Consider the following 72,089-nt stretch of genomic DNA (forward strand, 5'->3'; position numbering starts at 1 on the left):
TTCTACTCTCCCTGCAGTGTTGGCTCTTTCTCCTTCCGCGATAGACTGTATTCCATCAGTAAAACCCATCTCTGTCTCTTTGGGCAAGCCACAACACACAATAGTAGATAGTTCAGAGGATCCTGCTTTCCAAAAATGTATGGCTCATTCCAAAATCCATTCACAAGATAGGACTGATTTACTTAACATGATGGGTATTATCCCACGTACCGTAGCCAATAATAGTTGCATCTTTACTGGAAAACAATGCATTTCCATAGATGCACAGGAAGAACGTCTAGCAGCCACTATAGCTTCGAACTTGGAGGAAGGTGGCAGTTTACTAAGGGCAAGGGTGCACACTGACCACCTGAATGTTAGTATGGTGATCTCTGCGCACCCAACCCCCGTCCCACCACAACCTAGGATGCCTTTACCTGTCTCATTGTTGGATGACTCTGTTGCGAATGTTATTGATTCCTCTGTTCTATCCAAAGAGTCTACTGTGCAACAACTTCCTCCACCAGAGGTAACAGGAACTATGGTATTTCCCCCATCAATTCATCAACGGAGGCATTCTCCTCTGGTAAGGGGGTTAACCATACTTCCTTTATTCATGTTACTCTCTCTGCTACCCCCGTTGGTACTACCAACACTCACACAGTGAAACCTATATTGTTTAAAACTCCACTTACAAAACCTCCGGTCTACACCCCTAAAATAAAATCTCACACGGGTTCTCAGGGTAAACCTATCCAAGGGGAAAAAAATTCTAATTTCTTTGGAAAAAGGACTGCCACTAGTAGCCTTATCAAACCTCCACATTCAGTTTTAACAGTGGCTACCCTGGACCATACGCATCTGGCGGATGTAGTAAAGAATTTGGAGACTGAAGACCCCGGAGATAATGATATTGATGATATTAGTATCATAGAATGTGCAGATAAGGCAATAGTTGAGAGTCATTTGGATCCTAATTCCATTAACATAAACAATGTAACTCAGCAAACCTGTAATGCCTCTTATGTGGTTTCTCCTTCTGAACTCACTAATTTTATTGATGAGTATACAGAGAAGCAAAATTGGCTTAGAGAAAGGGGTCTACTTCCAGATCCACACAAGGACCATGCTAGCCAGTCTATTATGCATCACACCCTTAAAGAGGCAGATGACAGAATAAAATTAACTCAACCTACACTATCTGCATTGAATATGGTTCTTAGTTCTTTTGTGAGTCTCTGACAATATATGGTCAGAGGTTAGATCACATTCTCGTTTACTCTCTGAAATCTATAATAGGCTAGAAGGTCTAGATAGATTTGAAGAGTTGGTTAAATTTATCAAGGAAGATCATCCCTCAATAATAAAACAGTCTTCAGACTCCATTTTCCCAACCCAACCTACTAGGGAAGTGCCTCCGGTCAAGAAAGCCCTAAGCATGCAAACGGCTAGTTTCCCGGGGGACCCCATTAATAGGGCTCCAGGGATCACTGACCCTCATTGCGCGGACAGGGGAATTTCAGATCTATTTTCTCTGATTCCCCCAATGAAGGTTGAGGCCATACAAGTGGGCCATATCCCTGATGTAGATCTCACTACCTCCCCTACAAAAGCAACTACCAAACCCCTAGTGGAGAAAGCCCAAGAGGGGCTGATTCTTAATTCTTTAAGCCCAATCCCCAAGGGTTTATCTTCAGGACCTACTATACTAGAAATGGCTGAACCACTTAACGGAGACAATGTTGCCCCCTCTTTTGATTCTAAATCAAATCTTATTTTGGAAAAGCCGCTTGACACTATCGACCTTACTAAGGAATCGGTACAGTCAAAGGGCTTTGCTCATATAGTTAACAAAAATCATAATCAACAAATAAAGAAAACAAAAAATCTGAAGAATATGAAAAAAATTAATTCTTATACTAATCAATTCTTTAAAAATCTCTTTTTGGCAAGTGCCCCTGTGTGTGCAACAATTCCTACCCCTCCTAAGGGGACTAAGAATCCGGTGGAATCAGCGGTACCTGTGACCACTACTTCAAATATAGCAACTGCTTCTGCTGCACTAACCTCATTACCTTCTGTTCCAGCTACACCTAGTCAGCCTGATCCCTCGGTAGTTAGTCCTATGCCAAAGGATAATATTCCTCCTGGTGGAGGTGGGCAATAGTGGGCGGGCCGAGGAAACGCCTGTTACCTGCCTCCCCAAAATAGTCTCAACTCAACTGGAGCCTATAAATAACAGCGCTCATCAATAATAATAATCACCCAAATTGTATGTAAACCGATGGCACCCTTTTCGGACACAGCTCCCCTAACTACTCTGTGTAATCCCTCATCTACAGTAGTTCTTACCCACCCTGAGCCTACTACCACTCGGTTATCGGCGAATTTGGTCAACCTCAACATGGTAAAACAACTATTTCAGGAGCTTCTTAGTACAAACTCATCTACTGGGGGGGGGGTCTTAATCCAATTACAGGCTTAGCTCAGGATGTGGCCCCTAATATCTCTTCTCCCTCTATAGATAGCCATCCATCTTGTCAATCTGATGGTCACCTGACCAATACAGAGTCTACAATGGAGGTGCGTGCTACGGGATTTAGACCAGTGGAGGGCCTCTATGTTCCTAACTCTCTTAACTCAACTCACCCTCAGCCGCCAAATGGAGGCTTATTTAATGGTCATCAAAGCTCTTCCACCGGCCCCGAACTCTTTCAAAATAAGAATTCTCCTCATTCCTTTGAAAGATTTACTTTGGGACCGCATGCATCCCAAAATAGGACTATATTAAGGGGTGCTAGGGGTACTGATCTGGAAGTGGATTCTTTAAGTCAGTTCACTAAAAGTATAACTGACTTTCTACCTCACTCAGTGGAGGCTAAAGATTCTTTGTACATCCTGCATCTTACTAGCCTTTCGGGTCAAGATATTCCTATATGTCTTAATCGTGGAAATATATTAAAAATCTTCCATCAACTCCCCTCTCTTTCACTCATTTCTAGCTACGATATGGAAAGGATTTTCTTTCCCACTAAAGGACGCGTAGATATAAGCAATATTGTTCTGAAATCAAGGGTGTTTTTTAGAACTAATAATGGGCCAAAAGGATGGTCTAATGCAGCTTGGTTTTGAAGTAAATTTGTTACAAACTAATCATCCACCTGGTAAATATGGAGGGTGTGAAGAGTATAGGGAAACCTTACAATGGTGTATCATCCGGAACGAGCTCCACAGTACCAGCAGAGGCAATTTACGCCCAGATTCAATGGAAACGAAGAAGCTGGGTCTGTGGAAATGATCTCTCTGCTAAGTGTCCTACTCTATCCACTCATGTTCCGGCCCCGAATAAATTCATTTTTCTCTCCTGGAATTCCAGGGGAAGTACTCATCTTTTTAAAAAACACTGACACAGTACTTATGATTAGTGCTTCACACTGTTTCTTTTTACAGGAAACCTGGCTGCTCTCCCCTCCCGTTGTTGATGGATTTGTTATCCATTCTCAAAATGCTAAATCCAGGGCCTCTGGGGGCCTTCTTATTGGAATTAGAGCTTCTTTTGGCTTCAGGAACAAGGTCATTGCGGACACGCCATTTGGTATTTTGGCTTTGGAGGTCACTTCCCTTGACCGTCTGGTTAACATTCTCTTGATTAATGTATATTGGCATAAGTGCATTGCTGCACTCGAGTCGTTTTTGGAAAGTCTTACGGACATGGTACTTACATGGAGATCTTCATATCCCAGGAGGAAGCTGATCTTGGCTGGTGATCTTAACTCCGACTGTTCTATTTCATCCGAGGCCAAATATGACGATCTGGGCCTGGCTTGGGAGGACGATAATCGGCGAGGCCAGAAATATGTATGGGGCAAAATTTGGAATCTCGCTCTGGACTTGGTTGGGTTTACCTGCCTTAACGGTTTCTATGATGCTACTCTCCCATCACGCCCTACTTGGCATAGAGGTCTCTCAACGTCTACTATATACTATGTCTATGTAGACCTTTTGTTGTCTTCTCTCTCGCCTGAGGTTGAGGTTTCTTTCAACACATGAAGTGACCATGGGTCTTTGTTGGTTATTTTTCCTTCTCCCTTTCCGATGAAGTTTTTGCTGCCGCTCGGGGTCCACGCCACCTTAGAACAGTGGGACAAGGGACAGGGATACGTTGGTCACCTGCCAATATTAATCTCCTCAACTGTAAACTGATTTCCTCGTTCAATCATACTTCTTTCTCGTGGAAATTGGCAGTATTTAACACCTTATACTTTGACAGCTTTCTCAATGCTCTCCATAGCAGTAACTCTGGCTCTCTTAGGAAGGGTTTCCCTAAAAAATCCCACTCTCATAGGTTTGATCAGGAGTTGGCGAATGAAAAAGGCCAATACTCGGAAACTTATCAGAGAGGTTCAAGTACTCGATATTGACTGGGATAATAAAAAAACCAAAATCAAAACTATCCGCCAAAAATATAAAAATTACTGCAAATCAAGAAAATCCAGTTTGCCACAAAATGATTCAGAGCCAATGCTTAGAGTACTTGCTAAGAGAGATATTCGGGCATTCTGGGCTATTTTATTTAGCCAAAATGATGTGATGGGGGCTGACCAGCTGAATGCCATTCCAGAGGCTCAATGGGTAGAGCATTATACTGAACTGTTTGGTACAGGGGGACAGGGCCTAGAACCTTGTATAATGGGGAGAATGATCTAAATGATACTGGGTCCCCCTTACTGACTATGAGATAATACTTGGCCTTATTGCCAAAGCTAAGAATTCAAGGGCCCCTGGGCCCAATGGTTTAACAAATAACACTCTCAAAACGGAACCAGACATTTTTCCAAGACATGCATGCCAACATTATCTGATCCATTTAGGAGACACTAGTCTAGCCCTTGTTTTAACTTTGCATTCTGGGAATTGTAGACCTGGATTTATAATAGGGAGCTCCAGGACTACAAGTCCAAAAATGTGAAGTTAAAACCAGGACTGGACTACAATCTCCTAAATGAAATAAATAATGTTGGCATGTATGCCAAGGAATTGTGTGAATGGATATTCTGGTATGAAATGCAAGTGTGTTAGTGCCACTGGTGTTTCAGCCATACAATAGTTCAAGGAATAATGCTATTCTGGGGCTAGAATTGCTATGCAAGATCATATATGGTGTTAACTTTAAAACAGATATTTTTGACAGACCACATGCAAATGGACAAGGGATAGGTTAACATGTCATTATCGAAGCATCTAAATGTGCATGTATACCCATGGCTAATTATGGTTATCCAAATTCTCCATGATCAGGGCCTTTATAAGATGGACACCATAAGACTATGGCCATCCGTGTATTCCTCTTGTGCCATGTACCATTTGTGATTTTCAATGGTTACCCATGGTCCCAATTATGGACACTGGGCCTCATTACAACCCAGGCGTTAAGGGTTTAACGGCGCCGTCGGCGCCATTATCCCTTAACGCCTGATTACCATTTTAACGGCTGCTTTTAGCAGCCGGTAAAATGCAAGGCGCTAACCCGCCTTGGTGCTAATTAAGGCACCGTAATTTACGGTGCCGTAATTACCGCCTTCCCCACTCCCATTATGCCCAATGGGGCAAAAATGGGAATGGGGAAGGGTAAAAGGGGAATGGGGATTTACCGCCCCACTCACCTTGGAATGGGGCGGTAAATCCGCCATCCACCATGGTGTAAACAGAGTTTACACCATGGTGGTAAAGTAGGGAACTTACCGCCTGGGTTGTAATGGGGCCCACTGTCATAGATTCATTTGGAGGCCATCGGGACCATGGGTGCATGCAGTGTGCATAATCCACTGCAATGGATGTTTATGATGTACATCCACCTACATAGGGCCACCATCTATCATGTATAGTACCCCCACACTACTGCTTTGTGGCCTTCAAGTTGAAATGGAGAATATTTCATGCAGCAACCTGTTAACAGGCAGTTAACGGATGAGGAAGACCTTTTGGCGATGCACTGTTCCAGACCTCTAATCCTACTCCATTACACCTTGGACTGCTGCTGGTGTGTGGCAAGATATTGTGAGGGAGAACATAAATGCCATTGGATGGAATGTCATCCTGAATTTGGTTGGAGATATGAATATCTACATAAGATGCTCTGATGATAGAAGACATTACTTTTTTTTTTAACTGGGTAAACAGCTGTCACAAGCAGTTGACATTGATTTAGTCCGAGAAGACAACACATTGAGAGGCAGTTATTTACTGCATGTACAAATGAGTATCCAATATGGACAATGCAGGAGAGCAAGGTAGTGCTATATACAGTCTTGCTATGCTAAGGATGAGCCTTCGCAAGATAGCAGGACAATAGTCGAATAATAAACTAAAAGAGAAGAGAGAGGGATAATGATGTGACACGTATGGTGAGACGACCTTCCAAACAGAGAGAGGTTTTGTTTCACAGCATTGAGTGTTGCAATCATGGACATGTTCTTGATTTCAGGGCCAAAAACTTCAGTAATGAGAAACCTGGGGGAAGCAGATAGATGCTGCTTGATAATAGCAATAGTGCAAAGGCTGATACATCAGGAACAGTGGTACATGGAGGAAGCTAGACAGTAGTTGTTTGCTATTCTTTTTTTAATTAGTGTATTTGATTTATTACAAACATTTACAAAAAAGAATAATAATAAAGAAAAAGAAAGAATATTTTGGGTTGACGTTCATCCTCAGAGGTTTCTAAGCGCAGAGCCGGGGATCGAACTTGTGATGCTCCGTGTCGTCTTGCTTCCAAGGCGAGTACGTTGCCCCTGAGTTATCGTCTCCTTACCTGACAATCATCAATAGCTCCCTATGCCAAGGCACCTTCCCCTCAACCCAAAAGACTGGACAAATCCTACTGCTTCTCAAGAAACCAAAACGGAACCCTGAAGAACTCAGTAACTACCACCCCATCTTCCTCCCTAAGTAAGATCTTTGAGAAAGTAGTAGCAATGCAACTCCTACAACACATCAAAGCAAACAACCTCAATCTGGCTTTAGACCCAACACAGCACAGAAACAGCTGCCATCAAGGTGATGGATGATGACTTTAAAATCCTTGTTGATGGCCATTCTTGCCTTCTGGTTCTCCTTGACCTCTTGACAACAGTTGACACAGTAGACCACGAATAACTGATAATCTCCATTGCCGCGTGGGGATCACAGAGATTTTCCTCAGCTGATTCAAATAGTATCTTGCTAATCACCACCAGTAGATTCCTCCAGATTGCCAACGCTACCCAACTCCTGTGGAGTCCCGCAAGGGTCCATCAACTCCCCTGTGATCTTTCATCTTTACATAAAACCACTTGGAAAACTCCTCGAACCTCACGACATCCACATCCACCAATGTGCAGATGACACACAGCTCTACCCAAAGATATCCTCCATCAAAGACATTGACTGGCTTAAAGCCTACCTCTCGTTGATCCTGTCATGAATTTCCAGTGCTCACCTCAGCCCCTCCAAGAATGTGTACTGCTGACCAACAAAACTGAACACCTGGATATTCAGACCTGGCTCTCTGCTATACACCTGGATGATTTCACACCCCAGCTGGCATCTGCTCCAAGTCCCTTGGGTTCGACATTAACATACACCTCTTCTTCAAACAGCGCATAGCAAGGAAGAAACAGACAGCTTGATACCAACTTCCACTCTTGAGTAGAATCAAGACCTTCATCCCAAAAAACAACATCAGATCTGCTGCCAAGCCTTGGTCCTTTCCAACCTGAATGGTGGCAACGCCCTTTTGGAAGTCCTTCTGGCGACTACCCTGGCTCTACTGATATGTGCCCTGCATGCTGCAGCATGATTTATCCAAGGACTCCATCGAGCATCACCCCGACCTGCATCAGATTTAACGTGCTCCCACCGCAGGCATGTGCAGGCATGTTGAAAGAGGGTTTCACAAGAGTGTTTGATCTCCTCTACTGAGTGCAGACATGGTTCAAATAACCTATTCTGTCAAATGTATTCCACTCATGACGGTCTACAAACACAGTTTTCGCTCACTACCCTTCACAGAGTAGAAATATTAATTTGCCTATCCATCTGGTCCATCCCACAATGGCAGTCTAGCACAGAAATGCTAGGCAAGTGTCTTCTGAAAAAGAATTCCGACACATGATTTGGACTTGATGGGCCTCCTCAGTGAGGTGAATCTGAGCCTGCTTAAGGCACAGTGAGCAACTGGTCCATGCCTGGATTAACCTGGGTGACTTAGGGTGAAACCCCAAGTTTCACAAATTTAGCAAGAGTGTGTGAGCCCCTCTAATGAAAATGAACATGGTTCAAATAACGTGTTTTATGGAATGTCTTCCACTCAGGAGGGTCTACAACCACATTTATCTCACTGCACCTTTCATAAGGGAGAAATATCAATTTGCATACCAGTCTGGTCCCACCCACAAGGGCTGTCCATCACTGATATGCTAGGAAATTCTCCTCTAATCAAGAGTACCATCAGCAACCCCAGACACACCTTTTGGTGTTGTTGGGCCTCCTCAGTGAGGTGAAGCTGAACCTCTCAAAGACACAGTGAGCAAGTGGTCCATGTCTGGTTTAGCCTGGGTGGCCTAAGGTGAAACCCCAAGTTTCACAAATTTCACAAGAGTGTGGGAGGCCCTCTAGTGAGAACAAACACAGTTCAAATAACCTGTTCTAAGGAATTCCTTCCACTCAAGAGGGTCTACAACCACATTTAACTCACTGCACCCATCACAAGGTAGACATTTCAATTTGCATATCGGTTTGGTCCCACCCACAAGGGCTGTCCATCACCGAAATGCTAGGAAATTCTCCTCAGATCACGAGTACCTTCAGCAACCCCAGATGCATGTTTCAGGCTCATTTGGCTTCCTCAGGGAGGTGAAGCTGAGCCTTTCAAAGGCACAATGAGCAAGGGATCCACGTCAAGGTTAACCTGGGTAGCTTAGGGTCAAACCCGAAGTTTCACATTTTTCACACAAGCATGGAAGCCCCTTGAATGAGAACAAACATGGTCAAAATAATCTGTTCTGTGGAATTTCTTCCACTCAGGAGGGTCTACAACCACGTTTTAGCTCACTACCCTTCACAGAGGAGAACAAATAATTTGCATATAATTATGGACCTATCCACAAGGGCAGTACAACACCAACATGCTATGCAACTCTCCTCTGAACAAGAGTAAAATCAGCACCACCAGACACATAATTGTTCTCCTCTGTGAATGGTACAGTGAGCTAAAACATGGTTGTAGACCCTCCCCACTGGGTACCTTCCCAGAAAATAGGTTATTTCACCATGCTTTTACTCAGTAGAAGGGCTCTTAGATCGTTTTTAAAATGTTTAGGAACTTAGGGTTTCACCCTAAATTACCCAGGTAATCCAGAAGTGCACCCCTTGCTCACTGTGCTTAGAGAGGCACAGATTCACCTCGCTGATGAGGTCCGACTAGGCTGAAATACATGTCTGGGGTTACTGTTGGTACTCCTGTTCAGAAGAGAATTGTGTAGCATTTCACTGCTGGACTGCCCATGTTGGTGGGACCAGACTGATATGAAAATTAATATTTCTCCACTGTGAAAGGTAGGGTGAGCTAAAATGTGGGTACCTTCCCAGAGAACTGGTTATTTGGATGTGTTTGTTCTGGATAGAGGGACTACCAGACATTTTTGTTTGAATTTTGGAAGAGAGGTCACAGTGTTGATAACAAGTGCTTTGGCTCATAAGAACAGTGGAAGTGCATGAGCGTCCATGCAAACAATCATGAAATCAACAATTCCAGCTCCCTTGAACAACTGAGGATAGTGAGATAAAGTAGCAGAATCAGGGAGGACAGCAACAAGTTTGGTCATTTTATTAGGAATAACGTACGTTTCAGTGATGGCCATTACAGCAAGTTGGATTGATGTGAGTCTTGCTGATCAGTGATGACAAAGGTCTTCCTACAAAGTGATTGGGCATCCCAGACCCCAAAACTGAGAGAAATAAATGGGTACAAGAGCTGCCAAGGGTGAATAGTTACACGTGTCAATTGTGCTCTCTGGATTGAGGGCAGCACTTTTTACCACTGATGAGCTAACCTAGCCCTTCATCCTTCAGTGATTGATACAGCAACTACCATTCTGCATGGGGGAATAATATGGGTTTCACTCCTGATGTGGGTGGCAGACATATGGGCCTCATTTCAACTGTGCCGGTCCGGAAACAACGGTGCCGGTAAGCCTACCGGCACCGTTGTTTCTGGACCGGCACAGTACAACTCTGCGAGCGGATTCCGTCCCACCCGCCAGGGTCAGACCTGCCGGACGGGACGGCACCCACTTGCAGAGTTCTCACGGGAGCACCGGCACTGATGTTAACGGTGCTGGTGCTCCATTGTCCCCCCATCCCCATGGAGTCCTATGGGAGTCCTATGGGACTCCATGGGAATGAGGACTAACATAATTACCAGTGCCTGGTTGAATAGCCCAGTGGTACCGGGAAGTCAGCCACTGGTAATTTTTTTCGGGTCCGGCGACAACCCGCCGGTTTTACCGGCAGGGTTACTGCCGGACCCGTAATGAGGCCCCATCTTTAACGGCCCACGAGCCCGAACCCAGGCAGGCCTGAGGAAGTGAGGGCCTCAACGAGAGCTGTGGGCCGTTAAAAGCCATGTCCGCGCCCCACAGCGGGGGTGACAGCCATTCGTACCCTGGGGTTTACACAGGTTTAAAATATTTTTTTCCCCATCAAGCGATTGACTGTGCATGCGACGCCAATCTCCTGAGGAAGAATAAATAAATACAACACATTTTAAAAAGATCACCGCTGCTGTAGGGAAGCGGTACTAAGTCCCTTTTCCATTTCTCTGGTGGCTGAGAGACGGGGGGAGCACTGGGACTGGATCCCAAAGTTCTGGTCCAGCAGGTAAGTGGCAAGGGAGGGACGTGGTGGGGAAGGGGTACGGTTTGTATCGAGGGATGGGTGGTCAGCAGGGGAGTTGAAGGGGGGGGCTTACCTGAGGATGCCAATTCATGTCTCGATCATTCTTATGTCGTCCAGGAACCTACTTGGGTAATCTTATTGCCCAGCTGCCGGTGTATGATGATCCTTGCTATGATTCCCCTGTGCTTTGACCCAGCAGCCGCTAGTGGCAACCATTGCTGTGTTTCCTTATAGATTACCCAACATCTAAATCCAGCACATCCACACAATGTGAGGGTGGTGAAGTGGTCCTGTGCCTTCTGGGTCACCTGTATGAAGCCCTGGCATAGTAGCATACAGCAGGGTGGATACAGTGGCAAGTAGGTACACCTTTTGAGCATACAGCAGGGTGCGTACAGTGACTAGTAAGCACATGTTCATCTCATTTAGAAGTGTGCATAGAGTGACCAGTAAGCACTCATTTATTGCAACCAGCACGGTGCATACAATGGCAGGTAAGCATGCCGCAGGGTGCATACAGTGGCAAGTAAGCACACTTTTATAGCATACCGCAGGGTGCATACAGTGACTAGTAAGCACATTTGTATAGCATATATCAGGGTGCATACAGTGACCAGTAAGCACATGTTGGTATAGCATACTGCAGGGTGCATACAGTGACCAGTAAGTACATCTTTATAGAATACTGCTGGATGAATACAGTGACCAGTAAGAACATGTTTATAGCATTATGCAGGGTGCATATATTGACCAGTAAGCACATGTTTATACCACACTGCAGGGTGCATACAGTGCCCAGCAAGCACATGTCTATGGAGCTAAGTGATCTGATAAAAAACAATCCAATAATCTGATTACATGAGGTTGGGGGGGCAATGAATGATAGATTTCACAGCAAATATTTGCAAGGGGAGACCTACTTGAGCCCTTCCCCCATATTCCCCCACATGTGTAATTACCCTAAACCCAGACCCTGCATGTATTTGGTGCAAATTCGATTAAAACAATCAGTTAAATGTGCAGAAATCTACCTACACCCATTTCTATAGCATAGAGCAGGGGGCATACAGAGGCCAGTAAGCACAATTGTATAGCAAACAACGGGGTGCATACAGTGGCCAATAAGAAAATGTGTATAGCATACAACAGGGAGCATACAGTGACCAGTAAGCACATTTGTATAGCCAACAACGGGGTGCATACAATGACCAGTAAGCACATTTGTATAGCCAACAACGGGGTGCATACAGTGGCCAATGAGAAAATGTGTATAGCATACAACAGGGAGCATACAGTGACCAGTAAGCACATTTGTATAGCCAACAACGGGGTGCATACAGTAACCAGTAAGCACATTTGTATAGCCAACAACGGGGTGCATACAGTGGCCAAAAAGAAAATGTGTATAGCATACAACAGGGAGCATACAGTAACCAGTAAGCACATTTGTATAGCCAACAACGGGGTGCATACAGTGGTGAATAAGCAAATGTTTATGGCATACAGCAGGGTGCATACAGTGACCAGTAAGCACATTTCTATAGCATACATCAGGGTGCATACAGTGACCAGTATTCACATGTTTATAGCATAGAGCAGGGTGCATACAGTGACCAGTATGCACATGTTTATAGCATACAGCAGGGTGCATACAGTGTCCAGTAAGCACATTTTTAGAGCATACAGCAGGGTGCATACAGTGACCAGTACGCAAATGTTCATAGCATACAGCAGGGTGCATACAGTGACCAGTAAGCACATTTTTAGAGCATAATACAGGTTGCATACAGTGACCAGTAAGCACATTTTTAGAGCATACAGCAGGGTGCATACAGTGACCAGTATGCAAATGTTTATAGCATACAGCAGGGTGCATACAGTGACCAGTAAGCACATTTTTAGAGCATACAGCAGGGTGCATACAGTGACCAGTACGAAAATGTTTATAGCATACAGCAGGGTGCATACAGTGACCAGTAAGCACATTTTTAGAGCATAATACAGGTTGCATACAGTGACCAGTAAGCACATTTTTAGAGCATACAGCAGGGTTCATACAGTGACCAGTACGCAAATGTTTAGAGCATACAGCAGGGTGCATACAGTGACCAGTAAGCACATTTTTAGAGCATACGACAGTGTGCATACAGTGACCAGTAAGCACATGTTTATAGCATGATGCAGGTTGCATAAAGTGACCAGTAAGCACCTTTTTATAGTATACAGCAGGGTGCATACATTGTCCAGATGCACCTTTATATAGCATAGAACAGGGTGCAGAGAGTGGCCAGTAACCACATTGTTATTTCACGTAAAATGCAAGTTCATAGTTGTCAAACCATTATTACATAATATCCCAGGACATAGGGCTATTTGGTCATTGGTAATAGGTATGCATTGGGCTAATCCGTGGTTCTGTGGTCACCACGGAACGTAGGTCTGCTCTTATCCACCAATATCAGGCATAGCACAGTCCGTCTTTCAACATGTCCGCCATTAACCAAGCAGATTGCTTCGCCGTGCTCCCTGTAGGGTTGTCCACCAGCCAACATGGTTCTACCATCAAAGCATAACTCTATGGGCTCCGAAAACTTTGAAGAACACTTTTAGGTTTTTGCTGAAGTTGTCCGTTGTCTCACTTGGGAGGACACCGGCAGACTTCAGTATCTATAATCACATCTACTTGAATACATCTGTGGTTCCATCTGCCCTATTTAGAACATATTTCTCCCAAAAAGATGCTTTTCATGGAACCAAGCACGCATACAAAAGTAGGTCACTGAACAAGCATGGAGGAAAGTGGTTCTGCCATGAGTTCAATAATTAATTTAAGTAACTGGATGTTATTAGATATTCTCTTTGGAAATATGTTGCAACAAATCCCTCAGACACTGCAAGAAAACAGAGAGAAGAGAATGAGAACACTATTCCGCTGCCATCTCGACTTCGGGAGCCGACCAATTGAAATGGCATAAATCAATGACCTCTGCTAACAGTCTTGACTTCCCAGCTTCTCTAGTGCACATGGAAATTGTTTAATTGATAATTCTCTAGGATATCTCTCCCGGATAGGCTCGCCTTTGCTCATAATCAAAGGGGATCTGATGGGGAGCCTAGATAATTGAGTTTGAGTGAGCGCTAAGCAAGTCTAGAGTTTATTCCTGTATATATTTATTTATTTTATTTATTACAAATTTGTATAAACCGGGCTACACGTCCGGAGGCCGTATGCCTATGTCTGCTGTCTTGAAACCAAATACAGGAAATAGAAGATCAGAACACAGCAATACTTTGTGGAACGCAAGTATGTACACTTTAAAGTAACATTTGTGGCATGTTGCAATACGTTCTTGTGTCTAGGATGCTCCGTCATCAACTAGCTATGTCTGGGGTAACCCTACGCGGATCTAGGGGAGGTTGAACATATTTTTTGATTAAAAACCTTAAGCACATCCCTCTTTAGTGTACTTCTTTGTGCATGTCTGGAGGGTAGCAACAGGTTTTAAAGCACCGCTTAGAAGCAAGATGAACCCAGCATGAAGCACTACCTAAAGTCCTGATAGTACTATCATTGACTTGGTCAAAATGGATAGCTGCTTACCCAGCTGTGCCCTACCTGGCAGTTGAGGTAGGTAGCTAGCTCTGTGTGGGTTATAGAGTAGGGCCCTGTCTGGCAATTGGCAGAGGGAGCTTGGTGGTGGGTGGGGAGGGAGTGCTCAGTATCACTCTATTCTACAGGTGACAGCCCACTTATCTAGGTGTGTGTGAGGAGGCGTTGCTTAGTGTATCTCAGTCTGCAAATTGCAACTGTATCCAAAAAGGTTGTTCATCTCACTGTGTATGTGTGCAACTTGCCAACATGCTGTGACCAAAAAGATGTAGGATTGCTCAAGTTTCAAAAATAATACTTAACATAACAATGACATCCCAGGAAAATACAAAACACACATTACTGGCGTCACTGGAGCATTCTAAAATACACTACCCATCAAACAGCACAACAGTGAAAGATGTTCAGATTTTTGAAATGTATCATTGTGAATGGTAAGTTAACATCGAATTCAATTATCTAACATCACAGATGGTAATCACACATAGCTGGTAGGCAACGTTTGCTACTGCTCTGTAGCAGCATCCTGGACAGTACATAGGTATTCCTGCAGTGCAAATTGAACACTGAACGACATGGAGACTGATACCTCCCTCGGTCGGATAGGTAGATGCTGTGTAATGGTGGTACGCTCTGACACTTGACATCACTGGTGGTTCACCCAAGGCCTGTCCCGGCCAGAGTGCAGGGCGCAGTCGTGTAGCTGTCAGGTCAGTGGATTGGTCTGAGGGTTCCATGTCATTTCATCGCGGGATGACATTTTGCAGGGTTTTTCTCAGCGGAAATGTTTATGAAAATTCTAATCTAATTTTATTTATTATTTATTTTTGGGGGATGCCCCACCAACACCCCTATCCCATTTAATGTTTTATCTATTCCCGAACAACACACACACACGTCCATATGTATATATTTTTTTCTAATCCCCCTAATAAATGAGTTTTTTCTTTAAAATATCTGCTGAGAAAATACCTGTGAAATTACATCCCGCATTGAAAGGATGTCATACCGGTCTGAGCTCAAAGTAATCACTTACCCGCCTACCGACACAGGCAGACTAATGCGTTGCATGCTTTTTCCTGCACCTGGTCTCAAGCAGACTGCCGTAGAGTCACAAAAATGACCTGCCATTTTTAAAATCAGTAGGATCTGTCACCCAAATCTGTAGGCAGTAGGAATGCTTAAAAGTCAGTAGCCTACTGCCTAAATTGGTAGGGTTGGCAAGTATGCAGCATATGGTTTCTTTTAGATTGTGTCAGCGCCTCTCTGGTTTGTGGTGCTTCAATTGATAAAACAGTATCCCCCAAATCATGTGAATGGGCAGCGTTTCTCCACTGCGTGCTGCGTCATGTGTATTCAGATGAAGAAAGTGTGTAAATTTGGAGTGCTTCCATCTAGTGGTGAAAGTGTGAAAAAAGGTTCAGCTTTCTGCAGACATCCTAAGCTTTTTATGTATGTGGATGCTGTAAAGTGTGGACGTTTAAATCATTAACCCAAGAGATCACAGTAAAACATGTTTAAATTATAATTTACTGTATATTTAAAAAATATGTATTTGTAATTACGGAGTGTTCTACCTACTTTTCCTAGGTTCATGGAAGAGGGAAAGCTGTTACAGTAAACTAATGCTTACTACAGACCTGCACTGCAATGGGTCACATAATTGAACAAAAAGGGGACTTTCAACCGCACAGTTCTAGACCCGCCTACCACCGGTTGTCCGGGCAGCTCACTGCACTATCTTGATAAAGTCACGTGGCTGCCAACAAGGCAGAAGGGGAACTCCAGCTGCAGGGGAACCTTTGCTGACACACCATAATGGGACTGCATATGTATGGAGAACTGCCCCCTGGCAAAGCCATAACAATTGTTCTTTTATAACTTACTTAATACCAGACACCAGTTTCTAAACCAGAGAAAGGGTTTGGGATCGGTGTTGCCATGCAGTGTCTTGCTTGCAAGACAAACGCGTTGCCCCTGAGCTATCCCCCTGGCCCAACCATGGAGGACAACATCCCTTTTCTCAGACAGAGTGGGATCACTGTGTATAATTGCCAGCATTAACCACAGACTGTTACTTTTATGTAACCTCTGGCAAGCAAACACACAGGTCTACAATTATATCTAATTTACCTCTATGTTTAAATCTGACGGAAATTTGAAGTGTAGTGTTGACCAAAACAAATTAGCAGTGCAGCCTTCAGCTTGAAGAACCGGGGGCAATTTTACTCCCACTGCTACTCTGTATCTGAGAAGGACATTGCAGACATCTTGAAAAATATACACAGACTATCTACTGTGCCAAGCATTACATTCAGAATCCTATGTATAATATGCAAGGCCTAGTCAGGAGGTGCTTCTATGTACCTTAGGAAGATGTCTAAAAGGCCCTTCTGTTACATCCTGACAAGGCTACTACTAGTCTATTAGGTATGCTTAGGAGTCAGGCAAGCAGAAAACACGATGGTTTATTAACAAGCAGAAGCAGGAATCCAGTCACACTTTAGTTGTATCAGGGAAATCCCCACCCTTTCAGCCTCTGGCATACCAACTGAGCACAACGGACACTCATGGAATCCCACACGGACCACCCGCATTACACAGCTCAACACAGCTGATGATCTGGGAATCATGCAGACAACACACACACTACACGCATCACAAAGCTCAGTACAATTGCCACTCATAGAATCATACAAGCATCACATTCATCGCACAGCTCAGCACAATTGACACTCATGGAATCATACACATATCACATGCATCACTCAGCTCAGCATAAGTGACACTCATGGAATCATATATGCATCACACAGCTCTGCACAAGTGTCACTCATGAAATCATAACATATCACACATATTACACTCACTCATCACTCAGCTCAGCATGAGTGGCACTCATGGAATCGTACATGCATAACATAGCTATGCACAATTCACACTCATGGAATCATTAACGTCATCACAAACATCATACACACCACACAGCTCAACACAACTGATGTTTATGGAATCATACACACAACACACACATTGCATACATCCCACACATCAAAATGCTCAACACAACTGACGTTCATGGATCATACAAGCATCAGATTCATCCCACAGTACAGCACAAGTGACGATCATGTAATCAAACATGCATCCCACATTTCACACACATCACACAGCTCGGCACAAGTAACACTCACATAATCATACAAGCATCACATTCATCACACAACTCAGCACAACTGACACTCATGGAATAATGCACGCATCGCACATATCACACACAACATGCAGCTCTGCACAACGGACACTCTTGGAATCCTACATGCATCACATGCATTACTCAGCTCAGCACAAGTGACACACCTGAAATCACACATGCATCACACAGTTCAGCTCAACTGACACTTATGGAATCATACATACATTACATCACGCACATCATGCACACACCACAGCTGAGCACAACTGATGCTCATGGAATCATACACACAGCACACATTACACACATTACATGCATCACAAATCTGAGCAAAGCTGATGCTCATGGAATAGCATTCATCACACAGCTCAGCACAAATGACAATCACAGTATCATAGACGTATCACATTTATCCCATAGCTCAGCACAACTGACACTCTCTTGCCTTGCCCGGGACCGGTGAGATGCATAAGCAGCACCTTTTCTGTTTGTTTTTTGTTTTGTTTTGGTTTTACACTAAGGGCTGCTGTCCTGGTCTGTGTCCCTTTCGCGAGCACTGGAGGAATGCGAGATTGGTCGGGTGGCCTGTTCGATTTGGCAGTGGTCACGTTGCAGAGGCCACTGTTGGTTAAGATGACACCTAACAACAGGCGGGGAAGGACCCTGTGCATTATGGCTGGTGGATTGGCCAGCATTGCAAAGAAGGGTGCTGCTTGAGGTGGAGCTACTGTGTGAGGGCTGCAGAGTGGTTGAAGAGGAGAACAGGGGTCGACCCAATGCGATGGGATCATCCAACAATTCCCAGCTGGCTTCTGAAGAGTGTCAGTTGGTGCTTTTGCCACCACTTTCATTCCCCCTCCCACTCTGGCCACAGACTCTCACACTGACTCTGCCCTTGCTAGTCTTCACCTCTCTTTCACCAACACCCTGGACATCCTTGCCCCTGTCATGAGGGTCTGCATGAAACGTACCTCCAAGCGCAACACCGGGTATGACTGAGACCTAGCCTCTGCGAAACCCAAGTGCAGAGTTGTTAAGCGGAAGTGGCAGGCATCAGGCCCATCCTCTGACAAGCTGGCCTGCCGCCTGCTCCAAAGGCAATACAGACACTCAATCCACTTGAAAAAGAGGGCCCATATCCAAGCCTGCATTTCTGGGGCCACTAACAAAACGGACAAATTGTTTAAAATCTGCAAGGAACTCACCAATCCTACTGCAGAATTCTCTTCTCCCCTGCCATCACTGACCCTCTGATCTTCACTAGCCTCCCACTTCTGAATCAAAACTAAGGACATCCGGTCCTCACTCTCATTGACTTCCCTCCTGCGTCCATCCCCAGCTCTCAGGCCTCCCCTGGCTCCCATATCCCCTTTCCTCCTACTCTCGCCTTTCTTGCTCAAAGCACCGGATGAGGTCTCTAGATGTTAAGACCCAATGCTAAAAGTGCTCCCCTGGGAGGGAAGAAAAGGTCCAGATAGCCCACACAGTAGTAGAAGAATTCTTTCTACTGTTACCCCTCTCTGCTGTTCAATAAAACAGACAGAGAGATCTAGCAGTCGGAAGAGGAGACACGCCCATGACTCACCGGCTATGGAGAATACAAGTGAAACACAATCATTAACTTTGAAATCGTATACTGCAAACCACAGACCCCGCTGTAGCAAGACCCACCTGGAATGAGTACTGAATTGGTAGCCGGGTAATCTAGGGCAGAGATGGATGTCCCCAAGGTTCCAGTATTGGATTCTAAGACAAGAATCACATTGGTACGGAACTAAATCAGGATGGAATAGATAGCTAAATATATATGCAGAAGACACACTTACTTACCGCTACACCAGTACGAAGGCAGATGAAATGCTTCTCAGTTGTATGTACACAGTTCCGTAGAATGGGATGGTAGGAGGAAATGATAATCCAGGAACCTACACTGGGTTGTCCCAATTCCAGGTACACCACCTATCCGGACGGAACGAAGATGCCTATGGCACCAGCAGCAAGCGTCTCTAGTCCAGGTGCTTGAGCTTCGAGCAAGGGAGCAACAAGGTGTTACTATTATCCGCCGTTTGGGAGTACGTGCAGTCTGTGGTCTTTCCAGGTTTGTAAATGTGCAGGCAGAGTCCAAATCCGAACGGTAGGCAGGAGGGAGTCCTTGAGGATTTCCAAGTCAGCAACGTGCAGGCTGTGTCAAATCTGAATGTTTTGCAAGAGAGGGTCTGTGAGGCTTTCTGAGTCAGGCAATGTGCAGGCTGTGTCAAATCCGAATGTTTTGCAAGAGAGGGTCCGTGAGGCTTTCCGAGACGGGTAACGTTCAGACGAGTAGTCTGTGATTTGGAGAGCGTCACGGAAAACAGCTGAAGGGGAGGGAAAACGGGAAACAGAATACACAAATATGGAAATACAAAGGGCCTCATCACGAGTTGGGCGTAACGCCGGCGGTATTACCGCCGACACTATTAGCTCTACTGCCAATCCCCCGGTGCTATTAGTGCCGGATCACTGGTTTGGCAGAACAGATAGTGCCCATTCGCCATTGGGCCCATTCAGGAATTCCTCATTCCCCATTGGGCCAAATGGGGAATTTTCACGCTATTACGCTTGTGGATTTCCAGCCGGTGGTAATAGCGCCGAAAATCAGCAAATTTGCAGCGGATTTCCCCCCCAGCTCAGAGCTGGGGGCAAATCCGCCAAGGCCATGATCTGGTGGACCCTTAAATGCAGCGGTAATAGCGTTACTGTGACATTTAAGGGTTACCGCCAAACTCGTGATGAGGTCCAAAGTCGGGAAACAGGAATGAGGTAACAAGACAGGCCAAGAAAAAAGGCAGGAAACTGGATACACGAAGCTTAATGTAGCGAGTATACATACGGGTCGACAACTTCAATCAGAATCGCCCGTCAGCTGTTGAGGGCTGGATTAAGTAGCCTGACGTGCAAGGCAACCGTCAGCAGTATAACCGCTTCCAGGTGACTGTCGTGACTGTGCACGCGTGATTGGTTGCCATGACGATCTGACCTGAGATAGGAATGGGGAGCGTCTTCTAAGCAGAGAACGGGTATAATTTCCTATGGCTCTGTACAATGTGGATTGACCATGTAAACAACGCCTGACAGGAACGTTCCTCCGTGAGTGGATGTCCTTATTCAGATTCCTGACACTAGACAAGTTTGCTCTATGAAAGTCTCCTCCAAACAGGTGCTCCACTGCTCCTCCAGAACTATCAAGGACAACATTGCCTCCCTTGCGCAAGTCCTGATTGATTTCTGTAATCACTCCTTTGCTACTGGCTCCTTCCCACTACCCCTCAAGCACTCCCTTATGAATCCTCTCCTCAAAAAGCCCTCCACCGACCCTTCATGCCTGGCTAACTACCGTCATATCTCCATTACCCCCTTCCCATCTCCAACTGATCCAACACATTGAATCTGTTGGTTGTCTCCACGACCACCAGTCTGGCTCCAGAGCAGCCAGAGGCAAGGAAACTGCTCTACTGAACACCCATGATGACTTGCTTTCAGATCTAGATTCCAACTCTGCATCCGTTCTTATCCTTCTGGATCTTTCCTCTGCCTTCATCGCGGCAACCATGCCACCCTGACAAATTGGTTCTGTGACACCGTTGGCATCAAGGGCCTGGCACTGGACTAGTTGACCTCATTCCTCTCCGACTGACCTTCCCAGGTCCAGCAAGGCAATTTTCTCTTCCCTATCACACTCTCCACCTGCAGTGTCCCTCAAGGCTCTATCCTCTCACTGTGGCTCTTCAACATCTACCTTTCCCCTCTGGCCCACCTGATCACCACCTTCTCTCCTCACTTCCAGTGTTATGCAGATGACACGCAGCTCTCCTTCAAGCTTCCCGCTACTGCCTCCTCTTCCTCCTATCTCATCCCTGACTGTCTGGCTGCTATTCAGGCATGGTGTGCTACCAATGACCTCTGCCTTAATGCCAATACGATTGAAATCCTTCTCATTGACATTATAGCTCCTTTATTCCCCCCTACCCTCTGGCCAGACTCTATGGGTCCCCTCGCCTCACCCTCTTATGAGGCAAAAAACCTTGGTGTCATCTTTGACTCCTCTCTCTCCTTCACTCCTCACATCACAGACCTTGCCAAGAAGGCCCACCATCAGCTGCACCTCGTCAGAGGCATTCTCCTTTAACTCACCTTCCCCAGAAACTCAATGTCTCCAGAGCTTTGGTCCTCGCTAGGCTGGACTAGTGCAACAGCCTCTTCCTCAATCTTCTTTATCCTACCTTCATGCCTTCAACTAATCCAGGATAGGACGGCAAGACTTATCCTTGGCCTCAATCCCAGGGTCTGCATCTCTTCAGCCCTAAAATCGATCCACTGGCTACCAGTTGATGCTAGGATCAAGTTCAAGACACTCTGCATCATTCACAAGGCTTTCTGGAGCCTTGGGTCCCTGCTACATCCAACTCTCGCTTATTTATTTATTTAGACATTTATATAGTGCACCAAACCCTGAGGCATCTGGGCGCTTTAAGCTCAAGAAGGTGGTTACAAAGATTTTCAAGTGCATTAATGTCCATGTACATACATTGGGAAAGCCTGACCTCATGTTGCAAGGCAGCTACATCAGATCATGTCACGGTACTTATCCCCTGACATCAGGAACAGACAAACCTGTCCAGGGTACTGGCACCCATGGTGACCTTTAAGGCCCCAAAGGATTCCCTAAGGCCTTCCTGGACTCTGTCCTGGTGCCGTTGGCGCCAGGCTCATGCTGCCATCACAAGTAAGGAAGGTTTCAAAGAAAGCGAACCACATGCAGACCAGTCCGAGGCAGGCTGAAGGGTCTATTTTACCTGAGGAACTACTTACTTGGGTGTGGTTGGAGGAACTACTTTACCTGGGGACTACTGCTTGAAAGCTATATAAACCTGTTACGCTCACCTGGATTCCACAGAAGCGCCGAACAAAGCTGGACTGCAACGGTCTCCACCAGCATGACTCGTAGTAAAGTGATGAGCGTCTGCACCTGCCCACTTAGTTTTGTCTGTCTGGCACGTAGGAAGATTTTCCTAGAGTGGCGAAAATGGCAAGTTAGCTGACTGATAGGAGAAGGTTTAACTTCTGCTTCCGTAACTACCTTGTGTTCTCTTTACTGTGTCTCACCTTATTGTTAAGAAGGATGGGCTGTCCATCCTGAGTCTGAATGCAGGGATGCGTTGCGACTTGTGTATCCAGTTAACTTCACTGATCCCGTAATCTTATGGCAGAGTTCCAGACAACAATGACTTAGCATGCAATAAGTATCTTGCAGCGTGAGATTGAATGTCTTTAAGCGAGGCGCAGCTCACCTGTTATCTTTTCTTGTCTTTTTGCATATGCGGCTGCTCCGGGTGGCGATCACGTTAGAGTGCCGTGCTGGATCGAATGGACGGACGGAGCATCGGTGAGTATCATGCAGCGCTTATGCTATCTGGGATAGCGCGGGTAACTGGTGTTCCTTTTCTTGCAGGTGCGGCGACTCCCAGATGATTGCGATGGAGAATGGTAAGGGTCTTGTTCTAATCTGTTTTTCCTTTCCTTCCTCTGCAGGTTCGGATCGAGAAGAACAGGACGGGCGTGGCTGAAGACTGGACCAGAGCTGCAGGCACGGTGAACGTTATGCTGCAGGAGTGCGGAATAACACGAAGCGTGTTCTGTTCTCTGGGCGTGGTTTAAATAGCCTCCCAGAAGTAGTTCCCAGGTAAAGTAGTCCCTGTACCACACCCATTGAAGTAGTCCCTTATATAAAGTAATCCCTCCAAACAGCCCCAAGGTGGCCTGTGCATGGTTTCACCACTTGATGACTTGATTTGCCTGACAAGGCATTATGAGCCAAAGGCGCCAGGACTGAGTCCAGTAAGCATTTAGGCAATCCTTTGGGGCCTTACAGGCCCCCATGGGTGCCAGCACTCTGGGCAGACTGCACTGCTCCTGATGTCTGGGGGCAGGCATCGTGACAGTACTCCCCCCCCAAAGGCCTCCCTGGGGTGGTTCTTCTCGCTGGTCCAGGCTTGTCCGGGAAGTTCTGGTGGAAGCATTTTACCAGTCGTGGTGCATGAATATAGTCACTTGGTTCCTATCTTTCTTTCAATTCTCGGAGGCGTGGGCGGACCCACGCAGGCGCTTCCCCATCCTAAAGGATGATGTGCACCAGACCCACCAATCAATACTTAGCTTACATAAACTCACAACTCCTCCTACCGCGTCTGCCTCACAAAATCCAACATCACACTGCTCCTCCTCCTGCCTCTCACCCCGTCACCTCCCAGCAAAGACCTCCCACTCAGCTCAGCCACACCTAGCGCAGTCAACCGAACCCTCATCAATTCTCTCTCTTCAACATGTCTCTCACACCTAAGCAAAAAATGTCCCACAGTCTCAGGCACCCCACACACCGCATAGTCCCTCGACTCACGCTTCCCCACTCGAAACAGACAGTCATTCAGCCCCACATGCCCTATCCTCAACCGATTCAGCATCACCTCCTCCCCCCTCCTCCATTCCAGACTCCCCGCATCCACCTTCACCGACACTTTTCCCCGAACACCAAACATCCACCTGCCCTTCACCCCACTCACCCACCTCTCCTGCCACTCATCCATGACCCGTCTCACCATCACAGCCTTCACCTTATCCACACTCAAAGGCAACCTCACATCAACCGCTCCCCTCCTCATACCCTCACCCGCTGCCAGATCCACCAACTCATTACCCAAAATGCCACTGTGACTGGGGACCCACGCCAACTCCAAATCCATTCCCCCACGCACAAACTGATCAATCTTCCTCCTGATATCCAAAATCACATCCTTCCTATCACCATCCCCTACCACAATCGCCTGCAACCCACTCAATGAATCCGAGAACACCACCACCTTCTCATACCCTAACTCGCACACCCTATCAATCGCCAATGCAATCGCCACCAGCTCAGCCGTACAAATAGACACATCATTCGTCAGTCGCCCCACTTTATACTCCCCAGTGTTTTCCAAATAATACGCCATACCCACTCTCTTTCTTGTGGACCATAGCCTTTCCAGTCAGCAAGATAAAAGAGCCTCGATTTGATTAACTTTGAGTCCAAAATGTTTTGTACTTCGAATTCTGGTTCACCATCTACTAGGATGGGACTTGGTGGTTTTGTTATCCTTGTTCCTGGTTGTACTGGTTTCAAAAGTGAAACATGAAATATCGGATGGACTCGCATGTTCGGAGGTAACTTCAATTTAACTGCCACTGGATTAATGATAGCTTTAAAGGTGTAGGGTCCCAAATATCTGGGATTAAATGTGTGGGTACCTTTTAGCGGTATGTGTCTTGAGGCTAGCCAAACCTGGTCTCCTATCTCGTATTTTGGGGCTTCACTCCGATGTTTGTCAGCGGTTTTCTTGTACCTTTCTTTTGCTTGTTTTAAATGTTCAGTTGCCTTTTTGAAGGCCTGTGTTATAGTAGTGTGTAAACTGCTTACGGCGGGCATCTCCAAGTGTTGAGGTGGGTCAAGTTCAGAGGTCTGCGGATGTCTTCCATATATGGTGTCAAATGGACTTTGTCCAGTGCTGGAGTGTAAAGAAATGTTGTAGGCATATTCGGTTATCCATAAAATGTCTTTCCAGTTGCCCTCTGTTTGGTGTAACATGAACCGTAGATATTGCTCTTATGTTTGGTTGGTCTTCTCGTTTGACCATCGGTTTGTGGATGGTGGCTGGTTGAAAGTCTTACATCAATTTGGGCTAATTGGCAACATTTTCTCCAAAATTGTGAGATAAACTGACTCCCCCGATCGGAAACTAGGACTGGTAAAGCATTTTAACGGAATGAAGTGGGCCATTTTGGAAAATAGGTCCACTATTACTAAAATCGTGTTGAACCCATTACAGGGGGGAAGATCTGTGATAAAATCAAGAGATAATGTATGCCAGGGTGTAGGTGGAATGTCTAAGGGTTGTAATAAACCCGCTGGTTTCTTCTTCTGGGCCTTGTTTTGAGCAGAAATGCCACAAGATAGGACAAATTGCTTAACGTCTTTTCGCCAAATAGGCCACCAGAAATGTCTCTTGATTTTAGCTTTGGTTTTTGCAATTCCAGGATGGCCTTCTACCAAGGACTCATGATAATTGGACATAACCTGTTTTTGCAGTTCCTTACTAGGTAGATAAAGACGTCCTTGGTAGTACGGTAAATGATCAACGGCTGAATGATTTTTGCTTTTGTTTGACCAATCTTGTAAAGCTGTAGAATCGAGAATATGCAGAATCTTCTCATGGATGACGTCTAGAGTTGACAAGGTAGTTCTTCCTAGGATTCTTCCTCCCGGAATTATGGGCACCGGTCTGGATTTGAATATGCTTCTTCCATTCCTATGCGGGATAGAGCATCTGCTTTGCTGTTTCGACAACCAGGTCGGTAATTAATCAGGAAATCGTATTCCTCAAAAAATAAAGCCCATCTAAGTTGACGAGATGATTGGGCCTTGCCCGGCTTTAGGAATTGTAAGTTTGTATGATCCGTAATTAACGTGATGGTGTGTCAGGCTCCGAGGAGATAGTGCCGCCAAGCCTTGAAGGCCGACTTGATGGCCTTTAGTTCAGGTGCTGAAAATGTTCATGACCAAAAGGCCACTGGATGGAGTTGACCTGTCTCCGGATCTTTTTGAGAAAGGACCGCCCCCATAGCCAGACTGGATGCATCAGTTTCTACCACGTATGGAAGCTCTGGGCGTGGAAGCTTCAAAACTGGAGCTGAAGTGAATTTTTGTTTTAGATCTTGGAAGGCCTTTTCTGCTTCCTATGACCACTGGAAGCGTTTATTCTTCCGTAATAGTGATTTGATGGGGTGTACCAAATGTGAAAAGTCAGGAATGAACCTGCAGTTGAAGTTTGCAAATCCAAGCATACTCTGTACCCCTTTTACTGAAGTGGATGAGGGCCACTTGAGGATGGCATCTACTTTCTGTGAATCCATTCGAACCCCACTTGAGGTCAGGACAAACCCAAGAAACTCGACCTCGGTAGTTTGAAAGAATTTTTTTTCCAATTTTGCGCACAATTTTTGTTGATGTAATTTTTCTAGTACTGCATGAACATGCTTCACATGGTCTTGTTCAGAAGACGAGTACACCAAGATATCGTCAATATACACGATGATACAGACATCAATTAGTTCACGAAGGACATTGTTCATAAAATACTGAAACGCTGCCGGGGCGTTACAAAGCCCAAAGGGCATCACCTGGTATTCAAATAATCCATACTTGGTATGGAAGGCGGTCTTCCACTCGTCACCCTTTTTCACGCGTACAAGATAATACACGCCTCGGAGATCCAACTTAGTGTAAATATGAGCATCTTTTACTTGGTTCAATAATTCCGGGATTAGGGGTAATGGGTACCAGTTTTTTACAGTTACTTGCTTTAACGCGCGATAGTCAATACCAGTTCTTAGGTCTCCTTCCTTTTTGGGGACGAAGAACAAAGGCGAGGCTGCCGGGGACTTTGACGGGCAAATGAAGCCATTAGCCAGGTACTGATCTAAGTATTGCCTTAAGTGAAGATTCTCGGGTTCAGTAAGGGCGTAAATTCAACTGCATGGAACTTGTGCACCAGGTATGAGATCGATTTGGCAATCATATGGTCTATGAGGTGGTAAATTGTTGGCTTGGTCTTTCTGAAATACATCCTGAAAATCCTGGTAATCCTGGGGTAGCAGATTGGTTGGGCTCATGACCGTGGCTATCTTCTTGGTCGGGGGTTTTCCGGATAACAAGTATGCACACATTCCGAGAAGGTCACTCTCTTTTCACGCCAGTTTATGCAAGGATTATGCGTTTCTAACCATGGCATTCCCAGAATTATTTGGAACTGTGGAGCCTTGATTAAATCAAACACAATGTTCTCTCGATGGCCATCTTGGCCCAACAGTGTCATCTCCGTCGTTGAATGAGTTACTGGGCCAGAAGCTATTTTTGTTCCATCGGCGGTGGTGACTAAATCAGTTGTGGTCTTTTTGCAAAGAGAAACATTCATCCTTGTACCCAATTCTTGATCCATATAGTTACCTATGGCTCCACTATCGATGTATGCTCTAACCGCATGCATACAAGATGGTTGCTGGTGACCAATGAGGATCAATGGGAAAGTTAGGTGTGAGGTCTGAGAGTCCTTCTTCTCGCTCGACAAGCGGACTACGCTTGTCGGGCGGGGTAGCTTTCCAGCTCAGATTCAGTACTGATCTTGTCGGTGGCTCCTACTGCCTTCTTAGGTGGTTTCACCGGACAGTCTCGCAAAAAATGCCCTGATGTTCCGCAATATAAACACAAATGCTGCTGTCTCCTTCTGTCTCTTTCTGTTTTGGACAACGGCCCTCTAACTCCTCCAATTTGCATGGGTTCAGATACATCCGTAATTTTGGAGGTGTCCTTTGGTCTCACCAGTACCCGATTCTCGAATCTAGCTCAATCAGCTTTCAGGTTCTGAAGTCTGTGGTCCAACTGAATCACCAGGTCTATATATTCAGCACATTCTTGAGGTGAGTTTCCTACTTGTGCTAAAACGTCTTTTAGTTTGCCTCTCAACCCACGATGGAATAGCGTAGTTCTTTTGTCTTCGGGCCAACCGGTTTCTACCTCCAACCTATTGAAAGTTGCGATGAAAGTTAACAGGTCCTGGTTCCCTTGACATAAGGTCATGTAAGAGGATTCAATTCAGCACTACCGCTAAGTTAACGCCTAGTCTGGAATACTGAATGAAAACCCTTATTGATATATCTTTAGGTCCAGTTCATGCGTTCTGGATGACTACCCTTGTATAACACCCCTCTCTTGGAATCCCCCTGACCCCACTGAGCCAAGAAGTAGTTCTGTTTTGCAAGTTTAAAAGGTTTATTTGATAAATTAAAATATATATATATCACACTTTATAATAAATTAATAATTGAATAGCACACTTAATCTGATATGATAAAGATTAACAACGGAGAATCTGGCACTAGCACACTTCTTATAATCACTAATGAGTTGACATGAAATGGATAAGGTAGCACACTGGTAAATAGGAACAAAAGTATAATGTGGAAGAGGATGCTTTATGTAAGCTCAGGTGAATGCAATATTCAATGAATGCAGTACAGAAAATACTCAATATGATTTCAACCAAACAATGTAATCACTTTTCTCTGGCTATTCACTCCCCCCCTCTTTATGCAATGCAAGGAAATGGGAGGAAAGCACACAGTTCTCAGAAATGCAATCAATTGTAATTCAGTTCACCCCAGCAAGCTTAGACAACAGAAAACAGATAGGAGTTTTGAAAACACAAGCCCAAATGCTTTGATATGTGCTAGCAATGGATGAGAAATATGCTAAATTTGCTTTTAATTCCCTTTCAGAGGTTCAGGGTGAGTGGTATCTAGTTAATATTAGTCCAGGCTCACACTAGCAATGATGCAGGGATAGTTAACAGGTTAAACGAATTTCTGGCAAATGGAAAGCAAGCAGCAGCAGTTTTTTTACATGTGAAGAAATTGCAAATCGCGGCAAAATTCGCGGATGCGCCGAGCGCTATTACAGAGGAACCGCAAGGACTATCTCTACCGTTTTGGGGTCATAGGAAAGCCTAGGATCTCAGCTTCCAAATGAAAGTTACTGCAAGTCTCTAGCCCAAACGGTTGCGGAGATATTGGTTTTGTAAATTTTAAAAGTTCAAAATGACAAGTGACAGTTTTTGCAGCTAAATGACAGGTGACAGATTTGGATCTATCAGGCAGTTCTACTTAGGTTAATAGATAGAATTAGATGAATTTAAACTAAGAGATTGGTTCTACACAGTTCTGCTTGGTACTCACACTATATTCTTGAATTAAATGGGCCTCGTCACAGATCTGGTCAGGGTTTTAAACTGGACTCTGGTCTGGTCTGGTCTGGCCTCTGCACTTCACAGTGATCTGGTTCAGCTCTCTCTGCTGGTCAGGGTCTCTCTGGGTACAGCACTGCTTTCTCTCTGGATAGATTGAAGTCTCTAGTTTGGCTTTCAGGAGGTTGATGAATTTGAAGTCTGGATCTCGGGATGTTGTATGGTCCAGCAGAGTGCGTTGCTGCAAATGGAATTGAAGGTCTCTATCTAAGTTTCAGTGGTCCATTTATATGTTCTCCAAGTGGGTGTGTGTGCAGCATCACTAGACTTGCCCCTCTCACTCGTCATTGGTCCAGCTTTCATCCCTTACTTGATTGGTGAATGAACTGAGTCAGAGTGATGTCATTTTATGGCTTGCAGATGGGACACTCCCCTGTCATCTGTGCACCCATTCTATATTTGATAATAAAAGACATATTTCACAGTTACACAGTTGCTTGAAATTACATATACATGGTGTGGCTGAATTTAGCCATGTCTCTGTCCAAATCTGCTTTTCCTAGGAGCTTGCATTCAAAAATGGCCACTTCTAGCACTTTTTCATGTGCTGCACAACATTGGATCTTCATTAAATTTTATACAACTGTTCCCCACATATCTACCCACAACCCAATGCATTTTCGTTTGTCTAGCTGAAACAGGCAGTCTGTAATATTAATAAACAATGGGGTTTTGCCCCAGAACATCACACAATTTGGAGTTTGAACTTGAATTAAAGGTACATTTTTTAAATTAAGACTCTCAAAGTTATACATTTCTGTCATTTGATTACAAAGAGTTATCAGTGCTTTTGTAATATATATATTTTCCTTCCAATTCAGCCCTCAGAGTGTTGAGGTCCGCCTCCAAGACTTGGGTGGGTCAGTCACAGACCTCTGCTGGCTGGCAGATCTTTGTTGACAGACAACTTTCCGAATTAACATATTCCTTTCAGAGGAAAGGGTCCTTTGTGTGGTGTCTGGCAAGCTCCCATCAGGAGGCCAGGGGGCCACTTTGCATTTAATTAACAGAACCTTGTTATTTCCTGGCTTCTTGTGTTGAGTTCTGAAGTGTCAATAGTTCCCAGGACAGGCAACCCCTTTGAACCTTTGATGACATAAGACCCCTTCCTTTGCATTTAGACAGACTTGCAAAACAGCTCTCCTGCAGAGCACAGGTAATTCAATTATCAGATAGATGGCATATCCTTAGTGTGGGCAGTAAAAGGAAGATTGGCCTGGGACACAGTTGTGACTCAAGTTTCACCCCTGATGGGGGTAGTTGCTAGGCAAAATCAAGTTCCTTAAGCCAGACTTTCAACTAACTGTCATTTCTGTTCCCCATTTTTCTGCCTTCAAATAAACTAAACATTTTTACATATGCAGCTAGAATGCTGATTCTAAGTTTAAAACTATGACATTTAAACAATTACAAAGGCATGTGACACCAAACATAGGTCACTCATTTAATCTAAACATTTTCGATTTTGGTGGTTTTAAATCCAGTTGCAGTTAGGCTTAAGCTGCTGACATGCACAGCTTAGCCAGTTTAGTTATACATTGTTTTGTGCTCTTCATTTCCCAGATTTTTGTAGGCACACAAAACTCCATTCTGCCAAATGTCTGCTGGTGTTCAGTAAATATTTTGCACATATTGCAATGTTGAAATAGGCATTTTGGCTTGCCTTCAGAAAAACACAGAGTGGTTTTAAAACGCCGGCTTTTGTATAGTGGTGAGTACTGGTACTGCACCCATTTTTGGGATTTAAGAAATGAATTCCCCACACTTCTAGGTTGCATTTGGCAATCAGCATTGCCATTCCCAATGGTTTCAGACTACTGTGCGGGTAGTCCAATGGTGGTTTTAAAGCGCTTTGAAGCTAACCGGCGCTACTGTTTTTCCTTTGGCAACCCATTTCCCTCATGGCAACCCGGCCTTTCATTCTCGCACTGGTGGGTGGCAAGTGAGGCAACCATTTTGGTGGGCGCACAAACTGCGCAGCTTTCCTGGATTTCGGCGCACATGTGGGTTTTCTGCCATCTTGAATTTTCTAAGCCCACAGCACCAAATGTTGTGGCATGATAGCTTAAACGTGGGTCAGGACACCCAACAAGTCCCCCCCACGCGACTGTACTTTGAATTTGAGTCGATGGGGAGTCGCGTGCCCAAGGGTTTTGACCCACGCACCGGTCTGTCCGCATAATCTTCTTCCTCTTCTGTAGATGGGACAGTTCAGCATCTTCTTCTCCATCCGATACTGATCGATGGTTCTCCTCGCCGGTCCTGATGGGAAGTATTGGGCGGTCCACTGGGCCCATTGGATCTCCGTTCCCGGTCTCCGGATCGTCCTTCTTGGTCATTCTTCATGGTTTCATCTCTCCTAGGATGATAAAGGAAGAGCGGCAATATCTACTCATAGGCGTTTTTCCACCACTGTTGAGATAGTGGGGCAGCATATGCATTTCATCATAACGAAACATTACATTCTTATTTTGAAAAAAAAACAGTATGACTAAGAGACAGTTTCATACAAATCACAGTATGTTAGAGACTAGATGTGGTATGTTTTATGATTGGAACTGAATTAGTCTGATACAGTACCCGCTAGGATTCCAGAGGATTCCTCCAGTTGTTGCAGAGTGTGCCTGGGATGGCAACATTTCAACTGGTTTATGTGGACCCACTTGTCTTCCCCCTCTGCCAAAGGACCTTTGGGGATGTGGATTTTGTAGGCCACAGGGGAGATCTTGTCGACGATCTCAAAGGGTCCCTTCCATGTAGGCAAAAATTTGCGCTGCTTGGCCTGGTTCCTTTGGAAGTTGTACAGATAGACCCGGTCTCCCACCTGATATTCCTTCCTGGAAGTTTTCAGGTCATAATGGGTCTTCATGCCATCAGCCGATCTTTCTAGATTCCGCTGAGCGTAAGCAAAAGCATGTTGGAGGTGTTTCCTTAAATTCTCTACATACTCATGAGTAGTGGAGGCAGTTATCAGTGTCTGCTCTTGGGTCCTGTAGAGCAAATGCTGCGGAAGCACCATCTTGCGCCCAGTCATCAACTCAAATGGTGACATTTTGGTTGCAGATGAAGGGGTAGATCTGATAGCCATTAGGACCAGAGGTAATCGGATATCCCAACTTGGCCCAGAATCTGCCACAAACTTCTTTAATATGCTCACAATTGTCCGGTTATATCTCTCTACTGCCCCAGAAGAAGCTGGTCTATAAGCAATATGCAGCTTTCTCTTGACCCCCAGTATCTCCCACATCTTTGTCATTACTTCACTGGTGAAGTGGCTACCTCTGTCTGACTCAATCCTTTGAGGTAGACCAAAACAGGAAAAGATGTGGTTAATCATCAAGGCGGCTGCAGTTTCTGCCTTGCAATTTGGGGCTGGGAGACATTCCACCCACTTGGTAAACAAGCATGTCACGGTCAACATGTACTTATTCCCCCTAGCCGAGCGAATCACAGGGCCCACAAAGTCGATTTGTAAATCTGACCATGGCAGTGTCATTCCCCTCTTTTGTAAAGGCGCCCGGTGTGTGAGGGATGATGGCTGAAATTGTGCACACACAAGGCAACCCTTCAGGTACTGGTCGAGGTCCTGCCCCATGTGTGGCCAGTATGCAACCTCTCTTAAGATTTCCAATGTTGTGTGAAACCCCCTATGACCGGCGGTGGCCGCATCATGGGCGTGACTTAACATCAGGCTTCGGAATGAGGTAGGAACCACCCACTGATCATGGCCAGCTTTGGATTTCCTTACCAACAAACCGTCTTGGATCTGGAACATTTTTGGACATTTCATCAACACTCTTAGGTCCTCTTTCCCAATGTAATCGGTATCCGTCAGGGGAAAGTTCTCAGGGTCCTCAAGGTGCTGGTAAAATTTACCAATTATTGGATCCCCCTTCTGAGCAGTAATCAAATCGGCATCAGGGGTCTCCTTACTCCATTGTGCAATTGAGAGGTCGTTGTGAGCATTTGTCTGGGACCTAGTGATAGCAGTGACCTGGATTTCCCCCAAAAGGGACTCAATCTCAATTAGATTCCCTTGGATGGCTCCGGTTTTGGCCAGCTGATCAGCTAAGTCATTTCCAGTTTTGTCTGGTCCCTCTACTTTGGAATGACCCTTGATCTTTTTCCAATAGATGGTCATCTCATTCGAGTTGACCAGATCATCAATGTTTTGGATCAACTTCCCATGTTTCAAGGGTTTGTTGTTAGCACATAACATGCCTCTGGTTTTCCAATTAGCCAGGTGCTCCACGAACCCATTCCGTACATAATCCGAATCTGTGATTATGACCAGTTCGTGGAGTTGATGCTGGACAGCAGTGAGGATGGCCTGATGCACCGCCATCAATTCTGCCACCTGACTACTTCGGGGACCAATTTTGTATCCAGCGGAGGGTTCTGGGGACTCATTCACCCATGCATTCCCTACGCCGGCCACCAGTTCTTTCTCCCCGTTGTTGTCAACATGGTAAGAGCATCCATCCACATACACAGTGGGCATTCCCACACACTTGTCTTCTTCAAAGACTTTGTGGGGGGAATTAAGGTATGCCTCCATGTTGTCCTTTATGTTTAGACTTTCGTCCTCGAGACAGTTTTCTCTGGCACAATCATGTAAGTCAGCCAGACCTTGCGCGAGGGGACTCTTCTTGTTTTGGCCATATCTGACCTCCACAGGAAAGCCTTGCATTGACAGAATCCAGGAAGTAATTCGGGAATTACTCACATTTCCGGCCCGGATTCTGTCACTTTGGAGATATTGCAGAGGCTGGTGTGGAGTCTCCACTATGATGTGTTCCCCCTGGATAAACGGGCGGTAATTCTTCAATGCCCACACCGTTGCCAGGAGTGCCTTCTCACAATCGTTGAATTTTTCCTCCACAGAGGATAAAGTTTTGCTCGCATAGGAGATTACTTTATTGACCTTGTCATGCTTTTGATATAATACTGCCGTCAAGCACGTATTAGAGAACCCCGTCTCCAGGAAGAACTCCTTGTTTCTGACAGGGTAAGCTAGGCAAGGCGCTTGTGAGAGGCTTCTTTTGAGTTGTTTTACTGCCTCGGCTTGTTCTGGACCCCATTCCCACTTGACCCCCCCCTTCAGGAGATGAATCAGGGGTCTGGTGATCTCTGCGTAGCCCTCAATGAACTTTCTGCTGTAATTAGTCAGTCCAAGGAGGCTCCTTAGTTCTCGCAGAGTTGTGGGGTCTTTCAGTTTCTGAAGTGCTTCCACTTTCTTTTCCTGGGGACAGAGACCCTGAGGAGTAATCTCATGCCCCAAGAAATTAACACGGGTTCTACACCACTGTGCTTTCTGAAAGGAAAGTTTTGCTCCGGCGGCCCTCAACTGTGTCAGAACATAACGGATCTCCGCTATGTGTTCCTCAACAGTTGAGCTTTTGATGAGGACATCGTCTACATAAGCCAGGTTACCCCTTGCACCCAGGTCGGGCATGGCCTTATGTAGGAAAATGTTGAATTCATTACCGGAGTTAAGGTATCCGAAGGGAGTCCGGGTCCATGTGTATTGCTGGCCCCCAAAGGTAAAAGCCAGCTTGTATTGGTCCTCCCTACTGACAGGCACAGTCCAGTATCCATTGGTCAGGTCTATTGCAGTGAATACCTGTGACCCCTGAATCTGGGCCAGCCCTTGGTCAATGTAGGGCAGAGGCCATCGGGAAGTATGGACCCGTTTGTTGAGCTCCCTAAGGTCGGCGCAGAGTCTCCACTGGCCGTTTGGCTTCAATATTCCCAGCACCGGATTATTGAAGGTGCTGTGGACTGGACGGATTATTCCCCGGGACTCAAGGTTCTTAATTATTTCAGTAAGGGACTCCATTGATGCGAGAGGCAAGCGATATTGCTTCACAAACACAGGAGTCATGCCAGGGTCCGTGGGGATTGTTGTGGTGTGGATGTCGGTGCGACCACAGTCATATGAGTCTACCGCAAAGAGATCTTGGAAATCCAAGAAAACTTGTTTCAACTTTTGCTTTTGTTCCAGAGTCACACAGGCATCAGCTAGGTTGACTCTCTCTTCCACCATCTGCCTGAAGCCTGGAAAGACTTCTGGTTTGGCTATCTCCGCGGCCTCCTCCAGCTGGGTGGAGAAGTCCCTGGTCAGAGTGCTGATTTGGACCGGAGGCTTCAGGTGGGAAAGGCAGCCCTCATGGACTTGGAAAATCACCTCATCCCTCCTGAAGTCACAAGTCACATCTTCCTTACCATAGGGGCAGGAAGTGTACACCAGGAAGTTCCCCCCATGCCGGGTAAAAATCCTGTCTGGTGTTGTATTGTCATCACTGTCACTGTCAAAACAGTCCTTGGGGATTGGTCCTAACAGTTCATTTACAAGATCCATGGAGAAATGTCGGTCATCAACCGCCATTCCAATAATGGTGCCTGCGGCTAGAGTAATACTCTTTAAGTCGCTGTTATCCACCTCTATTAGAATGGTGTCATGTTCTATGTTGACTAATGGAGTTGGGTTTACCCCCAACCCTTGCTGTTGGAGAGAAGCGTTTAGATGTATGTAAGCATCAGGGTTTTTTAACTCTTGTCCCCTTTTAACTTTCACTTCCAGGGAGAATTGTCGGGTCCTTTCTGGGATGGTGACTTCCTCTTTAACCTGAATTTCAACTGCATAAGGTAGCAATTGAGCTGACCTAAATGCTTTTTCTGGATCATCAAAGCCCATGGGATTATCCGCTAATCGGGACCAAGCTTTGAAGTTTATTAGGTCCAAATTAATGGCAAAGCGATTGAGAATGTCACTGCCTAAGTAAAAGGCGGCAGTGACGTCTCGCACGACCCAACAATTATGGACTATGCTCTTGTTGCCAATGGAGATTTTGAGCATACACCTGCTTGGCAGGAGATGTTTTGAATTGGGTGCTTCCAGGTCCATTTCCCATTTGTCTATCAGTTTGAAGGTGGGAATGGCTGGATCTTTTGGGAGTTGGCGGAACATGGCTTCGCTGATGAAGCTCTTACCGTTGTTCACACACACTCGAGCGAGAACAGAGTCCTTCCCATCATTTAACTGAACAGGGATGAACAACTGCTCTCCAATTTGCTGAATCTCAGCCAGGCTCTGAGCTGATTTCACATCTTTCTGGACTATAGGAGTGGGAGTTTCTGATTGTGGATTAGTATAGAATTTCAGAGTGTTTCCTTCCAGCGTGGAATACCACTTTAGACTGGAAGGAAGGTTGATTTTCAGAAATAGAGAGGACCCCCCATCACCAGTCTGTTGTCCTACTGCTATTACTGTCACGTCTGGAATTTGGTTGTTCTGGAAGTGAAATTCTACTTGGTCAGATTTTTGTTCAACCATGTGGCATGTGCCGTTTAAACTAACATGGTTGACACTCTGTTTTAATTTTATTGGTCGGCTAGTCTGGGTCCAGAGGACCTTGTTTACGCAATCTATTAGGGGTGACAACCGTCTCAGGAGGTCATTCCCTAGTAAACAAGGGGTGCCCTCTGGGGTCACAACTATGACCGGGTGTTTCAACTTATGTCGCCCGATCTTAATGTCCAAGTCTGCAGTCCCCTCAACGGGAATTTCCTTCCCGTCAAAGTTCTGCAGTTGTCCAGGAAGAGAGGTGAGAGGAATTTGGTAATTCTCTCCCCTTCCTGCATTCAGTTCGTCAAAGGCCCTTCTGGACAGAAGGGTAGCTTGAGATCCAGTGTCCACCAGTGCCGAGATTGTACCCTGCCCCTGTACTTGTACCGGGGCATAATATCTACCCTCCTTCTCCTCAAGGGGGCACAGATAATGTACATTTTTGGACAACTGGTGGGCTAATTTTCTGGTTTTGGACATCGCTAGCGAGGAGATTTGGGCAGAATTCTGTGGAGAGTCTTGGGAATCTGAAAGAAAAATTTTGCAACTGGAGATCAGAGCCATTGTGGGTTCCCCTGGCTCCGTTTCTGGGCCGCCCCCCCCTTTTTGGAGGCAGTCCCCAGGATGGGTTTGAACCAGGGGATTTTCTTGCTGTTGGTTCTGGGATGAGATGGTGGGCGGCGGTAGCTCAGTCTCCACATCTCCCCAGTCTGGATTTGCATCCCTAGGGACCCATTTTTCTTTGGGAGGAGTTCCCCCCTCTCTGAAGGAGAAGATCCTTTTCCCAGGATCCTCTGAGGATCCCTCTCCCTCAAATTGGAAGATCTGTACTTCCTCCTCAAACTGAGTCTGTTTGGGTCTTTTGTTTCTCCTACCCCCCCTCTGCTCCTTAGGAGGCAGACTTTCAGGGGAAAGAGATTTTGCTTCCGGTTCCTGGGTTTCCAGGGGCTGTTTACAAGTGAGGAAGGAAGCTTCCTCCCTGGGAACCGGTGAGTTATCGGGGTGCTGCCCCCGTCATTGTTCTGGAGCACCAGGTCCAGAGTTGGGTGCGTTCTGCGCCGGCACGCCCATCTGAGGGTTCTGCTGTGCCCTCAGTATATGACCCATATCCCGTGCCATGTTTTGAACCTGGCGCTCTAACTGGGAAACCCGCTCAGGCTGATACGGGGCCCTGTTTTCTCCCCTGGGCTGATCCCGGGAAGGGTAGCTGTCCCTCCTCTGGTAGTACCCCTGGTTGGGAAGATTTGGGTACCCCTCCACCCTTGGCCTCCCCTCTCCCGGATTCAGTGGTCTGGGCTCAGGGAATTGGGGGAAGAAGGATGGATGGTTTTGGGGCTGGAAGTCGGGTGGATATCTGGGGAAAAAGTTCTGCCCAGGGTTTGGTAAATTTCTGCCCTCCGGTGGGAAGTTTGGAGGGAAGTTCCCTGGGTTAGGTGCTTGGCTGGGTCCCCCCCCTTGGGCTGGAGGAGTCCACACATAACCCAGGATGGGTCTGTTACCTTTGTAGCGAGGACTTACATAGTCAGGAGAGCGAGGGACCCCATTTGTGGGGCTGCCTCCCTGGCTCCCTGTCTGTGACTGGCCCGAGGACCTTCTGGGCCTAGCATTATTAGGTGCAGGTAGGTTTTTAGGCCCCCCCATCTCCAAATCCAAAACGGGGGTGACCTTTACCTCTGCCACCTTGGCAGTAGCAGGGGTGCTGTTGGCTTTGGGGTTTTTCTGGGCATTGCTTTTATTTTCTATGGGCTTCTGCACCTCATAGATGCGGGTAGCCTGTTCAATGACCCAGTCTAAAGATCTTTTCTCGTGAAAATCCCTCACGAGCTGGGTCATGATATATTTGGGCAAGGCATGGAAAAACGTGTTGATAAATTCACGGCTATCCGTGCGCACCCTTCTTGTGGTCTGTGCAAAAGCCCGCTTTAACTCCTGCACAAATTCTTGTGGGGCCTGATCCTCCCCACATTGCAAATTGTAGGCTGCCTTGCGAGCCTCTTGAGGATTTCTGTGAACAGAAAAATGTTTCAGGATGGCCGCCTTATAGGTGGACCATCTTAAATGATTTTGGTCCTCCAGCCCCGCAAAGAAACTGGAGTATTCCGGGGAGAAGGTCCACTTTACATATTGAATGCAGCTTTGGCTGTCCTTCAAATGGAAAGTCTCCATCATTTGTTCAAACAACTCTAAGTGCTCCCAAACAGAATACTTAGAGTTCTTATGGTAAGGCGTGATGACGCTCCTGATCGCCTTAATCTGCTTTAAGGGGTCTTTAAGCAAGGCCCTTTTTGCCTTATTGGCCTTTTTGGTTCGGGCAACCCTTGTCCATTCTTCCTCGGACTCAGAGGCACTGCTCCCAGAGGTTCCCGTCTGTTCTTCCAGGTTTTCCCGGATTCTGCGAGCCTGGGAATGGCTGGCAGAATGTGGGGACCTGGTCTCCTGTGTCCTGCGCAGTTCAGAGGAGTCTTCAGATTCCTCCTTGCTGCCAGGATTTGATGGGTACCCCCTCCACTGACCTAACTGGGCAGAGGTTTTCAGGATGCCCTTAATGGGCCTACTCTCCTGGGGTTCCCCACTGCACTGTACTGTACTTGGGTGCCCATACCCGGATGCCCACCCCTCCATTCCTGAGTGGTACTGGCCTATGAGCCCCATACTCTTAGCTGGATAGTAATCTGCCATCCCTGTGGCCCTGTGCTCATGTGCGCCAGGGGACATTGGGGTGGTAGAGTCCAGGGACTGGGGGAGATGAAGGCCCCTGGTGTTAGGGCTCCTGCGATTGTGGTCAGGAGTCTCTCTTTCCCAGCGGACCTCATCTCTATCCGCCCCTTCTCCCTGTTGCAATGCAAGAACCTGCATTTGTGCTTTCAGTTCCTCTGTTAAGGCCTTACTCGACTCTATCAGTCTCTCCTGCATCGCTACCTGTTGTTGGAGCCTATCATTGTGTTGACAGAGGGCCTCATTTTCCCTCTGTGCTTCCTGGTTGGTCCTGGAGAACTGGGCCAGTCTTTGCTGCAGGAGGGTTACCTCCTGGGCAATGTCCCTATTGGCCTGCTCCTTTCTTGCTAGAGCATCCTCCACCCTTCTGGTGTGCTCTACCAAGTTCTGGTTTTCTTTTTGGAGGTCACCCAGTCCCTGGTGGGCCAGGTGATTTTCTTCCATTTTTCTTTTTAAATGGCAGACTTCCTGGCCTATGGCGTCTCTTTCCTGACTAAGAGCCTGCATTTGTGCCGCCAGGTCGTCCCTTTGCCTTTGGAAGGCACCAGCATTCTGGCGCTCCTGATCAAACTCTGCCTGGGTATCCAGGTCTTTCAGAATTAGTTTGTTGCTCTCTGCCTTCACTCTATCTAGGTGGCCTTGCAGGGTGACTACCTGCTCAGCACATACCCTGTTGAAGTCTAGCTGTTGCTCCAGCTTTTTCTGGCTTTGCAGTAGGGAGTCCAAACCTTCTTGGTGTTCCTTCTGCAAGGCCAGAAATCTGGTATCCTGTTCTACCTTTTCCTGTTGCAGCACATCCATATCCTCCTTTATTTTAGTGATGTACAGTCTGCTGTCATTTTCTGACTCCTGGCTCCTCTGCAGCCTCTGCTCAGAAGAGACCAGGTCAGATTGGACCTTCTCTAACACCATCTGTTGCCTTTTTGCCAGATCATGGCCTTCAGCACATTTATTCTGTATGGCTCCCATATATAAATATAAATATGCCGCTATCCTAACAATCTTGTCGTGTTCATCTTTGGCCTTAGGAGCCATATATAGTTCACTCAGGGCCACATGTAATGGACCCTGATCTCTCCATAAGTCTGACCCTGTTTCAGTGACCTGTCGCGTGATGGCCTGCAATCAGGCATCCTGGCCCTGCTCAGCCCATTCACCTCTCACAAATAGTTTGTGTAAGAAGTGCTCTCTGGCTATTTTCATATCTACCAAGGTCGTCATTCTAGAGATTGGTCTCTGTCCTGACTTACAGAAGTTAGTATTTTATTTTTGCAGAACAGAACTTTTCTTGGAGTGTCCCTTTTGAGGAATGCTTCACAGCGTAATGCAGCGTGGTGATCCGACTGGATGTATGTATCCCGTCAGTTAGCACACTGTATTAAGCTGCACAAATGGTAAATCTAACCCAACGTCTCGGCTCGAGCCCCCACTTTGTAAGAGGATTCAATTCAGCACTACCGCTAAGTTAACGCCTAGTCTGGAATACTGAATGAAAACCCTTATTGATATATCTTTAGGTCCAGTTCATGCGTTCTGGATGACTACCCTTGTATAACACCCCTCTCTTGGAATCCCCCTGACCCCACTGAGCCAAGAAGTAGTTCTGTTTTGCAAGTTTAAAAGGTTTATTTGATAAATTAAAATATATATATCACACTTTATAATAAATTAATAATTGAATAGCACACTTAATCTGATATGATAAAGATTAACAACGGAGAATCTGGCACTAGCACACTTCTTATAATCACTAATGAGTTGACATGAAATGGATAAGGTAGCACACTGGTAAATAGGAACAAAAGTATAATGTGGAAGAGGATGCTTTATGTAAGCTCAGGTGAATGCAATATTCAATGAATGCAGTACAGAAAATACTCAATATGATTTCAACCAAACAATGTAATCACTTTTCTCTGGCTATTCACTCCCCCCCTCTTTATGCAATGCAAGGAAATGGGAGGAAAGCACACAGTTCTCATAAATGCAATCAATTGTAATTCAGTTCACCCCAGCAAGCTTAGACAACAGAAAACAGATAGGAGTTTTGAAAACACAAGCCCAAATGCTTTGATATGTGCTAGCAATGGATGAGAAATATGCTAAATTTGCTTTTAATTCCCTTTCAGAGGTTCAGGGTGAGTGGTATCTAGTTAATATTAGTCCAGGCTCACACTAGCAATGATGCAGGGATAGTTAACAGGTTAAACGAATTTCTGGCAAATGGAAAGCAAGCAGCAGCAGTTTTTTTACATGTGAAGAAATTGCAAATCGCGGCAAAATTCGCGGATGCGCCGAGCGCTATTACAGAGGAACCGCAATGACTATCTCTACCATTTTGGGGTCCTAGGAAAGCCTAGGATCTCAGCTTCCAAATGAAAGTTACTGCAAGTCTCTAGCCCAAACGGTTGCGGAGATATTGGTTTTGTAAATTTTAAAAGTTCAAAATGACAAGTGACAGTTTTTGCAGCTAAATGACAGGTGACAGATTTGGATCTATCAGGCAGTTCTACTTAGGTTAATAGATAGAATTAGATGAATTTAAACTAAGAGATTGGTTCTACACAGTTCTGCTGGGTACTCACACTATATTCTTGAATTAAATAGGCCTCGTCACGGATCTGGTCAGGGTTTTAAACTGGACTCTGGTCTGGTCTGGTCTGGCCTCTGCACTTCACAGTGATCTGGTTCAGCTCTCTCTGCTGGTCAGGGTCTCTCTGGGTACAGCACTGCTTTCTCTCTGGATAGATTGAAGTCTCTAGTTTGGCTTTCAGGAGGTTGATGAATTTGAAGTCTGGATCTCGGGATGTTGTATGGTCCAGCAGAGTGCGTTGCTGCAAATGGAATTGAAGGTCTCTATCTAAGTTTCAGTGGTCCATTTATATGTTCTCCAAGTGGGTGTGTGTGCAGCATCACTAGACTTGCCCCTCTCACTCGTCATTGGTCCAGCTTTCATCCCTTACTTGATTGGTGAATGAACTGAGTCAGAGTGATGTCATTTTATGGCTTGCAGATGGGACACTCCCCTGTCATCTGTGCACCCATTCTATATTTGATAATAAAAGACATATTTCACAGTTACACAGTTGCTTGAAATTACATATACATGGTGTGGCTGAATTTAGCCATGTCTCTGTCCAAATCTGCTTTTCCTAGGAGCTTGCATTCAAAAATGGCCACTTCTAGCACTTTTTCATGTGCTGCACAACATTGGATCTTCATTAAATTTTATACAACTGTTCCCCACATATCTACCCACATACCAATGCATTTTCGTTTGTCTAGCTGAAACAGGCAGTCTGTAATATTAATAAACAATGGGGTTTTGCCCCAGAACATCACACAATTTGGAGTTTGAACTTGAATTAAAGGTACATTTTTTAAATTAAGACTCTCAAAGTTATACATTTCTGTCATTTGATTACAAAGAGTTATCAGTGCTTTTGTAATATATATATTTTCCTTCCAATTCAGCCCTCAGAGTGTTGAGGTCCGCCTCCAAGACTTGGGTGGGTCAGTCACAGACCTCTGCTGGCTGGCAGATCTTTGTTGACAGACAACTTTCCGAATTAACATATTCCTTTCAGAGGAAAGGGTCCTTTGTGTGGTGTCTGGCAAGCTCCCATCAGGAGGCCAGGGGGCCACTTTGCATTTAATTAACAGAACCTTGTTATTTCCTGGCTTCTTGTGTTGAGTTCTGAAGTGTCAATAGTTCCCAGGACAGGCAACCCCTTTGAACCTTTGATGACATAAGACCCCTTCCTTTGCATTTAGACAGACTTGCAAAACAGCTCTCCTGCAGAGCACAGGTAATTCAATTATCAGATAGATGGCATATCCTTAGTGTGGGCAGTAAAAGGAAGATTGGCCTGGGACACAGTTGTGACTCAAGTTTCACCCCTGATGGGGGTAGTTGCTAGGCAAAATCAAGTTCCTTAAGCCAGACTTTCAACTAACTGTCATTTCTGTTCCCCATTTTTCTGCCTTCAAATAAACTAAACATTTTTACATATGCAGCTAGAATGCTGATTCTAAGTTTAAAACTATGACATTTAAACAATTACAAAGGCATGTGACACCAAACATAGGTCACTCATTTAATCTAAACATTTTCGATTTTGGTGGTTTTAAATCCAGTTGCAGTTAGGCTTAAGCTGCTGACATGCACAGCTTAGCCAGTTTAGTTATACATTGTTTTGTGCTCTTCATTTCCCAGATTTTTGTAGGCACACAAAACTCCATTCTGCCAAATGTCTGCTGGTGTTCAGTAAATATTTTGCACATATTGCAATGTTGAAATAGGCATTTTGGCTTGCCTTCAGAAAAACACAGAGTGGTTTTAAAACGCCGGCTTTTGTATAGTGGTGAGTACTGGTACTGCACCCATTTTTGGGATTTAAGAAATGAATTCCCCACACTTCTAGGTTGCATTTGGCAATCAGCATTGCCATTCCCAATGGTTTCAGACTACTGTGCGGGTAGTCCAATGGTGGTTTTAAAGCGCTTTGAAGCTAACCGGCGCTACTGTTTTTCCTTTGGCAACCCATTTCCCTCATGGCAACCCGGCCTTTCATTCTCGCACTGGTGGGTGGCAAGTGAGGCAACCATTTTGGTGGGCGCACAAACTGCGCAGCTTTCCTGGATTTCGGCGCACATGTGGGTTTTCTGCCATCTTGAATTTTCTAAGCCCACAGCACCAAATGTTGTGGCATGATAGCTTAAACGTGGGTCAGGAGACCCAACAGTCACAAGTTCATTGTCTAATGCTTGACCTTGAGAATGACGGGTGAAAAACTTCTCCATGTTTTGTTGAAATCCCTGGAAATCCCAGAGAAGAGGGTCATCTTGGTTAAGTAGTGGAATAGACCAATCCGCTGCACTGCCGCTGAGTAATGACAGTACGAAGGACACTTTTGATTGATCATTTGGGAAGGCTTGAGGCCTACATAGAAAGTATAGGCGGCACTGGTTCATAAAAACTGCAAACCTTTTAGGGTCCCCCGCAAAGCGTTCTGGTGGAGCTAAAGGTATAGCCCCCAGTAATACCACTTGTACTGGGCTGCTTGACTGAGTTGGGACTGACGCTCCCCCCAATCCAGGTAATGGTGTATGACCAGCTTGGGCTTGGAGTAGTTGTCTAGCGAGGTCATCTGTACGCTCTTTTGCCACAATCAGTTCTCTTCTTAGAGCATTGGTTTCTTGTTGTGCGGAATGTGCTTCAGCTCTAAGCTCCCCCAGGAGCTGGGCTAATTGGTCAGTGTCTGAGGTTTCTTTGACACCTGGGCAGAAATTTCTGTAGAGGCTTCGCATTCTGTTACGCTCAACTGGATTCCACAGGGGCGCCGAACGAAGCTGGACTGCAACGGTCTCCACCAGCGTGAAGTGATGAGCGACTGCACCTGCCCACTTAGTTTCGTCTGTCTGGCACGTAGGAAGATTTTCCCAGAGTGGCGAAAATGGCAAGTTAGCTGACTGACAGGAGAAGATTTAACTTCTGTTTCCGTAACCACCTTGTGTTCTCTTTACTGTGTCTCACCTTATTGTTAAGAAGGATGGGCACTCCTTCCTGCGTCTGAATGCAGGGGTGCGTTGAGACTTGGGTATCCAGTTAACTTCACTGCTCCCGTAATCTTATGGCAGAGTTCTAGACAACAATGACTCGGAGGTAAGTCTTATGCCAATCCAAAGTAGCATGCAATGCTTTAGAGTTCTGGTTGTCTTATAGTCCACTCTTGTACCATTTTTTTTGCCGATGTCTCTTCTTCGAGAGAAACAAAGTAAATGCCAAGGTAAGATTCAGTATTTGCACCAAGCGAAGAAAAAGGTCTTAGCATGCAATATTGTTCATTCGCGTGATTAATGAATTGTCCTCTCTTTATTCTGCAGGTGCGGCACTTCCCTGGAGCAAACTACCTGTGATGGTGATTTGTGAGACCACGAGTGAATATTGCATCGGGTAAGTATCTTGCAGCTTGAGATTGAATGTCTTTAAGCAAGGCGCAGCTCACCTGTTATCTTTTCTTGTCTTTTTGCAGATGCGGCTGCTCCGGGCGGCAATCACGTTAGAGTGCCTCGCTGGATCGCATGGACGGACGGAGCATCGGTGAGTATCACGCGGCACTTATGCTATCTGGGATAGCGCGGGTAACTGGTGTTCCTTTTCTTGCAGGTGCGGCGACTCTCGGATGATTGTGATGGAGAATGGTAAGGCTCCTGTTCTAATCTGTTTTTACTTACCTTCCTCTGCAGGTTCGGTCCGAGAAGAACAGGACGGGCGTGGCTGAAGACTGAACTGGAGCTGCAGGCACAGTGAGCGTTACGCTGCAGGAGTGCAGAATAACGCGAAGCGTGTTCTGTTCTCTGGGCGTGGTTTAAATAGCCTCCCAGAAGTAGTTCCCAGATAAAGTAGTCCCAAACCACACCCAATGAAGTAGTCCCTTAAATAAAGTAATCCCTCTAAACAGCCCCAAGGTGGCCTGTGTATGGTTTCGCCACTTGATGACTTTATTTGCCTGACAAGGCAACATGAGCCTGGTGCCAAAGGCGCCAGGACTGAGTCCAGGAAGCATTTAGGCAATCCTTTGGGGCCTTAAATGTCCCCATGGGTGCCAGTACTCTGGGCAGACTGGTCTGCTCCTGATGTCTGGGGGCAGGCATCGTGACAAAACCACACCCTCAGTACAGAACATGTTTCACATTATTCTGCACTCCTGCAGCGTAACGCTCACCGTGTCTGTTACCTTCAGGCCTGTCTTCACCCACGCCCATCCAGTTTTTCACGAACTACCTGAAAAGGAAGGAAGAGAGAGGAGAAAGCAGAACAAGACTCTTACCTGATGCTCCATCTCGATCTCTCTGGAGTTCCCGTTTCTGCTGAGCTGAAAAGGAAAAGACATCAGGTTAGCCACGCAGACCACGTAAACTACATTGCTATCCTGCGCAACGCTAATACTCACCAGAGGGCAGCTCATCCCAGCGATCCAGCAAAGCACCATCACCTGATCACCACCATCACTCGATCGCCGCTCCAGAGTTGCCGCACCTGTTGAACAAAAAGAAAACATCAGGGTAGCTGCGTATTGGGGAAAAGCCTCACTGGACATTTAATTCTTACGCAGCCCTACTACTCACCTGTAGGCTGCATTTCTTAGTGGTCCCTCAAGGCGTCACCACGTGAGCTCTGTCCCAGAGATACAGCACCTGTAGAATACAAAAGAACAGCAGGTTAGTGGCGCAGAAGAACCATACCGCATATAAAGACTTTATACCATAAAGCTGGTGTGAACTTACCTTAGAATCCAGCTCATCGTTCCTGGGAAGAAGTCTGCTTCATCTTTTCGCACCAAGGGGAAATCTGTAAGAAAGAGGCACAGAAGTGAACTTGGGCAACTTGAACTCTGAAGCAATCCATACCATTGGTATAATGACTTACCCCATTGAGTCATAGTTGTCTGGAATTCTGCAGGATCAGTGAAGTAACTAGATCCTTGAACTACTACACACCCCTGCATACAGTCGCAGAATGGAGAGTCTGCCATTCATAACACTAAGTTTTTGTGACGGAAGAGGGAATCAGAGGGGGCACGAGGAGCCATTCAACACCGGACCGTCCAGTTCCATTCGGCGCCCCTGTGGAGACCAGGTGAGCATAACAAGCATGCAGCTACAGAATGTAGAGTCTGGGTACATACAATGGGAAAGCCTGACCTCATGTTGCATGGCGGCTACATCAGAGCATGCAGTAACAAAAAGGTAAAGCCCAGGTACATACATTGGGAAAGCATGACCTTGTGTTGCAAGGTGGCTACATCAGAGCATGCATTTCCAAAAAACGACAGTCCTGGTGCACACTTTGTGAAAGTGTGACTTCATGTTGCAAGGCGGCTACATCAGAGCATGAAGTTACAAAAAAGGTAAAGTCCAGGTACATACAATGGGAAAGCCTGACCAAGGTGGCTACATCAGGGCAATAAATAAATAAATATAATTACATGGTATAATTGCAGGCCTGTACCCTACCAAAATTACTGCATGCAGAAGTGCGTCTGATATAGGTAGGTTGTAGTAATGCAGACCATGCTATTAGGTCAGGTGGTTACAGACAAAACCCAATTGGGTAGCAAAAGGCTACTAGCCAGTTAGGTCAGTTAGAGTTCTAGATCAGATGAGTGGGAGGAAAAGGTTGGTAGGTTAAGTCCGGTATGATAGAGTGGGTGCGATGTGCGGGCATTACAAACACACCTCATGTAGCAAGGGCCTACAGCGGTCGAGTCACAATATCGCATCATAGGAATCGAGTGCTAAAGAGGTGGAGCAGTAGCGTGGATATCATAGGCCGACAACATAATACTGCAACCATACGTATGTACATATTAGTAGAGGTCATGCCACAGATTATGGACTATTATCGTGGTGGCAGCGTACATCACAAGCATATTGAGCAGTATTACAGAGTTTGAACATTAAGGAGAGTATACAGACAGATAAAAGTTTGAGGAAGTGATATGGGAAAATGTCTAGGTTCAAGGTAACACTTGACATATAAATACTGCAGTGTAGGAGATCAGTGGGTAATGTTGTGGCAACCTTAGCGCTGCAAAGCAGTATCAGGCCAGCAGGGGCTGTGATAAGTTAAGCTTATCTGTCATTAGAGCAGAATAGAGGAGGCCGAACAGGTAAAGTTGATGTCGAGTGAGCGACGTGGTGCAATAATGCACCATAGTCTCGGGTCTGTACGGCAGATGTTGAAAAGTTTACAATCTGAGTTTGAGGTGACGATTTCCTAAATACCTCCCTGCTAGAGCCATTCGGTCTTCTAGCTCCAACTCCCTGCAGATCAGACGCTTCTCAAAGCAGAGAATTGGGGGTAGATCTCTCACCTCTCCAGGAGCCTCCCGCTGATATGGTCTCCCTGCACCTCTCAGACTTGAACCGGATCTCCTTAAGTTCCGGAATCTCCTCAAGACCCTCATTTTCTCTTCTTCCTTCCCTCTCGCCTGCTAACACCCCTGTCTGCTGCAGTGGCTGGCTGCCTGGTTCCCTCTCCGTCCTACAGGGCACCAGTGATATGTTATGATAAGGTGTTTATAACGCATCTCTACACAAGTGCAGCCCCTTCCTCGCACTTAGCATGTGGACTCTCACCCCCTGCAACCCATGCAATCCCTGGCACTAGCCACTGTGGCCCTATTTCCTCCTTTCCCCACTCCTCCTTTTCACTTGCACCCTCTCCTCTTTACTCTGCACTTCCCATCCCACCCTAGCACTTCGTATTTTGCACAGACCGTCACTCCCCTCCCCCCCTTGCACTTCTTGTTGCTGCACTTACACAATCTGAATGTTATTGTTATCTTTCTCACTTGCCCCCCTCCATCCCCACTTTTAGTGTCTTGTGGCACTGTGAAACACCATTTGCTGTATAGGCGCCTTACAATTTTCCAATAAATAAACAAATAAATAATACATGCATCACAAATATCACACGCATCACTCAGCTCGGCACACGTGACACTCATGGAATCCTACATGCATTATACAGCTCAGCTCAACTTGCACTCATGGTTTCATACACACACATGCACCACACAGCTCAGCACAAATGACCCTCCTGGTATCATACATGCATCAGACAGCTCAGCACAACTGACACTCATTGAATAATGCATGAATCCCACATATCACACGCATCACACAGCTCAGCACAAGGGACACTCGCGGAATCCTACACTCATCAGATGCATCACTCAGCTCAGCACAAGTGACAATCATGGAATCATACATGCATCACACACATTATACACATCACACAGCTCATAACATGTAATGCTCATGGAATCGTACACACAACGCACATTACACACATCACACGCATTCCAAATCTCAGCAAAACTGACACTCATTGAATCATCAAGCATCACATTCATCAGGGACGTCATTTGGGGGTCGCCAGGGGTCGCAACTGCAACCTCTGAGGTCTCCCTTGCGACCTCTGTGGTCACCCTTGCGACCTCTAGAAAAAAAATTGAAAAAAAAGATTGTTTTTTTTTTAAAATTTTTTTTTTGCATTTTTTTTTTTGTAATGCAAGATCATGGGCTGTGGCCAGCACCATGTGGCACTGTACTTCTGGAGTGGCTGGCTTTCTTGTTAAAGCCCCTTAAAAAAAGAAGAAAAAGAAGAAAAGGAGTGACACAAGTCTAACACTTTCAGCACTGACCCTAAATAAGAAAGATTAAGAATACCAAATTAAGTGTCTTTCTGGAATTCTATACAATAATTGATACTCATTAAAGGTTTATTTCAGGCACACTTCAGGGGGTGAGCCACTGTTTTAGTCTGTTCTTAAATGCCTCAAATCACCCTTTCATCTTTCTGAGGTCGATACATGAGTACCAACACAGGTTGGGTGATATTGGGTGTATATTTTTTCTATATAAAGCGCTTAAGCGTAAGTGCTATATAACAACACATCATCATTTGGTCATGGTGCTTGCATTCACAGTAATTTGGTAATATGGACCTATACACTCTGATCTTAATGATACATATGGCGATCCATTCTTGTAGGAAATATACATCACATTATAGTGATATTGTAACCATATTTTTTGTAGTGTACAATGCTATGCGATAGCACTTCCTGTTTTGTCAACGGGTGAAAGGTTGCGTTCCATCGCATCCCGCGATATCACTTTGGGGTGGGATCAAATTACATCACGTCCTGTGATGTCACCAGGGGTCAAGGGTCGTGTGATGTCACTTCCGCTACCCCTGGCATTTTGGTGAAATGACGTCCCTGACATTCATCACAAAGCTCAGCACAACTGACATTCATGAAATCATACAGGCATCCCACACATCGCACGCATCACAGGCATCACTCAGCTCAGCACAAGTGACACTCATGGAATCCTACATGCATCCCACAGCTTTGCACAACTGACACTCATCGAATTACACACACTTCATACACATCACGTGTCACACATCTCACCACAACTGATCCTCATGGAATAATACACAATACACACATTACACACAGCACATGCATTACAATACTCAGCACAACTAACACTCATGGAATGATACAAGCACCACATTCATCACACGGCTCAGCACAAGTGACAATACACGCATCACTTGAATCACACACCTATGCACAACTGACACTCATGGAATCATACAAGCATCACATTCATCGCACAGCTCAGCACAACTGGCACATATCTTGCATCTGCAAACCAGTTGCTGCTGTGTGCTCCCCGTTTTTCCAGATCCACCCTTGGTGGTTTCTGTCTCGGCCCCCCGGTTATGGAATTCTCTTCCGCTGACCCTGCGGGGTACTGTCGACCACCCTGCCTTTCGGAAGATGCTAAAAACCTATCTCTTTTCGTGTTTCTTTACATGTCGTTTCTCTGCTCTTTTCTAATTGCTGTTCTTTCCGTTAAGAATCCCACAGCGGCATGATACCCACAGGTCTAAGCTAGGCTCTGGACATAAACATAACATAACATAAAAAGGAAACCATCAGTCCATACGGCATTTAAACCCAGCTCGAGGCTGATACCCCAGACCACCCACAGTGCTGTGAAATGGCTGAAAGGGCTAATAACATATCATTTACGCCTGGCAATTATCGAGCAGGCTGATATCCCAGACCATCCACAGTGCTGTGAGATGGCTAAAAAGGCATATAATAACCTATTATTTATGCCTGTCAATTATCGAGCAGGCTGAAATCCCTGACTATCCACAGTGCTTTGAGATGGCTGAAAGGCAAACAATAACATATTATTTATGCCTGGCAATTATTTAGCAGGCTGATACCCCAGACCATCCACAGGGCTGTAAAATGGCTGAAAGGCATATAATAACATATTATTTACGCCTGGCAATTATCGAGCAGGCTGATACCCCAGACCATCCACAGTGCTGTGAGATGGCTAACAAGGCATATAATAACCTATTATGTATGCTTGTCAGTTATCGAGCAGGCTGAAATCCCTGACCATCCACAGTACTTTGAGATGGCTGAAAGGCAAACAATAACATATTATTTATGCCTGGCAATTATTGAGCAGGCTGATACCCCAGACCATCCACAGGGCTGTAAGATGGCTGAAAGGCATATAATAACATATTATTTACGCCTGGCAATTATCGAGCAGGCTGATACCCCAGACCATCCACAGGGCTGTACGATCGCTGAAAGGCATACAATAACATATTATGTATGCCTGGCAATTTTCGAACAGGCTGATACCCCAGACCATCCACAGGGCTGTAAGATGGCTGAAAGGCATATAATAACATATTATTTACGCCTGGCAATTATCGAGCAGGCTGATACCCCAGACCACCCACAGGGCTGTAAAATGGCTGAAAGGCATATCATAACATATTATTTACGCCTGGCAATTATCGAGCAGGCTGATACCCCAGACCACCCACAGGGCTGTAAGATGGCTGAAAGGCATATAATAACATATGATGTATGCCTGGCAATTATCGAGCAGCATCCACGCAGATTGCAGGCTTTGAGCCACTGGCACAATGTGTGTCACACAGAACCACACGCACAGTTGAAGGAGAAAGAGCTAAACTTGGAGCAGATGGCAAGCCTCATTAAAAGAAACTTTAGAAGCTCACAACAGTGCATTTCCTCTCAGAAACACGTCGTTGTGATCTTTCCCACGGGCCTGATTAGGAAACTCAGAACTTAGCCCCCTTTTAGCGAGGGTGGCAGTTTCCCAACGCCATATTCCGAACACGATTTCAACAAATGCTGCATGTGTTGTGCCTTTGAAGTGAACGCGAGTTGCTTGGAGAAGATATGGCAGTCACTCATCCAGTGTGTGTTGGAGACGCAGTATTTAAATGTCTGTGACTAGCAATGCAAGGGATCGCACATGTATAGACTTGTACGGTAGGAATACAGCAAAATAATGAAAAGCAAACGTGTCGATTCTACTGCAAGTCAATGCTAGCTATCCACCGTCCTTGCCACCAGCAGGCTATGGACAGGGGGTGACGTTTCGGCTATTTTACAGCCCAATTGAAAGGAGGGGGGCAATGACTACTGCCCTGCAGGACTGCAAGTATGAGTCCTGGCAGTACTGCCTACGTAGGACTCGAGAACATCTCAGGGGCAAGGCGTTTGTCTTGCAGGCAACACAACTCAGAGCAGCACAGGTTTAAATCCAGGTCCTGCGCGTAGGGGCTAGTTTGAGTCCTTGTCCCGCATTTATCTGCTAGTCTTCGAAATTCAGTGGGCTATAAAAGCTCAAGTTATTTATTTATTTTAGCCCTCACACCTCTACAAAACAACAGTGCTCCATGCAGAAAGGGGAAACACGCACTGCTAAGAGATATATCTGCTTTGCCTTTTGTGGTAACATGGTCCGAGGGGAGGCTATACACACAAAAGTGGTGTGAATGTGATCCAGTAGCAACACAGACAGCAATAGAACACAATTTCAAAATAAAAATATGTCCAATCAAGATTGTATAAACATAAGTATACTTTCATTAAACACACCAACATGTAATAAAAACTGGAGTAGAAAGTAATGATAAAGATCCACCCCTTATCTTAATAACACTTGTAAAGCGCAGCGTAAGCCAGAAGGCATCTTGGCGCTAGGGCTAGCGAGGTAAGATCAAACCTAAGCGACGCTCCTAGAGGAGTTTAGAACAAAAAGGTCTTCAGAGCCCGACGAAAAGGCAAATGAGCCTCGATATTCGGCAGGTCAAAAGGAAGAGGATTCCAAGCCTTCACAGTCGCTATAGAAAAGGCATTGCTGCCTAGGCGAGCAAACCTAGACCTAGGAGCTGAATGTATTATTTATTTAATTTTAATTTTATGTTTTCATTTGTTACACGCCCAGACCCTGGGGTATCACGGCGTGGTTACATGCATCTTAAATACACAGGCATTGGTTATAAATAGGATACAAAAACATTGGTGTTACAAGGTCATTTAAAAATCAATACAATTGTCATGGTTTGGTGCTGTGCTAGAATAGTCCTCACGGCTTGAAAGAGGAGTGCCCTAGCAGGTTTAGAGAAACAGAACTTAGCCTGAAGGAACTCAGCTCCCAGTTTGTGAAGAGCCTTATGGACTAAGCAGAGGGATTTAAATCTGATACTTTGCTCAACTGGGAGCCAGTGATTTTGAGGCACAAACGGGGTCATGTGGGCCCCAAATGGAGGATGGAGGACAGCCCAGGCCGCCGAATTTTGCAATAGCTGGAGACGCTGAAGCAAATGTCTAGGAAGGGTGAGAAAAAGGGCATTATAATAGTCAATATTGCTAATATCCAGGGAAGAGACCACTGGTGCATGGAACTTCTGGGGAATGAGGACAGGACTTTCCGAAGGGTCCAGGGTTTATAATGGGCTTTTTAACAAACGACAGAGCTTTGATCGGTCATTGATAACGAGGCCAACATTTTGACACCAACATCTTTGACTGAAGAAACTGGGAGAGTTGACCTCTGTAAAAGAAGTCAGCGGAATGCAGAATGTAAGCACTAAAACAATAAACACTTTAATATTGTTGAAAAGAATATGTCTTTTTGGAATAAGCTGCAAAAGGGGGCTTAACCAGACTCTAGGGTTCCAACAAATGGCCCCTGGTGACTGGAGCCTTCCTAAGGGCCTTAATTAGTTCTTTGGAGGGGATCAGGCTTGTCAACATTGTACAAGTGGGTCCAATCAGGTTTGGATGCAGCGAGTCACAGTGATCCTGATATGGCACAGGCATCAAGTCAGGTTCGAGATGTAGTTCCTTGCTTTGATGAGGAATTCAAAGAATTCAGGTTGATGATATGCCCCAGGATCAGTTTGGCGTTCGATCAGGGCTGAGTAACGAGGATGCTGGTGGTTGGAGGTGCAGTTCGAGACATGGGGGTTCAAAGGCTTCTGTAGCGGCAAGCTTCTTGTTCGACCCAGGGTAATTGACTTGCTCAGCTAAACTGGTTCAAGGAGCAGCAACAACAGGTATCACAGAAATGTCAAAGGCAGCACCACAGGGTCAGTTGGTTTGTATGTGCTAATAAACAGTCAACTTTGATGTGAGAGTGGTTCCACGTGGTAGACCGCAGGAAGCCAGCTTTGCTTCTTCAATTGCTGTGAGTCCCAATCCAGGAGCTCATGGACTGGATGAGTCTGTGTTCTCATTCTCCGAACCCAGCGGTGGCTGGCTAATCTCACAGGGTGTATTTCACCTCTAGTGAGATCCTAAGTACTAATATAGCTGGCAGAGAGGCAGGTCTTACTGCAGAGGCAGTTCACCCACAATGTGTCCTGGTAGTGATTACAAAAGTCAAAAAAGGATTTCCACCTCAAGTACACAGGAAAACAACTGTATTTACAGCCCAGGGAGGCCTTTGAAAGCAGGGTAGGCAAACCAGGCCACAAATAATGTCCATATGTGACTGCTGTTAGTCGCTTGTCTTTAGCAGAGTTTCAGCCCAGCAGCAAATAGCTATGTACACATTAATCCAGGATCAAAGGACAGGAGCAACCAAAAGCATGTATCTGTAATTCACCCATCACTTTTTCTTTTAGGGAAACTGGCTTTGCATGTGTGATGAATTCCTATAAGGCACCCTGCTAAAAAAAAAGAGGACTGCTGCTGAAAATATAAGCAGAAGCTTAGGAATGAGTCCCTTTACTATCGCAGCAGCAGCCAGGATTGGGTGGAGAAACCAGAGCCAATGTTTGGCATTGAGGAGTGGGTGGACCAGGCAAAGGCAGGCAAGTGGTGCTTGAAGGAGAAGCAGTGATCTGGGAGTGGGTGGGGGCATGTAGGAATCTGGAAGGGGCTACCTGCCTAAATGGACATGTGGGGGGGGGGGGGACTGAAAAAGAAAAAAGATAACAGTCCTGTAGGAGAGTTGGCAGAGGCCAGAATGGAATGCCAGCTCTTCTTCTAGGATTCAGCAGGTGTTCCTGGACGCCTTATTGGCTGGCAGCTCTGTCATGGGAGTTAATGTTCACTTACACCAAGATGGGCAATTGTCAAAGGCAGGTGGTGCTTGAAGAGCTGTGATGTGCCCTGCTTGCGAGCTGAAGGCAAGAGCATGATTGGCTTTTCTGTTAGAGGCGTTCCTAATGTATAATGGAAACTATACCATTTGCATACAGGGACCGAAGGAAATTCGAATGAATAATGAGAAGGGATCCAAAAGGAAAGGTTTTGATGGAGATGACTATTTTGGAAGGCCATGTTTTTAAAGCTTGGAACACAGGTGAGGAAGTGACCGTGGCCTAGAAAGCATCAGGATCATAGACAGAACGCTATTCCGAGAACATCTCGGAAACAGAATGCCAAAGGCGTGTTCACTGCGCACTCGTCACTTACAAAAATACCCAATCTGATTGTATCGAATCAGGGGAGCAGAGAATGCAGGGGTGGCCTTCGCTCTCCATGTTCAGTAAAATGGGAATCAGAGGTTGTGGGGGCGTCCCCACTTCCATTACATAGATATCAGGGGACAATAAAGACCCCCCCCCCAAAATAAAGGACCCTGCAGTGCCAGTTCCGACCCACGTTGGGAATAGGGAACTGATGTTGCAGGGAGTGGGGTGAGGCATGGCATGGGAAAGAAGTGTGCTGTGGGGATAAAGGGGTAGCAAGTAAGGGGGATGCAGGTAAACGTGTATCTATGTCATCACTGCGGCGTGTCATTTTCAGATTCGACATTTTTGTCGTTGAAATTTCGGGCCGCGCTTTGATCACATAGATCGGAAAGAACAAGCTAGGACATTGTGGGGTTTACAGAAAGGTACTTTTGGAGTCTCTTCAAACATTTTTCCAGGGACAAATATGTTCTAGCGTTCATGTGCCATGTTGGGGCGGTCTGATTCACACTCACAGTTGCCATCACTAACGCGGTTCAAAACAGTGGGCCTCCTTATGACTCTGGCGGTAGTCGTGCCAGTAAAAACAGCACGGCTGCCTCCAGAGTCATTTTGTTTCCGGCACCCAGCAATGGGGACTTACCGGGCATTACAGCCCCAGCAGTCCCAGTAATTCCCCATTAACAGGCCCTGGAAAATATTTGAGTCCCATTGGACTCAATGGGAATGGGGAGGACAAAAGCACCGGCACTGTGTGCAACAGTGCCGGTGCTTCCGTCAATATCTAAGGCCGCGTGCCATTCCTTCCGCCAGGTCAGTCCAGGCAGGAGGAATGGCACCCGGTCGACGTACTCGGAGTATGCCGGTCCTGTAGCAATGGTGTGGTATTGGAAACTGTAGTGCCTCGGGTCTGCACGAAGCACAGGTGAGATGTAGGAGGTAGACCAGGTAACATTAGCATTCTTGGATGGCTCCCACCCTGAATCCCAAACTGATAAGCATGGAACCCTGAGGAAACCCAGGGTCCCATCACTACTCTCCAGTCTATAGCATTGCATTGCTATGGGGCAATGCAAGCACCATGCGACAGAAAGCTTCGTGAATAAAGTCACCTGCACATTTCCTACAATCCCACAAATCAAAGACGTGGACCGTCTGCACTTTTGTGCTTGTGCAATTGTTTGTGAATCAGCCCTCTTGTGTCCATTCACATTAGCTTTGAGAATCGCTCAGATGTCAGAAACGCCCCTAACTCTCCTGCAATCATGCTTGCAGCCACCACAGTGGTCGTTCCTGACTCGCCGCAGTCTCGCGCACACTGTCTTCCTGCAAAGGAACCACTTACCACCTCATTGGCAACAGCACTAAATGTTCACATCTCTTACTTAATAGCAACACTTTCAGATGGCACTGAGAATAATTACACGAGGATCAAAATAAATCAGCATTTTGATTGCCACACTAGCAGAGCTCATTACCCGCAGCCAGCTGCTCCGCAGAGATGCCTAAACCTCTGCTTTGATGCGATTCTTCCAGTTTGGAGCATTCTAGCAGAAGCTTCCTGACCATTACGAAATGGAAAGGTGTGACATACAGGTCCTCATTACGAGTTTCTGCTGTATTTTGCTGCTATAATGCCGGGAATTCCGGCAGCTGTATTTTTTCCATACCGGGAAAAGATGAGTTTGTCTTTGCAGGCCACGGCTCTACCTCCAGGCCTGACCTGGTGTTTAATAAGGCCCCACTAGAACAAAATGCGGCAATTACCTCCATTGAGTACAGGCGGCCTCTTTGGAATGGGATTTACTGGTGTTTTTCCGCTGCCTGGAATATCCAAGTAATATCGGCATATCAGGTGACAGAAACGGTAGGGGCAGTTTGCCAGTATACCGCTGTTAGGCAGAAACCTGTGCAGTTCCCTTAGGGACCACTGCAAAAAGTTTCGGACTACAGGAGTTAGCAGTAAACCCAATTGGTAGCAGTCTGCACCACCCAGATTTACCTGGTAGCTGTGGCTGAGCAGTCAGACTTCTCTCAAGAAGAGTTAGGCAGTATAAAGAGTATACACAATGGGGCAGGTAAACACAGTAGAACAAGCAAACACTGACCAGAGATTTGGTGTAAAAGATATATAATTAGCTATTTAAAAACACATCTAAGAAAACACACTGGCACTAATCTCAAGCACGTTCAAAAACACAGTCACTAAAGTATATACACTCCCTTAAAAGAATATTAGACAAGTCTTAAGTAAAGCCCCACTTATTTTCAGACAGCGGTGAGTGCTTAACGCAGATGGCACTCTAATAATTCGGTTTTAAAGGGAGAGAAAGGCAGAGCATAAATTGAAACAGATACCAACACTTTCAAAAGAACACAGCAAGAGAGGAAGGCAGAATCAAACCGTGAAGTTAGAGTTCAGAAAGCCGGATCCACTTTAAGAGGATCAGAAAGAAATGTGTCCAAGGTCACACGGTTGAAAAGTGCACAAAAGTCTCGAAAAGGTTCCGAAAGAAGTTGGACCGAAAGAAAGGGACCAGTTAGATGGTCAAGAGGCCAGCCCAATCTAGAATGTTAAGGATTTACTGTCACCTTGTAGCAATCTATAGAAAGGGAGGCCAGGCGGACACAGTACCTTGAAATGGTGAGAACACTCCAGCGGGGGCAGTTGTTCCTGACAGCGGTTGCGAGTCGGTGCTTCATCAGCAGAAGAGAAGATCTCGGCAGGGAGGAAAGCAGGAGGTCGTTGTGCTGCCAGGGAAGAAACCAGCCGTGGAGTTTCTCGATTAAAAGGAGTGGTCCTTTCATTTGCAGTTCAGTGGTAAGTGGCTATCCGGTTGCCGGGGTGCTTGGCACGGGCAATTCGACCACTAGACGTCCTGGTAGGCGAAAAAGGAAAGCGAACTGGTTGTCCCCACCAGCTCAAGGGGAAGAGACTCTCCGGCAAGAATATCTCCTCTGTCGTTGCAGGTCGGCTCAGTTTCTCCCTCTTCAGATTCTCAGGTCCTGTGGCGACTTCTGAAGTTCCAGTCCCAAAAGGCCTGCTTTTATGCAAGAAACCCCCATTCATTCAGCCTAGCTGTCAATCAAACATGCTAAGTGGTGAGCCGGCCGGCTCACCACTTGGGCCAATCACACAAGAGTGCGACTTGAGTTGCCAAGGCAACTCAGTCCAGGGTGCCTAAACCCCCTCCCACACCCCCTGTGGTACCCAGACAGAGTGGCACCACTTTTGGAGGCTTCTGTGGAGAAGCCCGCCAAAAAGTGGAACAAAGGGCTCGACTTGGGTTGGAGTCACAGAAGAGAACACAAACGCCATTTTAGAATCGAGTTCTGGCAAAAAATACCAACCAGTGAATTAATATTAAATAAATAACCCGGCAGTAGGTTCGAGGCTATAGGAATTAAATAATTAAAGTTGGTAGCCACGAACAATGGGAAAATCCCAAAGAGATATATTCGCGGTCGAATATAAAAAGTAATATCCACTGCCACCAGCCAAAACTCGATCAGGGGGGACGGAGACGTGCCCCCTCGAATAACAGACACCAGGGCAATCGAATTGCCCCGACCAGTACATCCACAATATGATGGTTTGTACTGGTTTCTGTTCATAATTTGGGACTAGTAAAGCCAATGGTGACTTTACATGCCCTGGGAGACAGTAGTTAGTCCCAGGGTATGGAGTCTATGGTGGGGTGTCACTGCACTGAGGGTGCTGTGTAACACACATAGTAAAAACACATGAGACCCCATGGAGTAAAAGACCCCATAGCCCATAAAACACATTAACAGTCAAAGGAACCCATCAAATCATGTCCAAGAGTGTGAGGAAAAGAGACTCACTCTTGGCAGGAGAAAAAAATCAAACTCCAGAAATCCAGCAAAGCTGCTGGGGGACTCACTAGGTTAGGAAATTCAGCCTAAACAGAGAATTCACCCTAACAACCGCCAGAATTACTGACGGGATACCGGCAAACTTGTAATAAAGGCAATAGTGTACAAAGCCGGAGCAACCTAAAAACATCCCTTGCAGCTCACATGCTATGCCATGAGCCTCTCTGTCAGCTTTTATGCCTCTAACCCTTATGCCTTTTCTCTATGTTTGAGCTTTATAAAGTGCAAAGCTAGCTTGGAGGAAACACTGCGCTGAGGGTGCCGCGGTAGCAGAGGTGGGTACGGGGTGCAGGGAATGTGGCTCTGCAGAAGTAGGGTTGATAGCACAAACTGATATTAAGGCTTATACCACTTTGGGTCTCTGGCAAATGCCTACCCATTTCCTCTAGCGAAGAAATTGGAAGACTAAATTATGATTAAACTAAAAACACAGGAAATATCATTTTTGGTGTTTTCAAATAGTGTTTTTATCTGGTGGCACATAATGAATTGGCCACACAATCTGTATTACATGTGTGTACGAAGTTATTATGTTCTAGGTCAGGGAGGTCAGGTTATGGGAGGGGGTTGCCCATATTTGATCTAGCATCACAGAGCATCTTGTGTTAAACAAGAAAGCATTCCTTCTGAAGCCACGTCAGTGCTTAAGGCCAGACTGTTGCTAGACAAAAAATACTTGCAATGGAACTCAACAAATCAATGACAACTGTGATCACACCTCCAGGTAACTCACCTGGACACCCCTTTGCCTGACATAGAGTTGGCACCCAATTACAAACACAGAAACATGGTCATGAGTATTTGGTTGGACCAGCTACAATTGTTAGCCAACACAGTAGTGTGGACCTCATAGGAGGTTTTTGGGTTATATTGGGGTTTGTGGAAACTAGTTTGCATTTTCTCTTGTTTTTCCCATGGTAACGACATCTCAGAAAACCATGGTTGCTCCCAGGGCTCATGGCAGGGGACGGCTCTGTTTTTCTGGAGGCTTTCAAGAATGTTCAAAACCAGATCAATGAGAACGACCTGTCCAGGCTGGTCATCTTGATAAATCAAGTGTTAAAAGTGTGAAGTGCCCTTTTGAATCTATAATCTGTCAACCTCTGTAGTGACTTAATAGCAATGCCTTGAAACATGTTGTATCTGAGGGCTAGGGTGATAGCTCCAACAGGTGCAATAAGAGGGCTAGTAGTGGACGGGTGGTAGAAATAGGCTATTTGTTATATTTTTTCAATTTGGATCAAGATGCCTAATAGTGGATGGGTGGAAGTGATATGCTATATGATGTATTTTTTCAAATTAGATCAACTTGTGTAGTTTCCACAATGGACCTCACATGGAGTGCTAGACCTGTGTGCCCGTGAACTGTATATCGTTCTCCTACATAGCACCTTTTGAGCTCAAAGTGGTTCTCCTACCCCCACACTGTTTTTGTTGCGCCTCGTTGGCTTTGGTCGTAGTTTGTGCTTTCTAAATGTTATTACATTACAAAGCATGGCTGTCAGCCAAGGGATTCTGCTGATGCTTATTATATGCTGATGTTTATAATATTGAAAGCTGGCATTCCCCACAATTATAGTAAAATTAACCAAATAAAAGACACAAATGGATACACCCCATTAGGGAATGAGACCAGGACCAAGTACAGGTGAGGTAAAAGACAAGCCTTTATATAAAGTGAATGGGGCATGCAGAGGACTCTGCTTACTCCGAGAGCGCTCTGACCAAACAACAGAATAATATTTATTATATTACAAAAACACGTAATTTATGACGGGTGCTATAGGGGATAAATTCCATAGTAGCCATTGGACAATGGGGACTGGACAATATGTGGCGCATATGGATGGTGTTCCTTCATTGGTTGGTTCCGAGTTGCAACGTCGTGGATCACGTGGGTCAGCTGGGCTCATCTGGGAGGGATGCGGGGTCAGGTGATGTCCACGTTGCAATGTTGTAGACTATCTGACATTTGCCCTTTCGACCACACATCTCTTAACATTATTTATTAAACTGTAGCATGCAATCTCTATATCAATAGACATTTGACCTGGACAATAAAAGTAAAGGCACATGGGTCCAGCTGTCTTATCTACCATAGTATTTCAAACATACATTCATCAAATTACTGAGAGAGTGTTTTATTGTTTGTTAGTACTAGGAGAATATATGTCCACACATGGGGTTAGTGGTAGGGGGGTGAACTGAGGTGGCACGCAGACTGGGCATGCAGCTGATACATCAAAAGACTGCAGGCGAGGGGCTTATGGTCTATATTTCTTAAAAGGGTATCTGTTGGTGTAGAGGCAGGTTTGTGGAGAGGGATGTTTTTTTCCAGGACCAGGCTCCGGTCTGGTCATTCACAGGGCAGTGATGTAAAAGGGAAGGCCAGGGATACAGTGTTTAGTCTGATACTTTGCACGCCCAAGCTTCCATGAGAACAGGACAGCCACGGAGAAGGAAGAGGAGAGGAGGTGGGGGGTTGGCTTGCTGGCTGTGTGCGGACACTGAAGGGGAGAGATGCATGCTGGATTCCAACATTTAAGTGTGGCCTAATAGAAAATTGAGTCAATAACTAAACAATACGGAGTCTCGTGGCTTGTATGCCATGCACTGTTATGTGTCATTCAATGGGTGTCACACACCTTGGCCAGAGGTGTGTTGTCAACCACGGAATGAGTATATCATGTGCATTCAAACAGGAATGAAGGGGGGGCCTGAGAGACCCTTCCCCCCTTACATTATGATCCAAACCTTATTTTGGAACTTCGATATTGGCAAAAATGAATGTTGATTTTGTTTGGAGCATTGTCTTTTTGCATTAGAGCTTTATGTTGCGTGTTTCATAGACTATAGCCGTCAGCTAGTGCATATAATGCGCTTTATACATACTAGTAAATTCGTTTTTGGGTTACAATCTGATTGTAAAATACTTGACAAAATGCATTTTTAATGAATGTTTAATTCTTTGTGAGGTTTGATGGATTGTATCCAAAAAAGTGGGGGTGATGATTAGTAACAATTTGCCTTACAGCTAAAACAGTGTCTACCGCATCTATATGTGCACGAAAGGTTTACCGCCTACATTTTCAAGACCGATATTTGGTTTTGCCGATGCTTGGTATTTTAGATTCAATATTGAAGAGAATTCCCAATAGCATCTTCCAGAGAGGCAATTCTCTTACGAAGTACTGATCGAAGTGGTGAACGACTGAGCCTGTCCTCAGCCGGAATCTAGCTGAGTCGAGGCAATAGACTAACACGACTAATTCCTAATCTCTACCGCTCATTGCCCTCGCCTCCCCACTCAAACCTGATCATTTGCACCCACAATAATTATTAATCGAAGAGTCTCCTATTATCTATGTATGTAACTCTTTCTGGGTTCCATACATAGATAGAATGGGTCACCAATCAAACGGTGCATTATCCACCACTAACACATCCCCTGACAATCACTGTCTTCTTGGTTTGATGCCAGTTTATGTATAACCTTGCTTTGTGCTCTAAAGCTGATGCTTTATGCTCCTTTATGCCATCAAATGTTGTATGTCTGTGTCTAAATGTGTGCACCCTTATGCCTGTGGGCTTTGGCGCAATATAAATAAATAAATAAATACATAAATAAATAAATAAATACAAATAAAGGTTCTCTACAGTGGTCTCAAGGCAGCACTGAAACAATACACACAACTCTTAGATCCCAATAGACACAGCTAGTTCATGTCAATCATGGTATTTATTTCCATTGGATGGAAGAGTTGAGAGGATTGATAGTGTTGTGAGCAGCGCTCCAGATAGGTTAGATACCAGTTAATTGTACTGCTAGAAAACAGACAAATCTTCCCACCATAAAAAAGAGTAAAAATACTCCTAACAAAAAGAGGACACCTCAACACACAGGCTCCTGTCCTTCTGCTTCCACCCGCGCAACATTACAGACATGTTTGGATCAGAGGAACTATCAGGGCAGACCCACAGGAAGGAGGTTTGACGGTACTGTTTCAACATTATTTCTGCCTTATATGAAGAGAAAATGTAACCCAACATTGCATCCCTTAAATGGGATGAGTTACTAGATGCAAAGAAATATGGATTATAAAAATATATCTGTTTTACTTTAAAAAAATATCCCCATTGGGAAAAGAGATTACTTTTTGACTCCTTAAACACCATTGCAGTCTCAATTTAAAAAGTCTGGGAGTAAAATACTCACACTTCAAAAGCAAATCTCCCTCAGCTGCATCCCCCATCATCTCGTCCTCCCCTGCATCGCTCCCCCTGCACCATCTCCTCCCCTCTCATGTCGTGCACCACTACGATTAGTTTGGGCAGCCAGAAAGTCCTACTTCACCATTAACATTTCCCCCAAGACACATTTTCCTCCTGGAGCACTCGCAATGCAGGCAGCACCTCTGCAGTCTCCAGCAGTGCCAGTAAGCTGTGTAGGCCAATTTCCATCTGGCCTTCCGCACCAGGCCCTCTGCAATCCCCGTTTTTGCTGCTCTGCATTCATCCCTTCTTTGCCTACCTCCACCTCGCACTCGCACCTCCCCTCTCATGCCCTCCACCACCGTGATTGGTTAGGGTACCCAGGAAGTTCGACTAGACTGTTAACGGTTCTCCAAAGTCACCTTTTCTGCCCGGAGCATTCGTAGTGCAAGCAGCACCTCCTGAACCCTCCAGCAGTGCCGGTAAACCTTTGAGACCATTTTCCATCTGCCCTTTCACACCAGGTCCTAAGTGACCCCTGTATCTGCTTCCCTTATCCTTCCCTTCCCTGCATCTGCTTCTCCCCTCTCATGCCCTCGACCACCATGATTGGTCACGACAGACAGTAAGTCCCACTACACCGTTAACAGTGCTCCCAAGACTCCTTTTCCACATTGATCACTTGTAGCACAAGACGCACCTCCTTCCCTCCAGCAGTGCCAGTTAGCCCTTGAGGCCATTTTCCATCTGGCCTTCCTCACCAGCACGTAGCGACACCTGTGTTTGCTTCCCTGCATCCTTCCCACCCCTGCATCCCTCCCCATGCACCCGCTCCTCCCCTCTCATGCTCTCCACCACCATGATTGGTTAGGGCAGCCATGAAGTCCTACTACACCAAGAGGCCCAGAGTAGCCTTGACCGGGCAGCCGGCTAAGGGCCTAACAAACAGTCACCTCCCTAGAGCACCTCCCTCAGCTGTTTGCCTGCTAGCCATGAGTGCCCAACAAAGCCACCTACTGCAACAACCAGGTAAGGTGGAAACACGGCCAGTGCTGTGCTTCTGAAATCCTGCCACTACTTTATTAGTTTATTACTACCATGCAATTCTTACCATTGTGTTGAATCTTGCAGTGCTCCAAAGCTATCCCTTGTATTGAATTTAGCTGAATTGTGAGTGTAGTCACTGGATAGCATTTAGCTGCATTTTTGAGTGTAGCCATTGTACTGAATTCAGCTGATTTTTTTTTTTTATATATAGTTTGGCCACTGTAGTGAAATTAGCTGAATTTTGAGAACAGCCACAGTATTACATTTAGTTGAATTTTGAGTGTATGCACTGTATTGAATTTAGCCAAATTCCTGAGAGGCACCACTGTACTGATTTAGATGAATTGTGAGTGTAGCCATTGTATTAAATTTAGACGACGTTTCTTCGAGTGTAGCTTCTGTGTTGAATTTAGATGATTATTTTAGAGCCGACAGTGTATTGGATGTAGCTGAACTTTTGAGTGCAGCCACTGTATTAAACTTAGCTGAATGTTCATGCAACAGTCCACTAACCCTGCTAATGACTCTCACATATCCTGCATACAACCCCTCAAACACAGAACAAAACACACCCATAGCTCTACCGCAGCAAAAACCTAAAAGCACCGCAAACTGCACACACTACGCAACACCCAACAAGAAACTAAACCAACTACACACAAATCTCCTCATACACATAAATACACCATACATCACATACCGGTTACCAACTATAAACAAACCAGCACACAGTGAGTTTTTTTCCAAACGGATTCTACCAACTGGACATCAAAGCTCTCTAGCGCTTTCCCTCTCTATCCCACTAACTAAGCACTCCCAGCCCTCCTTCCTTTTCAGATGCACCAAAGTGCCTGGAGACCATGACAATGGCAGCAATGCACAGTATAAATCACAATAACATAACACACCTTGAGCCCTAGTTTTGACAATACATATGCACATCCAATCATGACACTTTACAACAATAGTGCTATATATTTGTTCTACTTTTGGAAAACTTGGTCCACACAATACACTGATGAGAAATATCACTGTAAAAGTTATAAATCAATTTAATCATGTAAATTAAAATAATTAAAAATACATCACACGCTGTTTTTTTTTTTTAAAACAAGGCATTCACCCATCACCCTCCATATGTTAGGCCTACCTTATAGACCTCCTGTAGCAGGCCGGATTGCTCAAGTGGAGGTGCAGCAGATCTTATGCCCTGCAAACGTTTAAAAATAACAGAGAAAAAAGGGACATTTTGAGGTGTACTTAATGACTTTATTTCTCGATTTTAAATGTTAAACTTTGCAATGACTTTTTGGAAATGTAACCTTATCTCAGGAAAATGTGTAATGTTCAGTAGAACAATATTTAAATAATTACCCAACATAAGAAAACAAAGGGTACTTTAGGCATGCGGCCAACATATTATAAATGCCACTAAATGGAAAAGGTGCTTTTTGACTTTTCAGAAAACAGAACGGTTGCAGGAGGTCTGGCTAGGTGGTGTCATCGGGCATTACAAGTTATAGACTGAGAAGAGAGCAGGGGCAGATCACGTCAGAGAAATCTGCCTCCACAGAGTGTGCAAGCCCCGGTCCTTGAGCCTGCACCCATGCATGGGACCTCTCAGAGGAGTAGGAGAAGCTTTGCACTTTTTGGAGGATGACATATTGGAAATGCTGGCTAATGTGGGGCGCAGGCACTTCCATGTTGGAAGAAATGCGCCTGCACAGTATTGTGTGGCATGTTTCAAAATGGAGCATGTGTGCTGCAAATATTCTGTTTGCCCAATATCATAACATGACTGTGCAATAATACACCCACTGTCCAGTGCTTCTTGCTGTCTTTAATCTACTTAATCTACACAAGAGCTCTGGTTTACTGCTTGCCCAAGATCAGAAGGCTGCACTGCAAAGAGTCCGTTGATACTCACTACTGACTGTGGTACTGATTGGTTTTATTTGCCATACCTGAATCATATGAGCTCAGAATATACTGTTTGCTAATGAACACACAGCTGCAGTGCATTTCATCCCTTGACCCTCCCCTTTGCTGACCCCCTTTCCTTCCTGCCCTTGGAAAACTGGACTCCACAAAGTATTGCTTGACCACAATCACATGGCTGTGTCATGCCACTGCATCTCCGAAATCACTTCCACGGCCCGCGGGCACTACCTGGAGGATGTATCTTTGCTGGTGCCTGCCAGCAGGCTGGGCGGTAGCATCCGGAGGCAGGACAGCCCTCGGCACGGCCGACACTCGTGTCATCGGTGCCACCATGCCTTCTGTTCTGCACATGTTCAGGAAACCAGCACCGTGCTCCCTCACATGAGCAGACTGGTTGGCATCTTCGGTTGCCACGGCAACGACACCGGCAGCCGCTGGTTCCAGTCTTCCAGCACGAGGGGATTTAAATATGGACACTCTGTGTGCCCTGTTATCTTGCCAGACTCTTCTCTGCCCTCTGGTCTTCTGGGACTGTCCTGCTGTTGCTCCTTCCCTTGCTTGCTACCTCCGACTTCCTTCCCTTCCTCTCGTCATTCTGCCTATTCCTCTGCTTCCATGCCACCCTATTCTTCACATGTGGACGTCCTCTCTTCTAGCTTGCCTCCTGTCTATGCCCACGCGAGCCTTCTCTGCTTGCCAATCTTCAATCCGGCACCATTTCCAGCCTTAATCTCCAACCGGCCTCCTGTTCCATGCCTGCGGCAACTATCGGTTGTCTGTTTCCGGTTCACTAGCTGTACTGCCATCATCCCTGTTTTAAGCCATCCTACATCGCCAGTAGAGCGCTTTCCACTGTCCCTAGACCATGCTGACCCAGCGGGCTGCACCAGTTCCATGTTCCTTTGCCAAAAGTAATTAATTTGTGGTACTTTACATAGATTTTAAAACAATAGACAAATGGAGATTAAATTACCTCCAACTGATCAAAAATGAGACTCACTGCTGGCTACTATACTCTGTAGCCCAGATAAAAAATAAATTGAAAAAACTGATTTGGGAACTAGATAGAGAACAAAATATAGTAAATTTGGCAACTAAATCGAACAGTGGAACATATATAGAATATATCAAAATGAGGATGATGAAACCTAAATACCAGATGTCATACCCAAATTGCTCTACCATTCGATGGTACCTGTTGTTCAAAATTAATGCATGTGAGGTTTTATAAATACCAGGGGCACGAGTGGGAATCTAAGATTTTTTCGACTCTGTGATACCAGCGTTCTTGAATCAGCATACCACATTTTATGTGAGTGTGAAAGTTTGCAAACAATACGTAGTCAAAGTCTGATGAAATATGATAACTCTATGAATATGTGCAATATGCGTAGTGTATGGCTGAAGCTAGTTGAAGGAAACAATGCAAATTTAATTTTCTACTTAATGAAATTTTATGTGATGATTTTAGTAATTTTAAAAGACCTGTCTCAGGATATTTTATACTATTAAATGTGTAATGAATAGTGAAGTATTTGAAAAAGGATACACCTACGAAATGTATATATTTTAGCAAGTGTTTTAGATGTCATGTTTTGATAAAAAGAAATATGTAAAACTGAATTGTTATATACATATTACCAATAAATAAAATAAAATAAAGTAATTACTTCGAATTTTATCACTGAATTAATTTTTCCTCAATTTGGGGGGTTTCCCCCATGTCCCCTTTACCCCTTCGTTACTGACCCTACCCCATCCAAACTCCCTTTTTACAGCTTACCCCACAATTCCCTAAACAATTTGAAGAACATTCAAAGTAATTACTTTGCAGTAAAGTACCATGAAGTAATTACTGTCCACAAAAGAATGTGACACCGCTGCACCATTATGTAGGAGGGTGGCACCCAGTGGCATGTTCTCTGTCATTCCCCAGGAGTGCTCGCGGACTTGTTCCTTCTCCACATTTTCTGCCACAAGGAAGTATTGACCCTCCAGAGAGGTCTAAGCCTGGTTCAAGCTACCAGAAACGTCAGCCGATGCCGGGAGCTCAGCGACAACTTGACAGGATACATTAAAATTAACCGTTGCACCCCTTAGAGTCCTACTGCTTTCATTTCTTTCACCATGAGCACGCGTGCTCACAGGGTGTTCCTTGCCTAGGATCACAAGGCTACACAGTAACGGACACCTTTATTTCCCAGGATACACATTGTTCCTTTACCCTCATGAAGTAACAGCTCATTGCCTATGGTGGTTGCGTAGCATCTAAAGGTAGCATTGCAATTAATCCCTCCATCTCCAAGTGCTGATTGCTTCTGTTGAGCCTTGATGAATACAAGAGTGCAGACTATAATACTTGGCCAAGATCACAAGGTGCCACTTCCTCCAGTAGAGAATGACGCAGCCTCTCTAGCACAATTGCATTGCATCACCTGTCATGCAATGTTTAAAATACAATGGCAAATGCACTTTTTAATCTAAAAATCAATGGTGAATTTAAGGAGTATTGTTTTCATGTCTAATCCCCCAAGTACTAAACATTTAATAGCGTGTTTCATGCCAGCCTTCACTCATGAAGTTTCATAATTACAAATTCAAATGCCATTTCTAACGCGTTAAATGCTTGTTTTTGTTTTTGTTTTGTTTCATATAGGTATTTTATTTTATTTATTTGCATTTGTTAAGCGCGCTTGCAGCCCGTAAGGCATCGAGGCGCTGTTACAGCGGTTGTATGTATGTGGTTGGTGTCACAGTCAGACCAATGTGTGCACTAGTATGCCTTTTTATGGTACAATTAAAAGTACTCCCTATCTTTTTGTATAGTGACTGTGCAACTCTGACATGTAGGAACATTAATATGCAGACAGTGACCATGGTTAATGTTTTATGGTCCCTGTCCTGCTCTACAGTTCTCTAAAGCCGGAAGTGGGCAGCACTTTGTTCTAAAACTCTAGTGACTTGGAGGGCCACATCACCGGAGGGGACCAGTATATTGTTCACCACTAAATTAACTATTTTTCAAACTCACTATCCTGTTAAAAAAAAACAACAAAAAAAACAAAAAATTCTTGCATAATGCAATTCAGAAAGGCATTTAGTAGAAAATATTGATAAATGACATGTCACACCACAAAGGGTAGCACCATTTCACGATTGCACCTTTATAAAATGTATGAAAGACATGCACTGCATCACACAACAGCTGGTGGTCATGGATTGGAAGACTCGCCATTATTATTTTACCACTGTAGTGGAGCACTAAAGTGAACAGCAACCATCAGGTAGGGAGGATAGCTCAGGAGCAACGCGCTCACCTGGCCTTGGAAGCAAGACGACTTGGAACACCACAGGTTCGATCCCCGGGTCCCTGCTTAGAAACCTCTGGGTCTTAAGTGTGTTGTAAATAACCAATTACAATTGCTCTCAAGGTATTTAGCAACTTGAAAACAAAAGGAGCGCTTAAAAGTAAGCAACATTAACCAGCTCTCTCCCAAACATAACCATTTGCCCTAGATTCTCAAAAACATCCCAAACTCTAAGAGACCCTTCACCATGAGGCATTATTTCTGCATCTCATGGAAGATGACAGGCACTAGTCTTTCTCTGATACTAACACACTCTTTTATAATAGACCGAAAAATTGCCCTTCTCATCGTTTTGTAACGTGTGATCTAGTGCATGGATTCCTACCAAATTTGCCATGGTCAATCAGATCTGCCAGGTTCAGTATCATGCCAAATGTGGATTCAGAAGTTATAGGGGAATACATTTTTCTACAGCAATAAGGTGAACAGAAGCTCCTTAAGCCAAATGTCAAGTGTTGTGTAGCTGTCGCCGTTCCATGATACAACTATTCACCTATGGAGGTGTAACACTCGCTGTCGCTATTTTTAATCGCATTCACAGCAGGGAGGAATGATAGAGAAAAAAAAAACAGATTCGAACCTGCAGAAAGTAAAAAGGAAATAGGATAGCCATTGTCAAACTGCTGAGATGGGTAGCAGATGGAAAATTATTATAATAATAATAATTATTAAGATGATTATCAGTATAATCATGCTTTAATGGTCTTGCACGTCATTCTGCTTCGTTGTGATTTTCTAGTTGCTCTTTTTAGCTAATACTAAAGACGTTCATTGACAGTTAAACAAACAAGAAGTATTAATTGTGGAGAATGATTTGACAGCAGTCGTATGCTATGTTGATAGTCAGGGGGTAATTCATAGAATTCGACGCACAAGTGACGCACGCGGCTGGCGCACAGAGTGCACGTGCGGCAGTCTGCACAAGCCGCGTTTGCCAAAACCCATTTCAACGCATAGCGTATTCATGGATTTCAACATCTATGACCAGCCGTGGCGCAGAGCGGCGCAGCGACCGAGCAGCAGAGCCAGTAACGCCCCCAAACCTGCCCCGTGCGCCAAAAATATTGCACAAATCTTCTACATGGCGCAAAGGCCAGGGGACCAGCATAAAGCCCCCCCAAGCACGAAAACACGTGTAAAAGTCCACGCGCACCCCTCAGAATACACATACTCCTCTTGTGCTATCGAACACGCATGGAAAACTCTCCGCGCACCCCTCAGAATACATGTACCCCACTCGCGCTATCGAAAATGCGTGTAAAAGTCAGCGCGCACCCCTCGGAATACACGTACCCCGTTCGTGCTATCGAAAACGCGCAGAAAACTCCCTGCACACCCCTCTGAATACATGACCCTGCTCGCGCTATCGAAAATGCGTGGACATTTCCGCACACACCCCTCGGAATACACGTCCCCGCACGCGCTATCGAAAACGCGTGGAAAACTCCCTGCGCACCCCTCAGAATACATGTACCCCGCATGCACTAGCGAAAACGTGTGTAAAAGTCCACACGCACCCCTCGGAATACGTGCAGGCAGCCCATCCTCCCT

Source organism: Ambystoma mexicanum, chromosome 11 (genome assembly GCF_040938575.1).
Source record: "Ambystoma mexicanum isolate Mex_15411 chromosome 11, UKY_AmexF1_1, whole genome shotgun sequence".
NCBI classification, from domain to species: Eukaryota; Metazoa; Chordata; class Amphibia; order Caudata; family Ambystomatidae; genus Ambystoma; species Ambystoma mexicanum.